The 72,089-nt window shown below is 47.6% G+C and overlaps 1 long non-coding RNA gene across 1 annotated transcript; it reads left to right on the forward strand.

The window, feature by feature from the left end:
* The first annotated feature begins 1,006 nt into the window (after positions 1–1,006).
* Positions 1,007–57,219, forward strand: LOC146801619 (uncharacterized). Its single transcript, XR_014968055.1, has 3 exons — positions 1,007–1,131; positions 56,520–56,702; positions 57,105–57,219. It is a non-coding gene; the product is annotated as an uncharacterized LOC146801619 (long non-coding RNA).
* The last annotated feature ends 14,870 nt before the right edge of the window (positions 57,220–72,089 follow it).

Consider the following 72,089-nt stretch of genomic DNA (forward strand, 5'->3'; position numbering starts at 1 on the left):
CGCCCCCCGAATATTGTATTTTTTAGCTGCACCTTTGACCCCGCCCCCACGCTTACTGACCCCACCCCCATTATGTGCAGCATCACATTTCTCATATTGTTTCTGAACGCACTTCGACCGGTGACCCCACCCCACTGTCACTGAACCCCACCCCCACTTTCATTGACCCCACCCCCTTTGCATACAGCATCACAGATCTCATGCTGTTTTTTAATGCACTTCGACCGGGATATAGTCACTTGCAGATGAAAGGCAAACAAAATAGACAAAAAGTTCTATAGCGGGTTTTCTTCCGACGCACTCCCCCCAACATGTTTTACATCTATAATTTCACCGCGAAACAATAGCTGTTGCTTGTACACTAGCTAGCGCAAACAGGTCTAAAACAAAATGTTGATGATACTATGGATTTTCACCCTTTTTTATTCGTTTACACTGCAAAACGGAGGCCTATGGTCTCAGAACTGCATCTTTTTTTCATGAAATTATTACGGTCTCCAACCCAATGAAACCTTTCAGATAATAGAATAGTTTCCTTTATCAGCGTCAGCGTCATAAAGAGGCAGCTAAATATCGGGAAATGCTAATATCTAACTACTCTGAATATGAAGAACTGTGGCTCCTACAAAATTATTTACATAAGACAGTTAGAACGATATATTTACATGATATCAAGAGTGATGAAGAAATGCCTATTTATTTGTTAAAGGAGCAAAATAAAATGGATACTTAATGCTTATAGAGAACAATCATTGGCTGTAGCGACTGTTGGTCTTCCGCGCAATGCGTCATGGGTAACTTGTATTTACCATGTCTTCTTCACCATGGCCTCATTCGAGATTTCCGTCAGACGATAGACTGCAATTCCACTGACTGCCGACAGTGGGCCGCCATCGGCATTGCGTTGTCAACTCTGCTCCAAGGAAGGCTTCGAACAGCGCCCTATTGGACAGAGTGTGACATCATGTCTCCTCTTTGTATTTTATTTTACTGCCACAGTGGGAGAATGCATTTCTAGAAAAGGCATCTCGAGTAAGGGATGCCACCTTTCTTGGAGAAAAATACCGGCCATTTGTTTAAGGAGTCTGCAAAGACCTCCCCTTGACACTGAAGAGGGCTGTAAATAAAATGGTATGTATTCGTTTGTAACATGACCTTTCTGCCTTTGTTTTCTCTAATTATTAGTCATGAATCATTAATGCAACCCTAAAACATATTTATAAGTGCTATTTATATTTGCTGTTTCAAGTATGCACAAATGCTTATTTTTTTACTGTCCGGGATATCAAAATACCGGTGGTGCCAGTATAAATTCGAAAAGCTGGCAACCCTAATAAGGAGATAGAGGGGCAGATTTACAAACCCCATGCGCCGCCGGTGCACCGGTGGCGCAGCCTGCTGAGTGATATTTACAAGCAAAGATAAAGTCACCCTGTGTGACTTAACCTGTGCTTGTAAATATTGCCCCTGTTCACGCATCACTGTGCGTGTTAGGGGCATGACATGTGTGTTTCTGTGGGTGTTCCCACACAAAACCAATGTCCACTGATGCATTTCCAGATTTACGAGAAATTGTAACTCTGGAAATGCGTCAGAATGCGTAGCGAGGTGCAACGAGGAGAAATGTTTTCGTTTCTCCTCGTTTTTTTCCTCTTTCAATGTTTACGCATTGGAAGAGAAATCACCTCAATTGATTGTTTTTGTGCAGGAAGGTGCCCCTTCATGCACAAAAACAATCTCCACACGACGCAGGCATCCTTGCACACCATGGTGCAAGGGTGCCTGTGCCGGCGCATGGCTGCAGTTTGAGCGCCAGCGCAGGGGGAAGCACAGAGATGCGACATACTGTTGTAAATATGTTGCATCCCTGTACTTCGAAACTAACGCAGTGCGGCGCAGCAAAATTACTTGCTGCATCGAGCTGCGTTAGTTTCTTGTAGATCTGCCCCTGAAAGTTTGTTGCAGAATCAGCACATTATTTATTTCCTTTACCCTCCATCCCAGATTGATGCCATAATAGCAATAGTTTAACTTATATCTGAAACTCCAAGCGGCATATGTATAAGAAACTGGCGGAGCGCTGTGTTATGCAAAATCTGGTAACGCCGCTCTCCGGCAATTTCAAAATGCAGGGATGCACCGACAATTTCAAAATGCAGGGATGCGCCGTACTTACAAGAATGCATGGCACTCCTGCATTACCCCTAGCACTGGTGCTAAAAAAGCTACCTAGCTCCAACGCAGGCACTCTAGCGTCATTTTGCTAGAGTGTCTTTGCTGTTGGGGTGATTGTTTATGTGCAGGAAGGGACACCTTCCTGCACATAAACAGTCTTAATATGCAATTTGCTCTATGTGTGCTGCACAATACAGCACACATAGAAAGAAGAATATACAAGGAGAAATACAAATTTCTCGTCGTCTCGCCAGTTTAAGACCAGGAATTCCCTGGTGGTACTTTTTGGCGCTGCCCCTTACCTTGCAAATATGGGGCGGTGTCAAAAAGCAATAGGTGTTGTGGCGGAAAGCCCACTGCAACACTCATTGCAATCCCCTTTCACGCTAAGTGCTGCATGAATAGGGGCATTATTTAGAAGGCGGCGTTAAGCCACAAAAAATGGCTTAACTCCATCTTGTAAAATGGCACAGGAGTGAACGCCACTGGAGCATCAGAAAAAGTGACTCTCGGGGCGTGGCTTGGCATCGGCTGTGATGGTGGCGTATCTTTGCTACTCCACCTGGACCTGTGATAAAGCCCGCAAAATCCGGTCAAAATCCTGCTGCTGTGGGCCGGACTTGACTGGCACTGCCTCCACGGAGGTACCTGGAGTCTGAGGAGGCGTCTTGTGCCTGAGTCGGTGAAGTATCCTGACTGCAAGGGAGCAGGACCTTCCTCGAGCCGAGCAACGAGCCCCGGCCGAAAAGGGGGCGGAGTCATGTTATCTGCCAGCTGGCGTACAGGTCACGGTGCTTGAGAGCCGCACGACTGGAGTCCCGGTGTCTGCGGCATGTGCCTACAGTTTCGGGACGAGGGCGCGGCGGGCCCCGGGTGCAGCGCTGCCCAGATCCTGTTCCCAGTGCGCCTCGGAGGCCCGGAGGTAGAGGATCTCCCTTCTGCGAAGGCATCGGCAGATCGGAGACGAAGTCGCTGGACGGATGGCACTAATCCAGTAAGGTACCGGGGGGCGAAGGAGGCGCCCCACCCTCCCTACTGCTGCTTGGGAATCAGGTGCTGCTGGTCCATCTCCCCCGGCCTCTGAATCAGACATTGGCCCTGAACTGCGGGGGCCCATGGGCTCTTGAGTGCAGCCTGGACGTGGCTGCGGACCCCTGGCCTGGGATGCTATTACCCGGAGGTGCGTAGCGTGTGCACCGTGCTATCAGCGACACACAGCTGCCAGGACGGACCATCGCGTGGACTCTGGGGGGGCCCACGCGGACATGAACTGCGGAGGCATACCGCCATCTCTGTGACTCCCCTGACCAGTCGCGGCCTTCCCAGGCACTTGTCGTGAGGCTTCCTGCTGAGGGCGCCTTAAACCCTGTATAGGCCAGACAGCTGTATAAGCTCCTAGTGGTAGCTGTTTGGAGTGGGGGGATTCAGTAGGTGCGCCCGCTGTGACACCCGGACCAAGAGAGCTGCAGCCTGCTTGCGAGGGCCCCCAATCTCAGTCTGTGGGCCCAGGGTCCCTAGCGGATAGCATCGTACGGGCATCCCGCAGCACCTGCACACCGAGGAGGGGCGCCCGACGACGCGCCGACCGTAGAGGAACCCTCACTTAGCTCCATTATGGTGGCGATCCAATCTGTGGGCACAAACTTAAAAACCAAGATCGATAAGGTCACAATAGAAATGAACCTCATGAGGGCAGATATGTGTAAAACCTCTGACAGGGTCACAGCGACCGAGGAGAGCATTGGGGAACTCCAAACTGTGACGCGTAAACTGGAGGAACGTGTGCAGACATTGATGCACCAGCACAAACCAATGGCTTTGCAGCTGGACGACCAAAAAGGGAGGGCCCGCCGATATAACATCCGCGTGGTGGGAGAGCCCGAGGGTGCGGAAGGGCCAAGTATGGACCTCTTCATTGAAAACCTGAGCATGAATCACCTCAAGCCGAAGAGGTTGTCCCCTCTGTTCTCCGATGGAAGGGCACACAGAGCCCCGATCCCGAGGCCAAATCTGGGGGCCCTCCCACGCACGATCATTGTGCGCATACTGAACTTTCGTGTCCGGGACACCATTTTGCAAACTACCAGAGTAAAGGGCGACCTCCCATATGAAAATGCAATGGTGCGGTTCTTCCCGGACTTTACCTTGAGAGTGCAACAGGAGAGACGCACATTCGATGCGGTCAAAAAGGCCCTCAGGGAGAAAGGGATCAAATATATGATGTTCTTCCCAGCGAAGCTCAAGGTCATAGAGGGCGACAAATCATGGATCTTCACTTCACCTACAGAGGTCCAACAGTGGTTGGACGGCGGTCCTCCCCTATCCCGTCAGCAGAGGGAGGTGATGAATTGGCGTGGGAGTCGTTATCACACCAGGGAGGGGCAGGATCGAACTCCAGATCCAGAAGTTCCCAGTCCGGGAGCCCCATGAGTGAGGAGAGCCACCCAACGAAATGAGGGACTGAACTCCTCTCCATGGCTTGGTATATGGATGACATTGGACTCCTGGTATTGCTAGCTTTTCTACAGTTGTGGGGGAGGGCTGCTTCTGATTCCTCGTGGCACCGATGCACTGATACATCAGTAACGTATAATGTTTGATATTGTGATAAGGGGACAGTATCCGATGCAGGGGTTGGTGCTGCGGGACTGTTGGCGCACCACAATTGACACTCTCTTGATGGGGGCTGGGGTTTGGCCTCGGGTGGCCAGAGGCGGTGTCAACCTATACCCCCCATAATTGTTGATTAGTTCACTGGGCGACAGGCGCTCTGCTAGTTGGGAATGTGGGTAGTTTCAAACATACGCAGCAGGGTAGCAGGGAGGGGGGGAATGTTTTACAGGGATGTCTCATTGTTGATTTTAGTTTCTTTTTCATTGGGATTCTGGGAGGTGGATTGTTGGGCTGGTAATCAATGGTCACGTTGCATCCGCTTTCAAATGTTAGGACCGAGTAGCACATTGCGAGAACTTAGCACACACTTCCTGCCTACAAATGAGTACGCACTGGGACAAGAGCCTTAAGCTCCTTAGTTGGAACGTCAACGGGCTAGGGGACAAGGTAAAGTGGAGTATTGTGCTCCAGTACATAAAACGGCATGCTCCGGACATAGCGCTACTCCAAGAGACACACCTAGTTGGAAACACCTGTAAGGTTTTGAATAGATGGGGGTACAAACTCGTGGCACACTCCAGTTTCACGTCAGGATCTAGAGGGGTTGGCGTTCTCCTCAAGCAATCCTTCCCGTTCAGCATACAACACACTTGGGCTGACATACTGGGGCAGTACTAGGCGGTCTCTGAGCAATGGGAGGGACGCACCCTTACGGTGATAGCAGTTTACGTGGCATCAGGTCTACAGTCCCAGGCCTTTAAGGATCTGGGTACTTTCATACTCTCGCTTCCAGAGGGCCACTTTATGGAGGGAGGGGGCTTCAATTCAAATGTTTCGGGCCACCTCGGCCGATACCCATCCTGAGACATTGGCACTGCGAGCAGCTGGCTCACAAACTTTCTAGAAGCATTAGACCTCACGGACCTCTGTAGAGCACAACACCCTGAATGCGCGCAATACACGTTCTATTCTGGATCACACCGCACTTTCTACAAAATAGATTACATGCTCATGCCTGTGCCACAGGCAACGACAATACGCGAAATACGACACATGGCAAAGGAAATTTCGGATCACTTACCGATAGGGACACACTTGACATTGAGCGACAAGAGAGTGGGTAGTGCAGCGCCCCTCAACCCTTGGTATCTCCGCAATCCAACTGTAAAAGCCGCCCTTACTAGAGCTCTCGACCACTACTTTCAAGAAAATGAGGGGTCGGTCGGTTCTTCTGCGACTCTCTGGGAATCATTTAAGACAGTAATCAGGGGGCAAGCATTGTCAGTCATTGCTGGATCGCGTAAAGAAAGGTTTAAGGACATGGCTCGCCTTGAAAATGATCTCCTCCGTCTGGAGGAAGAAGTGGGTGACGGGGATGGGCAGGACACGTTCCCCCAATTCCAACTGAAAAAAGCGGTGTATAAAGCCGTCGCCACAGACATGGCCAAAACCCTAGCAAGGGATAGGGACGGCAGACTATATGACCACGGAGACAAAGCGGGCAAATTAATAGCTTGGTTAGACCGGAAGGAGAGAGCGCATTGGCTGGTCCTGGAGCTAAAAAGTAGTTCTGGCGCTGTGTTAACGGACCCCCAGGACATCATCAATGAGTTTGCAGACAAGTACAAAGTGGTCTATCGGAGCGGTACGGACTTGCCGGAGGAGGACTCAACTGCACTCCTTGCAGACATTGCTCTACCAACCCTTACAGCCGATGAACGGCAAACACTACACAGTACCAAGCAAATTATGAGATAGCACTGGCAATTAGGAACCTCCAACCAGGGAAAGCCCTGGGTCACAATGGACTACCGATCGAGCTGTACAAGCTTAAACATGACAAATTGGCCCCCCACCTTAAAAACATGTTTGAGGAGAGTGGAGATCGTGGCCAACTTCCACGCGACCAAAGAATAGCAACGTTAGTCACCATACACAAGGAAGGGAAACCAAGAGACGAATGCGCATCCTATCCGCCCATCTCCCTATTGAACGCAGAACCCAAGATCCTTGCGAAATTACTGGCAAGCCGGCTAAATCAGGTTATATGTAAACTTGTACATCCTGACCAATCCGGCTTTATGTCTCATCGAAACACAGCCTTAAACCTACAACGGTTACACAGCGTACTGGGGCGAATGGCCACAATCCAAGAAGACGCAATATTGGTCTCGCTGAACGCCGCCATGGTGTTCGACACACTCAAATGGCCGTACCTATTTGCCATAACCATAAAACCTTTATGTCTCGCTGTGTATAGAGTGATCAGATGTGTAACAATCAAATCTCCATAACTGTGTAACTGATGCTAAGGTGTCTATGTAAAGAAGTGACCAAACTGTTCAATAAAAAAAGAATAAAAAAGAAAAAGTGACTCTCTGGTGGCTTTAGGGGCTTGTACATATCCCCCCAGGTGTCTGGGAATACATCCTGCATTCAGATAACACCCTCCTCATTCTCACCGCTCACCATTCCCTTTCATGTTCACCCTGCACTCAATCATACTGCACTCACACTGCTCACCATGCACTCAACAGCAGCGTCCGGCATGACTCGCGGGTGGCAGGGTGACGGCAGACGTGAGGTTGCGCAATGTAAAGCAAAAAAATAAAAACTGTACACCTACCTTGCCGCTGGGTCCTGCGTCTCTGCTCCTTGCTCCTGCTCTGCTCGTGGGACAGGAAGCCAGGAAAACAGACAGGCTCCCCTTGGTTTTGAGCATCCTGGTTCGACGCTCAACCAGGGAATGGGGGCCTGGGTTTGTTCTCCACACAGGCTGTAATGCAGCCTGCATGAAGAACGGGGAAAATGTGCATGGCTGGTTTGGGCGGCCCGAGAGGGCACTTAGGAGTGGGCTAACAACTCCTGGCCTGCTCCATGAGTAAAGCAGCAACCGCCCCCCGCCCACCTGCAAAAAATTATAATAACTCAAAGTTATTATGATTTGACACTTCCTTTCCTTCACACTGCTCAGAAGCAGTGAGGTGACGCTCCTCTGTATAGCAGAGGAGCCGAAACTGACACTCACGCCATTCATCCTCCTCCTGTCATTTCCATCATACGAGCACACCACTCACCCTGCACACACATGACACTCCACTCACTTGTCACTTTCCACAGCTCTTGCTACACTCACAGCCATTACACTGCACTCACGCTGTTACCCTGCACTAACATCGTTCATCCTTCTCTTACCATGCGCTCACACAAGCACACCACTCACCCTGCACTCACAGCGACCACACTGCATTATGCCCCTTGCCATGAACTTGCGCTGTTCTCCCTTCACTTACCCTGTGGTCACATGAGCACACTGCTCATCCTGCACTCACAGTGATCACACTGCATTCACACCACTCACCATGCACCCACGCTTTTCACCCTGCACTTACATGAACACACTACACACCTTGCACTCACATCATACTTCACTCACCTGTCACTCTCACTGCTTACCCTGAAATCTCACTCTAACATGCACATCACTCACCATGCATCAATTCCTGCCACTCTGCACTCTCACTGGCACCCAAACTCATATGTCACACCACTCACCCGGCAGTCACTCTCTCTCACCCTGCTCTCACACTGTCATATCCCTCACTTTGCACTCATATAGGCACTCCTGTGATTCACACAGCTCACCCTTCACTCATATTTACACATTACTCACACCACACAAAAAAGCACATCAGTGAACCTGTGGTCGCACCGATCATTCTGAACTTCCTCCTCTCATCCTGCACTCACACAGACAAACCTCTCAGCATGCATTCATACAGGTACTCTGTTCACCCTGCCTGCACACAGGGACAATAGTCTGCTGGAACTCCTAGGGACACACCACTCACTCTGCACTAACTCCTCTTACCATGCACTCACCTGTCACTCTCACAGATCACCCTTCACTGTTGCCACTCACCCTGTACCTCACACAGGCACACCACTCACCCTGCATTTAGACCGCTCACACCACTCTGTACTCACCCCTCTCATTCTGCACGCACTCCTCTCACCTGACGCTCACATGGGTCCTCCTCTCACATTGCATTCATGCAGTTTACCAGACACTCACATGGGCACATTTTATACCCTACACTCGCACCACTCATGCTGCACTCACTCACACTCTTCACCATCACTCAGCACTTACATGATCACACCTATTACTCTGCACTTATAAAAATTACATGACTCTCATGAATATACACATATTCTACAAACGCTCCCACAGAATACCTGCTCTTTCGGTAGTTCTAGAGGCAACAACAAGGCTAGTCCAAAAGGGGAGAGTGGACAGAGAATGTGGGATGGCACAAGGAGAGAGACTAGGGCAGAGGCCTTGCGGTATGGCGGTGGAGTGAGGATCGTGTGACACCTTCAGCCATTCCTGGCTTTCCATTCACCGCAATGCTTCAGTCTGGGACTTTTTTTTTGCAAGGATTTTTTTTTTAGGTTTCCTCAAAAACCTAAAACTTCAAAGTGTTACTGGATTAAATCTATGGTTGGCTAAGAAGTCAGTCATTTCATAAGATCAGTTGGATGTTGTGATATTACATGTTAGAACATGGATTCGCCATTTCCAATACTGTAACTGCTTGAGCCACACGTGAAACAAAATATAAGCCCCGTACAGATATTTTAAGGAAGTGCACTGTTAGCTCATATCATACTTGCAACAAACATTGACAAGGCAACATATTAATATTTTTGAATTGAGAATGTATTTTAATTAAGCTGTCCTTCACATCTAACCTGAGCTTCAATTGGAATTCCATAGAGCATATTATCAAGCCCATTATCGCCGTTTTAGCGGCAGTTTTCTGCCGCTAAAGCGGCGATAATTTTATCGCCTGTCTTGATAATATGCCCCATAGAACTTAACCTAGAAAAGCCTAAACCTAGACCCCAGAATCCCTAGTTTAGAGCCCAAGATCGAGAATTGGAGAACAGACAGAGTTCCGGTGCCATGGGAGTATTAATATGGTTGTGTGTGTGAGGATCATGATTAGATTGCGGTGAAAAAGTTGGTTGTGTGATGTCCTGCAGAGATGATGTGAGAGTCGTGTGAATGTTGAGATAAGTTGATAAAGTTATTAACGGGTCCCACGAGGCCTAAGATCCTGGGTATATTATAAGAAGCAGAAGACACCATGTTGTATTTGTCTGCTGAGTTTTGTGGAAATTGTTGTGAGACGTTGTTGGCGGCTCAATTGAGACAGGGAACTTTGTGTGAATGGGACAATTGTGAATAGTATGGTAAACCTTTTTGCGCAGGAAGTAAACTATACTGATTCAGGTGAATACCCGCCAGTCGAGGTTTCATTACGAATGTGTGTGTGTGTGTTTTCTTTGGGTGAGAGTATTCTAGTGATTCTTTCAGGAAAGCAGACAATTGTTGTTTATAATTGAAGTAAATGTGTGAGTGAGTGATTGAGTGAGTGATTGTGTATGGAGAGACTTTGAAGGAGGGTGAGCTGCTGTGAGGAGCAGGGAGCACAGCAGAGGAGACCTAGAGTGATGTCAATGTGTGCAGCACCGGGGTAGGTCGGTTAGAGTAACGCTACGCTGGGATTGGTTGTATTCATCATTTGGTATTGTATTGTTGTTGTTGGAGGTTAAATCGCTGCAAAACATGACATTTCTTGAGTTTGAAATTGTACTGTAGATTTTTCTAAACAAAGAGAGAAATGAGCTGCTTTAAAGCAATCAGGGTTATGAGTAGAGGAGATGTGGGTCTTCCTCAGGGCTGGACTGGCCGTAGCGGGCACCGGGCAGTCCCCCGGTGTGCCGCACGGGTTGGGGACGGTTTTGGGCTCCTGGGGCCGTTTTTGTTACAGGGCCGTTTTTGCAGCATAGCTTCAAACTCGGCCCTGTAACAAAATCGTCCGAAAACCAGCCCTGGCAAAGAGCTCGGCGGCACCCCCAAGCACCGCGGGGGGGCAGGCCGAGCACTTTGCCAGGGCCGGCTTTGGTTCCCAGTCCGGCCCTTGTCTTCCTACCAGGACGGGCGTAGAAACGCCACCAGAGGATATGCCAGCTCATTATATGGTGATGAATTTAGGGCTTCACACTATTATTTGGCTTAAAAATTGGCACAAGAAGATCCCAGAGAAAGAGGGTGCATTAGCATTTCCATGCTGTGGTACATTCAATTTGAGAATAATTAATAATTTAAGGAGAATCTTGTTTAGGCTGAAGCCATTACCTAGACCTACCCAATTTGAAGCACTTGATGCATGGATGCGTGCAACACATGCGAAACAGAGAGATCAATCTCAGGGGAAAAGGATGACAGCAATGCATGCTTACCAAGATGCACAATGGGATGAAAAGCAAAAGAGATGAAGAGTAGACATGATTGAGGGAGCAAAATGAATCCCTGCATTGATGAGCGAATGAAGTGATTCTGAAACAAAAGGGAGTAGAGGATAAAAAGACGGAAGGAGGGAAAGGCATGAGGACAGTGATAGTGATGCCAGTGGTAGACTGTTGGATGGATTGTCAGCAGAACGTCCACCTCCGAAGAACAAGTCACCCCTTGGAAGTGGGGAAAGTCAGGATGTGGCCAATAATTCTGAAACTGCTTCAGCACCTGTGGCTCCTGACCCTGGTGTTGTGAAATATATTGACAGAGATGATGCAGGCTGTGGTAAGGGAGGAAGTGAGGACATGTGCACCAGAAGCTTCAGGACATTACAATCCCAATCCTGTATCAAACAGTCTGGATGCTCTTACATTACTATTGGTCCCATTCGTTGTCCCCGTTTATGATCCAAACTCGTCTGGCATTGAATGTCAGAGAATGCCTGTAGTTACAGAGGGGTAGGGGGGACCCCACAAGCAAGAACAGAGAGTTCTAATATAAGATTTGTTCGACTGACTCCAGTAACCCTTGAGTACCCCTGGTGCAGTTACCGCTGATTCCTCTGCAGTCCAGACTGACTAGAAACATAAGGTCTTTTCTTGGATTGGCAGGTCTGGATTCGGCTGTATCATAAACATTCTTAGAGTATGTAACAGCACACCTCAAGAAACCACTAGTACACAGAAGACCCCTGAGAGTCATCGCATATTTGATGTCCTAGATTGAGAGACGTGGTTGAAAGAACACAATAATACCAAGGAGTGTCAGAGTACCGAACCAAGTTAGGGAACCATAAAGTCAACTGTGAAAGTAGATCTGCTCGATGTGGTTAAATTAAAAGCTGAATTGGATGAAATCATAAGAGGTAGTTGAGATTTTAATCAAATCGAGACTTACCAGCCCAATGAATTGATGTTCATAGCTAAAGACGTTACTGGAAAGGCAAGGCAGGCTCATGAGAAGTTATCTGAATTAGCCCAAAGGTATGACATTGACCTAGATCAAAGAAAGGCTTTGCAAAAGAGCCACAGACTTGCATATAGTGGTTGTGCTATAGAAGAGAAGAAAATACTTGGATTAAAAACACACATTTGAGAATTAATTGCAGGCGTTTGAGTCTAGAGCATGCTAGATAAATAGGAAGACAGATGGTCAAAAAAGAAGGTCCAAAAAAGACATTAGAAGAGCCACCTCCTTCTGGAGGAAAGGGCAAATGAATGGAAGCCTACTCACTATGAGAAGTGCCTAGTGGAGGTTATGTACCTTGGAGTAGAGGTGACCTTGCTGCATTTACAAAGGACTTTCCGAGGTTGTGCGTGAAGCCTGTAGAATAGTAAAAACAGGTTGATTGATTTGTGAAAATTTCGTAGGTGCTCTGGGTTGACTTGAACACGTTATTTGAAATTGTTGTCCCTAGTAATTTGTGGTCGGCATGTAAGATAGCTACAGAGTGGCCTTAAGATGAACAGGAGAGTGATCCCATGATGCATGGCCCGTCATCAGTGTTGATAAAAAAATACAATCAGGTGATTACATGGCTTAAGGCTAAGGTAGCTCCACAGGATATTAATTGGATTAAGATTGATAGAACGAAACAAAAGCCCAAAGAGACAGTTCATGCGTACCGTGAGAGGCTATTGCAGGCTTTACAACAGTACAGTGGGATGGTTACACTTGAGATGAACGATATGGAACAATTTGTGTCTAGATTTGTGACTGGTTTGAGACCTGAAATTAGCATTATGATTCAACAGCATCTGATTTGTTGGCAGAACAAGTATGTTGACGAAACTCTGCGTTACTCAAAGTACTGTACCGATGAGATTGAAACGAGACACAAAAAGATGAAGGAGAAGTTGATGTTGGTTCAAATGAAGGCTGCCGAGAGAGGTAATCAAGTTTAGCCATATGTAAGGACTGTTGCTCCAATGCAAGGATCATATTAGACAGGAGTTCAAATACAGCCAAGTGGAGGATTCTCGGGACAAAGAAGAGGTAGAGGTGTCACAGTCGACTCAAACACAGGAGTTGATGTTGGCACGTTAAAGAAATCTACTCCATGTCACTATTGTAATTGTTTGGAGCATTGGCAGCGTGGATGTTGTCTTAATACTGTAAATCAAGATCAGATGGGGGATATAATCAGATACAGGGAACTGTCGTGCAACCCCAGAATGTGCCAAGAACCTAATCTCAGAATATGGGAGGGTCTCAAGGTCCCGTAATGCAAGTACTACAGCCCTTCATGCTACAACAAGCTGTGCAGAATGTGCCCCATAACAATCACCCGATCCAACAAATCCTGTGTTTGAGCCTCCTGATGACTATGGGTCAGATTCATCCTTAGGACGGTGCCTAGGGGGGGAGGAAGACTGTACACTTGGCACAGTCGTCGAGATAAACCAGAATGGACCTTATGTCAATGCTGATGTAGATGGACATACTGTCACATTCTTTAGACTGTGAGAACAACAGAGGTTCCAAACCTACCCCTCTCGGGAAAATCAATCCAAGTTGTAGAAGTTGCAAACAAGAGAATGTCAATTTCTTTGACGGAAGAAGTGCCTGTGAAGATAGGGACATTTGCAGATAACCTTCAGTTTGTGCTGTGTGATTCAATTCCGGTGTGTTTTTTGGTCCGTGACTTGCTGTGCAAATTAAATTGCACCATATGCTGTACCCCAAAGGGAATTGAGCTGCAAACGAATGATGGAGACATTGCATTGAAATTTTTCAAATCAAAATCTGAATGTTTCATTGTTTCCATTGCTGACGGCAGAACATTTACGGTTAGATTTCAGAAAAACAGTATCAAATCTGGTCTGGGATTTAACAGGAAAGGACATTGGAGTAATTAAAGGAGTAGAGGCAGTCCGTATACAAATTAAGCCCAATGCTGAATAACCAAGAACACCTGTGATTGAGTCTATGATTGAGCAAGCCAGTTTGAAAGAGATCCTGGGAATCCATGTAACTCTCCCATTATGAGCTTACAGAAGCCTAGAGGTATGTACGGCATTGTGCAGGATCTTCACAAAATTATTAATGTAGTGGTTCCTTGGTGTCCCGTGGTACTGAAGTTAACAGTAATACTGTTTCAGATTCCATGTCAGGCTGAATGGGTCACTGTCATTGACCCTTGTCAGGCATTCTTTTCGATTCCCCTCCATAAGAAGAGACAATTTTTATTTGCCTTCCGGCTGGGAAATCGTGTTTTAATATGGTGTTCTGTCCCACAAGGGTACACGGACCAGGACCTGCAATTCGGTCCTGGTCCAGTATATCGACGACCTTTTGGTTGCATCGAGTACTCGAGATGCTTGCAAAACAGATACCATTGCCCTGTTTATTCAGTTGGCTGAGAATGGACATAAAGTGTCCCGAGCAAATTACAATGCGGCATGACAGTAGTCCTATATTTGGGACAGTGAATTGAGAAAGGTATAAGAAAGGAGTCTGCCATAATGCAAATGAATCTGCCTCGCACACAGAAAGAAGCCACAATGTTTCTGGGAATGGTGAGCTACTGTCACCAGTGGATACCTAACATTTCCTTAATGGCCAAACCTCTGCAGAGGTTGACACCCGAGGATATGTCTGCTCCGGTGCCCTGGGGCAATGATTGCTTGGTTGCCTTCCTGGAGTTAAGAGTGAGCAGGGGTCACACTTAGGCACTAGGAATGCCGGATTACAGCAGAGCGTTTTCACTCTTTTGTCATGAACGAGAACGTTATGCAATCACAGTGTTATCTCACATCCTGGAGGTGCCGGTAGACCAGTCGCATACTTTTTGTGCTACTTCAGATTCAGTAGCATCAGCGCTGCCCGGATGTCTCAAATACGTTGCTGCAACAGGTGTCAGCAAAGAGAGTTGAGAAAGCATTGTGATGGGTCATCCTTTAACTGCTTACGTGCCTTACTCTGTAGAGATACTGTTGACAAGCAATCATACACAACATTTAACAAACAACAGGCTTACAAAATATGAACAAGTGATCTTGGCACCCGACAACGTGTCTCTGAAATGTTGTTCCGTACGCAATCCTGCTACCCTTTTATCCTTTCCTGATTGTGAGGGGAATGACAATGAAGAACATGACTCTCAATGTCACTGAACTATACAGCAAACTCCGTCCTGACATTGTCGATGAGCCAGTACCTGAATCTGACCAAATCCTGATTGTGGACGGCTCATGCTTAGGAGACAATGAAGGAAATTTAGATCAACCTTTGCTGTCTGGACAGTTTCAGGATTGGCGGAAGCTGCTTGTCTCCAAGGAGTATTCTCTAAACCAATGGCTGAGTTGTTTGCTCCAACACTAGCATTCTGTGTTTCAGACCAGCTGAGAGTGACAATATTCACCGATAGCCAGTAAGGTTTCGGTGTTGTTCACAATTTCAGGCAGTTATGGTCTTAGAGAGGTTTCATGACTTCATCGGGGTCTCCTATCAGGAATGGGGAGGTTATGAGAAAACTGTTAGAAGCATTGCAATTGCCACAAGAAGTTGCAGTTGGGAAATGTTCCGCTCATTGTAAGGGGAATGATTTTGTCACCGTAGGGAATAGGTATGCAGATGAAGTTGCACTTTACTGTGCACTAACTTCCTGTACTTTCAGTGGAGATTTCTCAAATGAAGCCCCAGATGAAACCAATTTCAACTTGTTGATGATAGTTGCTGACACATGGGAGGACGTGAAATGATTGCAAGAAGATGTCTCTGAGGATCAACAAATTGGTGGGATTAGAGCAGGATGTGTGAAAAGGGATTATGACATTTGGGTTTCGAGTGATGGAAGACCAGTATTGCACAGTTCCTTGTTACACCCGATGGCAAGACAGATCCATGGATCTACAAATGTAGGTAGGGATGCAATGGTGAGACTGTTTAGGCAACCTTTGTTTAATCTAAAATTTTGAGTAATTGCTGAGGCATTTGGTCATAGATGATTAACAGGCCAGCAGATGAATGTGGGAAAGAGAGCTGCTGTTACGCTGAGTCACATAGGGAGATCAGGAGGACCTTTTAACAGGATGTAGTTGGATTTTGTCGAGATGTCTGAGTGCAATGGACTGAGATACATTCTGGTGCTGGTGTGCATATTTTCGCGTTGGGTGGAAACCTATCTGACAAGGAGATGTGATAGTCTCACAGCAGCTAAGCTGTTGCTGAGGAAGGTTATCCTGAGGTTCAGATTTCCAATTACGTTAGAGTCACACCGAGGAACTCTTTTTAATAATGAAGTTCTATAAATGGTGTGCGCAGCTTTGCAAGTGGAACAGAGATTACATTGCAGTTATCGGCCAGAGACTTTAGGAATCGTTGAACAGATAAATGACACTTTGAGATCGAGGTTGGCTAAAGTGTGTGCTTTGACATTTCTGAATGGCCTGGTGCTTTGCATCTTGTGTTGTTGATCCTATGCAGTGTTCCCGATAGAAGAACTGGCTTGTCGCCCCACGAGATTCTCATGGGACGAGCGATGTGATTGCCTGCTGCGCCTGCCAACATGCTTGTGAACATGTTGGAGGATTTGGTGCTCAACTACTATAAAGCATTGGCTGACGTGGTTCGTTCTGTGTCTCACCAGGTTGAAGCGGCCACAGCACCGCCACATCAAGATCTCTGCCACGACTTGAGCCATGGTGACTGGGTGCTCATTAAGAAACATTTGAGAAGGAACTGTCTTGGGCCCTGTTGGCGTGGTCCGTTCCAAGTGATATTATTGACAACAACAGCTGTTAAGTGCGGTGGTGTTCCTAACTAGGTTTACGCGTCCCACACCCGTAGAGATATGTGTCCCCATGAAGAAACCGCTCCTCTTCCAGAAAAAGTACCAGCAGTGGTAGAAAGGCTACAGGAGAGGGTCAGTCAAGCTGAGTGGGAACACACAGGGGCATATTTACAAGCCCCTATCGCCACAGGAACGTCACTTATTACAATGTTCCTGTGGCGATAGGGGCTTCGCCTTATTCACAAGGCAGCGTTAAGCCACTTAAAGACTTTCGACTGCCTAGGGGCCTCCATAGGGTTGAATCCAGCACTGAGATTCCCTGATTTCCTCAAATCTATGCTCCAGCGACAGCCTGTCTCCCAGACTGTTCCCAGTGACTCCACAAAAAGCCAAATGCTCCTCAGCCTGCTCCCATAGTGTCCGTGGGTTCCCCTTTGTGACTGCACCTAAAAGGCACAAGAGTCTCGAAATACCTGTAGCAGCGCTGGCGCAGCACTAACACGGGAATAGAGAAGGGTACTTCCTCCAGATGACAAAGAAACCCTGGCAAGACGACGAAGGAAAAAGGAACACATTCTGATAAAAAGAAGAGCTTGAACCTCAACAGTTCAAGTTGTAGATATGCTGATGCTTCAAGAGCACCATCCTGGCAGCAAGTTTGACTCCTCTTCGAGACAGGCCTGTGGAGCGTAATCAAGCTATGGGGCACTCAAGTGGCAGTGGAAAAAGGCACAGACAAAGTAACTTGTAGTAACTCTTTCTCTGAGAAGTTCAGACAAGACTTTTAAGGAGAAAATAACAGTGATTCGGAAATCATCAGTGATCCTGGCACAAGCAAAGTGTTACTGTGAGGCATTAGTGTGAGCGAGCTGGTGGCACCATCCAAACGGGAGGCAGTGGGGGCCGGCCTCCAGGCACGGCTGGGTGCAGGTTAGGTCGAGGTAACACTGAGGAGATCCAAGACTGACTATCAGGCGGAGAAGGCACTGATCAAACTACAGTGCCTGTCAGACAAACATCTGTGCCCAGTTCACTGCATGTGGAATACTGGGTGATCTGCCTAGTGGAGAGGGCCCCCTTTACAGGCACGGCGATGGGGTGTGCCTGAGCAAATTTCAGTTTCAGGCGGTGCTGAAGATGGCACTCACCAGCGGCAGAGTTCAGCACACATTCCTTTCACATTGGTGCAGCGACAACAGAGGTATGGATGGGGGTAACAATTGAAGGCATCAAGGGGTCAGGTAGGTGACTCTCCTCAGCCTATAAAAGATAGGTGAGGATCCCACAAGACGCGGAGCTTTACAGCAACAACCCACGACCCATCCTTCCTACCAACCCACCCCCCCACGACCGCACCACACCCACTATAGAGCAAGCTGAAACAGTTTGTCTTGGCAGGAGACAGATTGACATCTGTGTGGTTTGAGGGACACTCGTTTATTCAGGAGACCCAAGACTGGTGCATGGGGGGGGTGGAGGCGGTGTCCCAAGGCCCAACAAAACAGATATAAGATGGACGGGGGTGTCCGGAATGCGCTGGGAGCAGCTGCTGGCTACATTGGAGACCTTGCAGGAAAAGCACAGAGCTGAACCAGACCTGCTTATCGTGCACCTAGGGTGGAACAACCTCGCGCAGCTGGGGATAAAGGTTCTGCTGGGTCACATCAGGCACAACCTAACCAAGGCTGCCAGGTTAATATGGTTGAAAATTGTGCCCAGACAAATATGGAGGGGGGCCTGGTCCACCAGGGCTCGGGAAAAATCCAGAAAGAAACTCAGCAAGGCGGTAACCAAATACTGCAGGCCAAACAGTAGGGAAGCCATTAGGCACAGCGTGATCAACCTGAGGCGCCCGGATTACTTCAGCAACTATGGGGTGCAATTTTTGAAGTCAGGAACAGAGGTATTCTGCGCCAACCTATGGGAAACCATGGTGCTGGCTGGGTGCCGCTGGTGAATGAACAACCGAATGGGAGAGCTGCCTGAGGATGTAGCCCACGAGCAGTGTGGTAAAGGAGATACATGAATGGAGCTTAAGGAGGTTTGAAAGGCCACACCCGACCACGGCAGGGTAGCATACCAGGCTACTTACCTTGGGATGCCTCACAGCAGGGTAAGGCAGTCAGAGATGAGAGAGGACACAGACCACAGCACTCACACCCCAGGCCCGCCGGACCACACCGAGCAGGTGAAGGTAGCAAGTTAAGCCTAAAAGACTTGTGGATTCACCCCCTGCACAGAAAGTAAACACCAGCTCAAAGACTCCAGCTGACATCAATAAATGTCAAGATGATTTATAACGAGATGTGTGGCTTTATGAGACAGCTGTATTCCTGTATGTTTGATTTATGGTATGATTTATGTTTTGATGACAAGCCAGCATTTTTTCGGTCTGTTTGATTTATGGCACAATGTGTGCTGACACGCTAGTGTAAGGGCGTGACTTGATTTATGAGGCCAGTGATAACTGACAATTATTGTTCTATAACAGGTGTACATTCGGGATGATTTATGACCCTAATTAAAGTTGCTGTGGGGTACCTGTTGATGAAACTTGTGATTAATGTAGCAGTTGCCAAAAATCTCCAAACACATTTGTAACAGGTGTAGTGTTTCATTCAAAATGGGAGTGGCCACGTCTGAGGTTTAGGAGAGAGGCCCGCACCGGAAGGGGGCTTAAGGGGCTTGCAGGTTAAACTGCGCCAAGGCCCAGGAATGTGATTCCGGTGAGGGACAATGGACAGGAAATGACACCCCAGCCCCAAGGAGGGAGAGAGGAGGTGAAGAGGCAACTGCGACAATCGGGCTTGAAAGGCACAAATCCCACAGGCCAATGGGAAGGCCGGGCGAAATTAAAAAAATTACTTGTGACCCAAGGGGGACCAGATTCTCAAAACAACAAGCATTTACAATGCAATGGTCTCGGCATTGGTAAAGTTAGAGCTATTGGCATTGCTTATGGCATTATTTTTGTTTATGTTTTCAAAACATTTAAATAAACGGCATTGTTAAAAACAAAAACAAACAAAAATAATGTCATGAGCAATACCAATAGCTCTAACTTTAACAATGCCGAGACCGTTGCATTGTAAATGCTTGTTTTAAGGGGGCCTCGAATGGGTCTCCATCGGGCTCTGTTTTGTGCCTTGGCATAGGCGGTCCGTTTTTTTTCCGGACTGCAGTGACAGCAGGCACATCGATGTGCACGTGGTGAGGGTTGTAGGGGAAGGGAAATCATTTCAAGAGAGTCCTTTTCTCTCTGGATTTCCCTTCTGTTTTTGAATCTCAGGAGCAGCAACATTTTCGTGGTGTCACCTGGGCTGTAAGTGGAAGCGTTTTCAAAACTATACACAAGCCATAGTTGATGCTTATTTATCTTATGCAACTAACAACTATTGACAAAGCCAATAGTCCTGACTTGTTGTAGGTATGATGTGGCTTGTATGATATATCTGGACGCAATGAGAGGAACAGCAAAATAAAAGTCGGGCGGTACACTGTGCTACACACAGATTTTCAGCTTACGTATTTTTAAGCCACCCCCTTAATTACACTGACCACGCCCCCTTGAGAGACCCCCTCGCCCCCCGTTTTTTCATCTCACTTAAAGCCCTGCCAACGAGTATGTGATGGTACCTCGGAAAACGATAGAACTGTATGACTCGTATATTAGTCCTCGTTTAGGACACTGCCTTTAAGAGGGCGGTTTTAAAGAAACACGGATATCAGCATGGCCAGCCACTAGCTACAGTCGCTTGCTTCCAGGGCAGGGCCACCTTCTGTGCCTTTCCTACGCGGCATCTAAAGTGCAATTTTCGGGAGGCTTAAGAGATCTCCTCTTGAAAATTGCGACATTTATACAAATCTTTACACAATGTATTCCCGGTTTGGCAGCTCCCATGTGCAATCAATTCGCTAAACAGTCATTTAAAGTGCAAACATTACCCTAGACATTGAACAGCTACATATAAAATATATGAATACAATTCGTGTAGAACACATGGGTTTACTTTTTATCGGAAAGGAATCCGTAATGTTAAGGTTGTGTAAATGTGTGTAGTTAATCTGTTGATTATTGGATTGATTGGCACGCGTTGTTTCAAAAACGTGTATAGAAAACAATTGATTCCATGATTATCTCTGGGACTGAGCTCATCTCCTCTCGAGTGAGAGAGGGGAACTGGAAATAACCCACTGTGGAACATAACACAACATAGGATGCATGTCAGTGCAATGCAGTACGTTAGCATGTAATGTACATACCACGATAAAATATAACCTCCCTTAATACACATAACGACCAAAACATACTATGACTTAACATGCTATAGCATGTTATAAACAGGCCATAACATAGCCTACTACTGCATACCTTAAGATAAGACCAATAGCATATGTAACATTAATAATTTGAAAAAAATACCACAACATGATATGATAACACAGCATAACATACAACAGGATGCCGTTTAATGCAGTGCAGTATGCTGGCATAACTATAATAGCACACAATACATACCTAAGAATGCATTCCATAACATAATGTACCGTAGCCAAACACAATAATCTTAATATATTATAACATAAGATAGCCAACCATGATAAACATAACCAGATGTAAAATATGTAACATAGAGCCCTTAACATAACATATACGCAGTAGTATTTTTAGAAACCCTATACTCTAACACCTACTATACGTGCTCCAGTCCATCTTATCAACTATCTGCAGTGCACTTCGCTCTTTAAACATTTTGTTTTGAGGACTTTTCGTTCACCCCATGTTGTCAACACAAATATCTTTAATGATGCGGAGAGTCAAAAGTGAGAGAAAATTCACCCACAGTAGAGTGCACTAGGAACGTAAGCCTGTCTGAAATCTTCCACTCACTGCACAGCACATCTGCAAACAGCCAAGTTTCTCTGTATTTTTCCCTAAAATCCAAGCAGAATCAGAAAATGTGGGTGTATACAGGTTGACTTCCTGTTCCCTGGATTTATTTGCCTTAATCCTAACGAGATCTGAGAAAAGGTAAGATTCAATGTGTCTGTGATTGTTGTTCAACTTTGAGAGATGAGAGCCGGTGCCTGTCAAAGTCGCTATTAGAAAGAAAGGATATCTCAGACAAACTATAATGTGTCGCTTGGACTGTATATTTCCGAGGCAGGCTGAAAGTACCCAATAACCGTATTTAAGGGCCAGAAACCAGTCGTCAAACACCTCTGTCCGGCGAGTGTCCTGTGTGTTCACGTGCTCAATAAAATCGTCTATTTTGTTCTCACGCCTGAGAGAGAGAAGGCCGGGTCTCTTTTGAGAGGGAGATGTCATCAGCGGAAGTCCCGGGCAGCGCCTCACAATGAAGGCATGGAAGGGGTTGTGTGTGTTCTAGCAGAATACGAGCTTCACCTTGAAGCATCCACCGAAGCTCCAGGGGACGAGCGTACCGTAATTACGAAATAATTGCGCACCTATTGCGACCTGCCGCCGTAGGCTCGCTTCTCTTTTCTTTTGTGCCTTTAGATTTAAAACAATGTCTTTTGAAGAATGAATCTTATTGTCATTCAGGGGAAAACAGTGTAAATACTGGGCAGAAGCTTCCCAAGAGCTAATAATCCACTACAAAGGGATTGAGTAATATTTAAATTGTGAACATGATCCCCGGGATATCCGAGGATTTAAGCAACGCACGGTGCAATCTAATGCAAGTGATGTGTACACACAACTGCTGAACACAAACAGACACTGATTAACAGTACACACAAAATAGCTCATATTTTCGTCAGCGTAAAATCGTTTTGTAGTTCGGACTAACAAACACGTCTTGTTTATATAGCGCCTCACAGTCGCGCTGTAAGTAACAGGAATGAAAACGTATTTTGCAACTTTTTGTGCGAAATCAACTATTTTATAGCAGAAGTTAATAAGTAATTTATCGCGGTTAGTATTTGTTTTAAATGCCATCTTGAACCAGAGAGTCTACAAGGCAATCGTTTGAAATAACTTTATAAAAAGTCACCACTTACCAAGAATCCCAGCAGTTTTAGGCCGTGTAGCGCCATGCTGGGTGGTGTTATTTCTCACAGGAGCGCTAAGAGCAAAGCGGTGTTCGCATGTGGGCGCTGACGGGCTCCTGGGTGCAGAAGAAACGGCAGCCTGGCTGCTCCTCTCCAACCCCTCCAGCCCCAGCCTCTCCCCAGCTCCGCCGTTCACTGATTGACACAGGACACCTCGCGCTCCCGTCACTACAGGGCGCGGGGAGGGGACAGGTATGTAGATGGGAGGTCAGGAACTGCTGGGTGAGAGAGAGCCTTCCGAGGCAGAGGTGTGCTCGCGTCTTGTCCAGAGCTCTGAACGGGAGCCCACAGGGCGGACAGCCTGTCACTGTGTTTCACTGAAGGTGTTCGGGGGGTCTGGTGTAAGGGTGCAGGGGTTATCGACACTTCATCAGAGAGTTAGTTCCACGCCATAGCAATTACTTGTATAAAGATAAAAGAGTAAGAGAGGGAAATTGTAGAGGTGGTGAAAGAAAGAGGCGTGAGGCGGAATCAACACTAGGGCCCTGATTATAGGGCGACCAGAATTTTAAAGCCCCAAAACGAGTCATTTGACAGAAATAGAAGAAGGACGACAATTGTATTTAAACCAAGCGCATAGAATGAAAGCGCTCTTCAGCAAAGAATTTCAGAAGAGGCAAATAAATACAATTAACATTTTAAAGCCAGTATAATGCCTACTGATTACATTGCTTACTTATAACAAGTTAACTCTTCCTGCATATGAAGGCACGAGCGAAAAGCAAAACAAGCCGAGGGCACCAGAAGACACCACCGCCTTTCTCCGAGGCAGAGCAAAAATGCCTCGGAGAAAGGGAGCCTCATTTTCGGATTTGGGGGCGTGTTTTGCTGTTGTCTCCTCCCTGAGACTTCTCGCAAAAAACACGCCCCCCGATCCGAAAAAGACGGGGCTTCAACGGAGTGACTGGACCTCTTCTCCAGTGGCTGGCCAGCATTTAAGAGGCCAGCCAATGGAGAACAGGATAGAAGAGGGGCGGGTGCAAGCCCCTCTTCTCAAAGTCACTCCAACTCATTAAATCTCGGAGCGAGACTGCGCAAGCGCAGCCTTTCGCAGCCGAGACCTAAAAAACCGGGAGAGGCCTAAAGTTTGCAGCAACCATTGCATTAAAAGTAGGACTATTTGACAGCTGTCATGGACATGGTAAAAGACTACAATGACAGCCTCCTTCACAACACAAATGCACTGCAAGGTACAGATTTAGGGGCAGATTTATGTTGCACTTGCGCCACTTTTGCGCCACCGTTGCGTCACTTTTGTGATGCAGCAGCGGCGCAAATCCTGCGCCATGGTGCGGGGTATTTACAACGTGACGCATCTGGGAGATGCGTCACGTTGTAAAGCCCTGCGCCACATGTAGGCGGTCCAGGGCAGGTGGGGGCGTTCCGGCGCAGGAACGCCTCCTAAAAGTGGCTGAGTGAAATCTACAAGATTTCACTCAGTCACTTTTAGGCCCATGCTGCGTCAAAACCCTGCGCCTGCTTGAAGCAGGCGTAAGGATTGACGCAGCATTGTACAGATAGGGCCCCCCAGAGCACTGCTGGAGCTGCATCGCGCTTGCGACGCAACTCCAGCAATGCGCCACTTTTACGGCACAGATGCATCACGCATCTGTGCTGTTTTTGCCCCATGGTGCGCTGCATTATAAATGCGGCGCATCCATGGTGGCGTAGCTGTGGCGCATAATAATTGGCGCATCCCTGCTGATATGCAGGGATGCGCCAGTTAACATAAATCTGCCCCTATGAACCTTATAGTGTTTTTCCCATCATCCGTTTATTACGATAAGTTTGCTAACAAGGGCTTATTTGGGTGATAATAAATTCTTATTAGTGTAGACAACCTCAAACACTGTGTTATGCTTTAAACCTTGAGTTTGTGGGGGCTTATTTTCCAACGCGCCGCACCATGTTTACTTCACAAAAGTGACGCAAACCCAGCACAAGGAATTGTATTGGGTTTTGCTTTCCAACGTAAATCCTGATTTGCATTGGAAAGTAGCCATAAAGTAAAATAGCGCTAAACGTTACTATGCATCAAGGGGACATACATGGGGGTGCCCATGCAACCACCCATGGATTTTGATGGTAATGTCTGGTGGGAAAATAATTTTACTTTGTCAAAGCATAGTAATTTGAACTGTATGGGGCACCCTTCCAGTACAAATCCTTTGCTTGACATGCACACACCGCGCTATAGTGAAAAGAGTGCGCACTGGTGCAAGGCAGGTAATGTGTGTCACTGCTTGGGATAGAGCAGGAAAGCTAGATCTCAGAGGATATGGTGCTGCTGTACTGTCTCCATTTCATGCGACGCAGCAACTTTGGTTACTGCGCAGTGTGAAAACTCAGCAAATCTGACCCTTTGTTTCGCCAGGCCAAACACTCTTAACATATAATGGCCAGCAGTATGGATGACATGTGACTCCTACTCTTGTAGCCAACATCCGATGTAATATTTCCTCTGCACTTATTTACATGCTTGTATGATTAATGGTCTCTATATGATTTGCAGAGCCACTGGAGCTATGTGGCAGGGGAGCACTAAATTATATGGCAGGTTTGACCAAATGATATTGCAAGAAAAGCCAAATTAAGCGGCACGTTTGGAGCATTTGTTTAATATTTTGTTATTTTTACACGTGATAATACTGTCTGGGCAAAATTTTCACAACATTAGTACCAGTTTAACAGCCAAAAACAGTTTATGTGGACTCCCCTCCTAAAGATCTCTTTAGTGATTTGAAGTCGGGCCCTGTTTTGCCATATAGTGCCCCAGGCCCATTCTGTCCACACCTGAAGCATGAGAGTCATAATTGTCCCTGCCAGCCCATAGACAGGGTTGTGCTAACATTGTCCACACTGTAGAAGTGGGGGCCAACTGCGACTTTCCGCTTTGGCAACTAAAATAGTGACAGGGCTTAAAATAAACAATAGCCTTAGAAGGAGCTTCCACATTAAAGCTTCCGAGAGGTGACGCAAAGTGTTTTTGATAAAAAGTTCAAACTTTTCTTATGTTCTGCGGTCAAGCACCTCCCAAAATTAGATCTTGTGGTCAACTGTTCCTCATTTCAAATGTATAGAAGGACGGCTTACTCTACCAGTAAGGGTGGGCGAAGTTGGCGGAGTACCCCTACGCAGAATTCCGCTGAGTTGAACAAAAACTCAGTGAAATAACTCTGTTCCTTCTCACCCCAATTAATGAAACAGAAATCTCACATACCTTTGGTCAATCAATAAATAACTGTCTTTGTATGAGGGATCCTCCAGTGCCAGGGGCTGCAATCTCCACAGGCAAGTGGTGCGCTCCGCATCATCCCCCTGTATTTGTTGTATGTGGGGATTGTGGTCAGAGTGGGTTCTGCCTAGGTAGTTTGCGCTGTAGCATTGCGCCAATATTAGCAAGTTTACTACAAATCGGTCAATGCGAACATGTAATTTATGCGGGTGGGAACAGTGGGAATATAGGCACGCTTGCGGGTTGAGGGACATCCATGCATCTGTTAGGTCCCAATGACGTAGCCACTCCCTCAAGCTTCGGGCACTGGATGTTGCAGCCATCTGTGTCAGTGGAGGGAAGAATCTGTCAAGGCTGGTGTCGAGCCTCTCGTTAAAGTCACCTTCTAGCAGCCAGGAAATATCGCACCAACGTGCCAGCAGCTCTGTCAGTGTGCGCCAAAAAGCATTCTGATCTGTGCTTGGGGCATATATGGAACCCATCACTATCGGCTTCCCTTTTGTCAATACGAATCAGACATACCGATCTACTTCAGTCTCCTCGGGTGTGAACAGTCTCTGGTCTAGTCCAAATTAAGGTCCCCCTGGCATAGGAGGAGTAGCCTGTGGCTAGTATCTGACCTTTCCATCTCCGCTGCAACTTACGGATCTCTGGCTGCGCTATGTGTGTCTCTTGCAGCAGCGCCACAAGGGTTGCGTGTCTCTTGAGATATGCATATATTTTGTATCTACGGGCTGGCGTGTGTAGCCCCCTAACATTCCAGGTGACTATGTTGGTGGGTGGCATGTGTCATAATCATAAGCTAATGACGTGTGTAGGTGATTTGGTGAGACGGAGGCCAGGTGACGATGTGACAGCCATGTAATCGGCATGGGGTGCGATATTTGTAATCTTATGCTCGTGTCGCCTCGGACAGACTCTGGGGAAGGGAACCATGTGGGCTTTAACTGGGATAGAGCAGAGGGACGACATGTGTCTGACCAAACAACAAGCAATGCCATATGGTTGGAATAGTGGGGTAGGATAGAGCTTGTAAAAGGTGGGTCTGGCTGTTGGGCCCGTATTGCAGGTCGTCGGCCTGTATTTTTGGCTACTGAATTCTGGCTCAGAATTGCCACGTGGCGTCGGCTTGTGTAGCACGGGGTCAGTGGCACCAGGCGCGCTCAGGCTTCGTCCGTGTGGGCGGCACTGGGTGCAATGTCTGTTGCCTCACACACTCTGCCATAAATGAATCAAGACTGAGATTGACTTGGGGGACCTGCTGAACTTAGGGGCAGATTTATGAGGCCCTTGCACCTCATTTACGCCGCCGTTGCGTCACTTTTGTGATGCAGCGGCGGCGCAAATCCTGCGCCATGCTGCGGGGTATTTACAACGTGACGCATCTGGGAGATGCGTCACGTTGTAAAGCCCTGCGCCATCAGTAGGCGTACCTGTGCAGGGGAGGGGGGGCGTTCCGTCGCAGGAACGCCCCCTAAAAGTGGCTGAGTGAAATCTACAAGATTTCGCTCAGTCACTTTTGAGCCCATGCTGCGTCAAAACCCTGCGCCTGCTTGAAGCAGGCGTAAGGATTGACGCAGCATTGTGAAGATAGGTCCCCCCAAAGCATTGCTGGAGCTGCGTCGCGCTTGCGACGCAACTCAAGCACTGCGCCACTTTTAAGGCACAGATGCGTCACGCATCTGTGCCGTTTTTGCCCCATGTTGCGCTGCCTTGTAAATGCGACGCATCCATGGTGGCGGAGCTGTGGCGCATGATAACTGGCGCATCCCTGCTAATATGCAGGGATGCGCCACTTATTATAAATCTGCCCCTTAGTGTAGGCTGGAGACAGCGGTCAGCAAGGGCCCACGGCCGCGTGGAATTGACTTGTGTTGCACAGGGTCAGTGGCACCTGGAGCGCTCAGCAGGTGCATAGCCAACGATGATGCGTCGTCCGGGCGGGCCTCACTGGGGGCAATGTCTATTGACTAGTTGTTTCCTCCATTAACAGAAATGTGGCCCGGTTTGAATTGTGGGACCTGCTGACCGCAGTGTAGGACGAATGCAGTATACGGCACACACATATCTCCGTGTTGTTGTGCTGCTGGCTGCGCTAGGGGCCTGTGTCATGGAGTCTGGAGGTCACGGCGGTGGACTTGTGGCAGGGTGAGGTGCGCCGCCCTGGCAGACGCGTTGCCCATCCCGGGAGGGAACCACACCCAGAGCCCCGGCCTTTATATCCACACTCATACGCTGGACTGGCGTACGCCGGCCCAGCCCACTCCGCTTGCGCTTATAGGGCGGGACATCACAGCTTCATGAACGAGGTCTTCCCCACTGCCTGAGGTGACATGGTTGCGTCCACTGTCTACAACACCACATACGCCAGCAGTATATGTCCACATGGCCATGTCTGGGCTCTGCATTCTAGGGTCTGTTCAGCACATCACCGCCACACTTCCCATTGTGCATTCTTCTTCATTGGTGAGTTCCCTCCTTCACACTTACTTGGTTCCCACCTCTCCCCATGTTCTGCTCTTGTGTGGCTGAGGGCCCATGCCGTTTTCGGAAGGTCCGCAGTCTTGTTCTGCGCTGCCTCAGTGGTAGTCCGGGGGGGTGGAGCCTGGGGGGGGGGGTCCTGGCGGTGGGTGTTGCGGGCTTCTAGGGTCTCTGAGCTGCATGATCAGTAGCTCCATGGCATTTGTTGGTCTTCAGATGTGGCTCTGGGCTGGGCTCCCTTTCATGCTGCAGGTAGTCGTCCTGCTTAACACCCGCAAAAGGCAGGTGTTAAATCCCTGCTGCTAACACGCCTTATCGACTGTTTTTGGTTCGCATCGCCGATCTGGCTGGTCGTTGAAAATCTCGCGGAGTGGTGTTTTCGTGTGTTTTTGCACGGGAACTCCTACTCTGCATATCATTAGCATTGGTTGTCGCACTCATCCGTGGCGATGTGTTTTGCGGTGGCTATTGCAGGAAAACTGGCGATGTCGGCAGTTTGCACCAGCTTGTGAATGTGGTGGAAAATCTATTGCAGCTTTTGCGGCGCTAAAGTGCCGAATAACTCCTTGTGAATATGCCCCTAAATATGGTCATTCGAGATCATTTACAGGACAAACATAAAATGAATGCCCAATGGCGGTCGTGCTTGCAATGCATTACGCGTAAACTGGATTTACCATTGCTTGTTTACAAAGTCCCTGCTCGAGATCAAAGAAGACTAAAGACTGCAATGTCATTGACGGCCACCAGAGGGGCATCATGGGAAATGTAAGCAACTTGAGTGGCGCTAGGGGGAAGCAGAGATCGGGATCACGGGAAATGGAAGCACATTTTATTTGCCGATGAACACAAACTATTTTTTGGAATCAAATTTCGAGTACGACACTTTTATATTGGGATTAATAGTTCTGTTTTACTAAATTATCAGATATCAATTTCCAATCTTGTACAATCAGATTAGAACTTTCATAATCTATTTGAATTTAAATCTTTAGTTAAACTTCAAATATCAGATCTCGAGCTCAGAGATCTCTCAAAAATTTAGATATATAACCATCATCAGTACCACACGAAGTGCAACTGAATACGGGTTATAATACTTATTTTATCCAATCAGTGCCACACGAAGTGCAACTGATTAAGGAGAAAACACCTCGTGTACCGGTAGTACTACAGATAAAGCATATTATTTGTTTACATGAAACAGTTAGGGCGGGATCACTCTAAGTCCTTCAATATAACCTAAAGAACCAGTTCCCGTGTTACATAACAGTTTTACAATTAATGTCTAATATTTATCGATAATGGTCTTTTGCTGCGGCGACAGTTCTCTGCTTACATAAATGCATTATGGGTATGCCCGATTTGCCATCTCTCCTCTACCATGGCCTCATTTAAGATTTCCTTCAGACTAAACACTGCAATTCTACTGACAGCCGACAGAGGGCCACACTCGGGTTAACATTGTTAACGCTGCTCCCAGGCAAACTTCGAACTTTGCCTTATTAGACAGCTGTGACGTCTCCTCTGGAGCCCCGCCCACTCTAGGGGAGGCCGAACCTCCAGCCCTGCAAGCCAGCTCCTAAATGCCCCCTCCTCCATCCATGCACCGTGTGCCAGGCAAGGGGGCTGGCATCAGGGGCCAAAATGGGCGCTGCCCTCCCACCAAAAAGTGAGTAAAAAGAGGAGGATGAAAAATAACACTGGGCAGCTGAAAATAAAATTTACCTTTGCAAAATGTTTGATTCCTTGTTTTTCTGAGGGGCGGGAGGGGTTAGGGCCTGAATGAATGGCCCGTGAGGACGGACAAGCGCATCCTCGCCCTGCAAGCATGAGCTTTACATGTGACAACACTAGTGGTGGGAGTGACGATTGTTCATTTCGAAATGCATAATTCTTTTTGGGCGTTATTTTCAATGGCCCAGGGCGTGTCTGGAGCAGTGCTAGTAAAGACAAGCATTTGCAATGCAATAGGTCTTGCATTAGGGAAAGTTTGACCTATTGGCGTTGCAAATAATAATTCGTGGGACCCGTGCTCACTACGCCACTGGAGTCAAGCTATCCTGGCTGATGACGGCTGATAGCCAGAAACCGGTCCCAGGATGCTTGATTCCGGTCCAGGGAAGACATGGCTTGGCAGTTCGGGCTGGACTGTTCCCATGAGGCACAGGGACAAGACTGATTTGCATATGGCCATGTCTAAACTGGGGTGGTGTAGTGGGCAAAAGAACGATGGATTTAACCCAGATCTCTTGACTGGGGGAGAATGTATGCATTGTCAGCATTCCGTCCATCATTTGTTTGTTGTAACGCTTTTCGCCCTAAGTGGGATGGGTATTCCCAGACGTGGGACCCGTGCTCACTACGCCACTGGAGTCAAGCTATCCTGGCTGATGACGGCTGATAGCCAGAAACCGGTCCCAGGATGCTTGATTCCGGTCCAGGGAAGACATGGCTTGGCAGTTCGGGCTGGACTGTTCCCATGAGGCACAGGGTCAAGACTGATTTGCATATGGCCATGTCTAAACTGGGGTGGTGTAGTGGGCAAAAGAACGATGGATTTAACCCAGATCTCTTGACTGGGGGAGAATGTATGCATTGTCAGCATTCCGTCCATCATTTGTTTGTTGTAACGCTTTTCGCCCTAAGTGGGATGGGTATTCCCAGACGTGGGACCCGTGCTCACTACGCCACTGGAGTCAAGCTATCCTGGCTGATGACGGCTGATAGCCAGAAACCGGTCCCAGGATGCTTGATTCCGGTCCAGGGAAGACATGGCTTGGCAGTTCGGGCTGGACTGTTCCCATGAGGCACAGGGTCAAGACTGATTTGCATATGGCCATGTCTAAACTGGGGTGGTGTAGTGGGCAAAAGAACGATGGATTTAACCCAGATCTCTTGACTGGGGGAGAATGTATGCATTGTCAGCATTCCGTCCATCATTTGTTTGTTGTAACGCTTTTCGCCCTAAGTGGGATGGGTATTCCCAGACGTGGGACCCGTGCTCACTACGCCACTGGAGTCAAGCTATCCTGGCTGATGACGGCTGATAGCCAGAAACCGGTCCCAGGATGCTTTGATTCCGGTCCAGGGAAGACATGGCTTGGCAGTTCGGGCTGGACTGTTCCCATGAGGCACAGGGTCAAGACTGATTTGCATATGGCCATGTCTAAACTGGGGTGGTGTAGTGGGCAAAAGAACGATGGATTTAACCCAGATCTCTTGACTGGGGGAGAATGTATGCATTGTCAGCATTCCGTCCATCATTTGTTTGTTGTAACGCTTTTCGCCCTAAGTGGGATGGGTATTCCCAGACGTGGGACCCGTGCTCACTACGCCACTGGAGTCAAGCTATCCTGGCTGATGACGGCTGATAGCCAGAAACCGGTCCCAGGATGCTTGATTCCGGTCCAGGGAAGACATGGCTTGGCAGTTCGGGCTGGACTGTTCCCATGAGGCACAGGGTCAAGACTGATTTGCATATGGCCATGTCTAAACTGGGGTGGTGTAGTGGGCAAAAGAACGATGGATTTAACCCAGATCTCTTGACTGGGGGAGAATGTATGCATTGTCAGCATTCCGTCCATCATTTGTTTGTTGTAACGCTTTTCGCCCTAAGTGGGATGGGTATTCCCAGACGTGGGACCCGTGCTCACTACGCCACTGGAGTCAAGCTATCCTGGCTGATGACGGCTGATAGCCAGAAACCGGTCCCAGGATGCTTGATTCCGGTCCAGGGAAGACATGGCTTGGCAGTTCGGGCTGGACTGTTCCCATGAGGCACAGGGTCAAGACTGATTTGCATATGGCCATGTCTAAACTGGGGTGGTGTAGTGGGCAAAAGAACGATGGATTTAACCCAGATCTCTTGACTGGGGGAGAATGTATGCATTGTCAGCATTCCGTCCATCATTTGTTTGTTGTAACGCAAATAATAATTCAACGCCAATAGCTCAAACTTTCAGTAATGCGAGACCTAATGCCAGGGTTGGATTAGGATTAGAAATCAGCCGGGCACACAAAAAAAAAAGTGGCCCACATTTGCACATTGCCTTTCCGCAAAACACTGCTTCAGCGAAGTGTTATAAACACCTGAAAACTAGTGCGGCCACTTCTGCTCAGGCTCCCTGCCCCCGCTCAGTATGCACCAGTGCCTTAAATGGAAGAAAATAAGTGCAGGTACTCACCAAATTAAGGTATGGACTGGGATGTGGGGTTTGGGGTCAGGGATACAGGGGTGTGGTTGCAGGGGGGGTGCTATGGGACCCCGCATGGGGCACGCATTTCATTTAACTTCGATTTAATTGGTGTGCAGATGTGTATAATGATACTAAAGCATTTCCGGTATATCTTGAGTATTCCGTTCCCCTTATACGTCCAAAAAGGTACATTTGATATTAAATAGGTCTTCTCATGGTGCAACACCTAAATCACATATGACTTGCACAAAATATTTTCCTTAATATTTTTGGGAAACATTTAGCTATGGTTAACCCTCTTGCCTCATTGCCACCTAGCAGACATCATCCAGCCCCCCCAGATGGCATAGCTTTGCCTCAAAGATCCTTACTTGCTCTAAAGTGTGATTCTCTCTTTCTGGAGGTGGGCAAGTTACTGAAAGCTTGAGCCAGGATGTCTGGCTCTGGCTCAGATCCCGGTTCTCTTGCACCCGCAAGCTCAAAGTGAAACTGAACTTTAATGTTGCATCTGCCTGCCAACCAAACTCTAATCTCATATGCTAACAATAAAGACAAAATAGGGAACTTTATTGTAATACAGGAGAGAAAGAAAGATATAGCCTCCTAGAGGCTGAATTGCACATAGTGAAAGCAGAAATTCTGGGAACAATCCCGGCATCCCCACTGACCAAACTGTGTGATCCCAGACAAATATATTATCTCACCAAGCCTTCTATTTCTTCGTTCGCACATATGATAGATAGTATATTCAAATGCACAAGTTCCAGGAGTGTGCTGTACGATCAAATCTTGTGTTAGATTTAATACCCTATAATGTTGCTTCATTCATGTAAAGAAAATAGGCCATACATAATGTACACATCAAAATCATAGTTCACTAATGGCAGTGTCGTAACCGTGGGAGCAAAAACTCCTCTCTATGCTGTGATTTAAGCTTATGCACCAAGGTGAAATGCTTCCATGGGGTAAACAAAAACACACTTTTATTTCAGTTGGAATGTTTAAGGCTCCACTTATGCACAGGCCTTTAGGCCCAAGTCAGACTTCGAGGTTCGGCTCTGACTGAGCTCTCCTGATTAATTTGTTGGTTCTCCCACCTCCTCCCTTCCCAGAGCCCCTGCATTTTACCCAAGAGAAAACGGCTTCTAAAAAACAAAATACAATCGGGATGAAACTGCGGAGGAAGCAGATCTGCACTGGAGAGAAAGTGGCCTAGCACTTTCAACATGCAGACCATTTCACGTGTGCTTTATGGGCAGTGTGGTAATTCAAGGCTTGCAGCTATATATCTGGTGCTGGACCCTGTAGACAACATGCACTCATGCAAGACACACCCGCAGTGACATAGAAGCACTGGTGTGCGCAGACAGGACATTCAGTACGTGTTTTAGAAAATGCTCACGTTCGCTGACATCCACATCATTAACATTGACTCTGCTTCTGTGTGACTATCTCCACCTTCGTCCTCAGTCTGGCTCCAAACAAGTGCTGCCCTACTCTGCTATGCCAGCAGGAAGCCTTCTAGACTTCACGCCGAGCCGCGGCGGTTAGAAAGCCCTGCTCACACACCTACTGTGCTATTAAGCCTGAGTAGACCCTGTGTCAATAAAGGCATTGTGACTCCAGCCCCTCCCAAACTCCCTGCCAGCCCTGAATAAAAGCATACGGGCCGCTGCTCAATTAGCACCTTGAAAAGGTAAATTAGCACTCGATTATCAGAGTTCTTCAACAAAACGGGCCGATTTGCCAGCTCTGTCGCACTCCTTTTTGACAGTGCCAGATTGCAGAGCTTGGCTCGCTGCCCCAGGAGTACTGGTACTCTCTTTGGACAAGGAGAAGTTCCGGTACTCAAACGCAGAAAATTTAGAAGTGCCGGTACTAAGTACCGGTGAGTACCGGGCCATTTAAAGCACTGGTATGCCCACATTAATTGGCTGGATCAGCGAGTGAAAGGGAGTGACACCTCTGTCCGCTGATAAAAGGGAGATAATGAATGTCCATCTGCTTTCAGAAAGGCGTCTTAGGCACCCACTGAGCCGCTGGCGACATCTGAACACACCAGACACAGCAGAAATTGGGCCCCAGGCTGCCAAAAAAGCAGCCCACAGCTGGAGCTTCGATACCGACCCCTCGGACATTGCCCGAGTGCCCGCCTTACCAATCCGACCCTGCCTAATGCATTGCAAATGCTTGTTCCTACTTTCTTTTACAGGCAGACAATGATTATCTGTCAAAGCAATGATGTTATCCAGGTATCATTCATAAAAAATAGTACACCATTCCAAATGGTTTGGCCAACAACGATTAAAGGGACAACAATGATAATTAATGTGTGCAGTGTGAAAAAGAAAACACACAGTACTGGTGAACAAAATAACAGTCTGAATATGTGATCAACATTAAACGGTGACAAACTATATGCTGAGTAGTACCTTCAGGATCCCATGACGTAGAAAAGGGCCTAAATGTTTCCCCTGCAGATAACAACATGAATAGATGCTGCATTTGTACATAGAGCTCATGAGTCAAGAGATGGCCAGAGCTGGCCTTGCTGGTTAGGCGATAAAGTTATTGCCGCTTTACGCCCGAAAACAGACGCTAAAGCGGTGATAAGTTTATCGCCTGGCCTTGATAATATGCCCCAAAATCTATCTATTACTTGCTGTGTCAGCAATAGTCGCATGAGTCACAAAAGGGTGCCATAGCCAGGCCAGCACACGCTCCTCCATCTCATGAACAGATTAATGTTTAAGTTTCAATTCAGAGACCCATCTTTGTCGAAATATATTGGTCACTGTGAGAAAGTGGGTTTCTGTTGCAGTCAACCACCCCTTTTTCTTTTTTTGTTGCCAGGCTACTGATGCTCTTTGACTTGGTGTGCCCTGGGCTCCTGCCAATCAGGTGGCCAGGGCCTGTGTTCCTTCCCTAAAAACTGCCTAACAGTCTAAACCCAATTGGCATCTCTGGCCACATGTCAGCCCCTGGTAAATGGTACCCTAGGTACCCAGGGCCCTGTGACCAGAGAAGACCCCTAAGGGCTGCAGCTCTTATTGCGCCACCCTTAGAGGCCCTGTGCCCTGACACACACACACACTGCCCTTGCAGGCTGAGTGTCTTGGTGCAGAACAAAACAGAGAGTCGACAAGGTACACAACCCTGTGTGCCATGCCCACAAACACACTGCCCTGGCTTACCTCAGTCACCCCTCTAGCGGGGTGCACTATGCCAGTGGTGCGGGTATAGGTGCATGAGCCCTGTACCCCTACAGTACCCAGGTCCATTCCTGGGCACTGTAAGTGCAGTGCTGCCATTAAACAGTATATGGTGCTGGGAGGTCGTCATCACGAACTTCACAGCACCATGATGGCTACACTGAAGACTGAGAAGTTTGATATATAACTTCTCAGCACATTAAACCCACACTGATGCCAGTGTGGGATTTAATGTAAAATGCACGACAGAGGGCATCTTAGAGATGCCCCCTGAAACTAACTAACAACCAGCGTCCTGCCTGAGAGGCTGCCTAGGCTTCCACCCAGCAGACATGTTGCTTGACCCCTGGGTAGAGAGCCATCCACTCTCGTGGGTCTACAACAATGCACATCCTGGGCAAGGTGCTAGGTCACCTCCCCCAGGATGGGCAGGGGAAGCTTCAAAGGCTTTGTGAGCTTCCTCAGGCCCCTTGCTGTACTCAGCAACTGGCCCTCACCGGTTCTGACCACCACTCTGGCGGGAAGACTGGTGGGAAAACCCAAGGGAGGAAAGGGGGTGTGCCAGCCTCTGCCAACCCCACCCTCAGACGGGGGAGGCGAGGTGAAGCACGATCCCAGGCTCTCGCCATCTTGAAGATAGGGAGCCCTACCCAATCAGGACTAGGGTCCTACCCCGCTCCCACAGGAGAGTGGCAGGCTAGGGGTGTACCCACCCCAGGGAAGGGACCCATTGGTCCCTGACCTCTACCTACCTGTAACGCCCCTAAATCTAGTATTTCGGGGCACCCTTAACCTTCCTTCCTCAGATCCCGAATCCGAATGAAGCAAGAAGAACAAGAAGAAAGAAGACGTGCCGTGCAGCTGCTAACAAGAGGAAGACACCAACTGACTTGGCCCCAGCCCTTCAGGCCTGTCGACCCTCGAACCTGCTCCTGCTAAAACCCGGCGTCTCCAGTGGTCAGCAACCTCAAAAACCCCGGAGGACTGACTGCCTTGTGACTCTAAAAAGACTGGGACTCCCACGAGCAGTGGTTCTGCTCAAAGCAAGTAACAAGCCCCTGGTGCCAACCAGGAACCGCGACTCCTGCACACTCTGCACCCGCCAAGCCAGGCCAGTGCCGGAGTGGAGAAAGACCCAGAGGACGTCACCCCGGCGACCGTGACCAAGAATCCAGCACCCAAGGACCCACCTCGATGCTCCCGACGACGCCTGCAGCCTCAGAACCAGGGACCCCTCCAACCGCGACCAGCTGAGGGTAAGATTTCCCGACGCGAAAAGACACCCCTGCACCCAGCGCCCTGCGGCCCCCTGTGCCCAGCTCCTGGGTGCCTACCTAACCTACAGCTTCCCAACTTACCTCATGAAGTGGTGGTCGCACCTGAAGAATCTTTGTCCCCGAGCTTGCAGCCTTTGTTTGTCTTAGAGCTTCTCCATTGTAATCCATTGAGCACCCGACGGCTCAAAAGCACCCTGCACCCAGCCGCCCAAGTGCCCCTGGGAGTGAAACCTCTGTCCTATTTTTCTTCCGCACTTGCCCTGAGCAAATGACCAGGAGCTCAGCTCCCACAGCCGTGTGGCCTGCCTGCTAGCAGCTACCAACCAAAGGCCCCCTGCCCGCCTTAGGCTAACATTGGGCCTAACTCTCTCTGCACCCAGCTGCCCCTGTGCTGCTGAGGGTGTAACACCTGTACCTACCTGACCCTGGGAGACCCTTGAGTCTATGCCTAGAACCTTAACTCTGCCAGTCGAGTACTTACCCAAATGCCGATAACTCACTTTTCCTCCATAGGGTAACATTGACTGGTTTCACTTGGAAATTCTTCTAAGTGTCGAGTTTTGAAACTTTAAAATATTCACTAAAAATCAACCGAACAACGAAAACAAAATTACTCACCTGTTATCAGGAGAGATCCCAGTGCTGGAACTTGGTGCCCAATGCAAAAAGACGATTGATGGACAGAATGCAGAACAATGTCAAACATTCACCCCAGTAAAGCAATCTGGGGCTAAATCCATAGTGTTGTTGCTCACCATGCCATTCCAGTTTGGACCCAGCCATATGCAAATGAGTCTTGACCCTGTGCCCAATGGGAACAGTCTAACCCGAACTGCCAGGCCAGGTCCTCCCTGGACTGGAAACAAGCATCCGAGAACCTGGTTCGAGGTTTCACCCCTCTTCAGCCTCACGTATGAGCATACCCGTCCCACTCGGGGTGACAAATGCAAAAAGAATTATTGATGGACAGAATGTAGAACAATGTCATACATTCACCCCAGTACAGCGATCTGGGCCTAAATCCATCGTTTTTTTGCTCACCATGCCATTCCAGTTTGGACCCAGCCATATGCAAATCAGTCTTGACCCTGTGCCCAATGGGAACAGTCCAGCCCGAACTGCCAGGCCAGGTCCTCCTGGACTGGAAACAAGCATCCTAGGACTGGTTTCAGGGTTTCACCCCTCTTCAGCCATGATAGCTTGATTCCAGTGGCATGGAGAGCACGGGACTCACGTCTGAGCATACCCGTCCCACTCAGGGTGACAAATGCAAAAAGAACTATTGATGGACAGAATGTAGAACAATGTCATACATTCACCCCAGTACAGCGATCTGGCCCTAAATCCATCATTTTTTTGGTCACCATGCCATTCCAGTCTTGACCCTGTGCCCAATGGGAACAGTTTTGCCCGAACTGCCAGGCCAGGTCCTCCCTGGACTGGAAACAAGCATCCTAGGACCAGTTTCGGGGTTTCACCCCTCTTCAGCCATGATAGCTTGATTCCAGTGGCATGGAGAGCACGGGACTCCCGTCTGAGCATACCCGTCTCACCAGGGGTGACACATGCAAAAAGAACTATTGATGGACAGAATGCAGAACAATGTCATACATTCACCCCAGTACAGCGATCTGGGCCTAAATCCATCGTTTATTTGCTCACCATGCCATTCCAGTTTGGACCCAGCCATATGGCAGTTCGGGCTGGACTGTTCCTATGAGGCACAGGGTCAGACTGTTTTGCATATGGCCATGTCTGAACTGGGGTGGTGGAGTGAGCTAAAGAATGATGATGGATTAAACCCAGATCAGTTGACTGGGGGTGAGCGTTTGATTTGCTCTAGCGCTCCGTCCATCACCTCCTTTGGGATCTTGGTGCCCAGCAGTGACCCTGAAAAGTAATTACAACCGTACTTACCGATAAATTGATTTTCCTCCATAGGATAACATTGCCTGGTTTTTGCCAGAAATTCTTCTAAGTGTTGATTTTTGAAACGTACAAATATTCCTTAAAAATCGCCTGCGTAACAAAAACGATTTCTTTCAACTGTTTACAGGAGATGCACCAGTGCTGAATCCAAGATCAAGCACTGAGTAAGAAAAAGTAACGATAACCCTACTTACCTGCTAGGTGAATTTCCTCTCTTAGGATAACATTGGTGATGCTATTTGAAAAAGTTTCTAAGTGTCAACTTTTGAAATACAATAATATTCCTTAAAAATCATACCTTTAACCAACACACATTTACTCACCTGTTTCCAGGAAATGTCCCAGGACTGAATCTAGGATCCAGTCCTGTGGTTCGAAAAATAATCCAAAAAGTAAATTATTGCATTTACTAAGAAATTCCCTTGAGCTCAATGTTATAATTGTGTTTGAATTGTGTTGCCTATTGCAACAACTGTAACTACTGTATTCAAAAGTCTATTGCCTATTGAAAGTATTTAACTAAAACATCTCATTCTGAGAAAGTATACTTTGATACCTACTTGTGGTTCTAAAATAAAACAACTATATATTTTTATATACAAACCATTGGCCTAGAGTTTAGTTCTGGAGTGTGTGAGACCATTTGCTGACTGTGTACAACGAATGCTTTACACTGTCCTCTGATACTGCCTTACTGCTCGACCAAGCTACCACTTTAGAGAGTAAGGTTATATCTAACTTTAGCCTCAGCCAAACCTCTGGGGACTGTGGACTCTGTGCACACTGTACCTATTTGGGGACAGTATATACAGAGCCACTTTCTTACAGTCACCTTGCAAAAAAAGCCTGGCAGTGAGAGAGGATGTTTTTGTCCTGTCTATCCTGCTTTGAATTATTCAGAGACTGGATCTTACTACCACTCTCCTCACATAGCCATTTCCAAGTGTGTTTTCTGACCGTGATACATTTTCTCACCTAAAGGCAGCAGCCAGAGACCCTGAAACAAACTAATAAGAATCAGAAGTAAAAATCTTGGGGCAGATTTACAAGAAAGTGACTCAGTGCAGAATGCAAGCCATTTGGATGCGCCACACTGAGTCACTTCCAAAGCACACGGATGCAACATATTTACAACAATATGTCGCATCTCTGTGCTTCCCCCTGAGCTGGCGCACAAACTGCTGCCATGTGCTGGCGCAGGCACCCTTGCACCAGGGTGCAAGGATGCCTGCATCGTGGGGAGATTGTTTTTGTGCAGGAAGGGTTCCCTTCTTGTTTTTGTTCAGGAAGGGTTCCCTGCACAAAAACAATCTGAAATGCCGTTTTTCAACTTCTATGTGTGCTGCATCAGTACACATAGAAGTTAAAAAACGACATTGGTCAATGATGTTTTATGTACAGGAAGGGAACCCTTCCTGAACAAAAACAATCTTAACCCTGGGCGTAGTTTGCGAAGTAGCGCTACGTGTAGCTACGCGAAGTGCACTTCGCACTAAGCATGCTACGCGTAGCTTCGCAAACTGCGTAGTGCACTGTGCAAGATGCTGTTCGCACTGATTGCCCAGTGACGGATGCTTGTCCGCACTGTGCAATCAGTGCAAACTGCATCTTGCACAGTGCAAGCGGTAGTTTTCTGTCGCTCGAGTAGATTTCTACTCGAGCGGCAGCTTTCTCAACGCGGACTGGTAGTTTCTCATCGCGAGCGGTCGCGAGCATACACGACCACTAGCAATGAGAAACCTGACCTCCTCGCGTTGAGAAGCTCGCCGGGAGGTTAATTTTCCACGCTCGCGATAAGCAAGTTGATGTTGCTGATCGCGAACGAGGAAAAAGTCTCGCCGGGATGTCATTTTGCTTGCTCGCGGTCGCCAACTTGACGTTGAGGACCGCGAGCAAGCAAAAAATGACCGCTGCACTACACTACGCTACGCGTGTTTGCACTGTGCTACGTGCAATTCGCGTAGTGCGAAGTAGCGCAAACTTCGCAAACTACGTGAGCGTAGCGCAGTGCTTTGCCCAGGCTTACATTAGAGGTGAGTTCCTCTTTCTATGTGTGCTGCAGAATGCAATACGCATAAAAACAGAAAAAGAAACAAGGAGAAATGAATACATTTCTTATTGTTGCCAGGGGCGGCTGGTGACATTTGAAAGTGGTGGACATAAAATGATTGGCATACTGCACCGTTGTGAGCGAGCATAGCTCGCGAGCCCGAACCACCATAAGGGAGATTCGGGGGGGTTCTCCCCCCGAGAAAATTTGGAAAAAAGCGAGGAAAAATGGTGCATTTTCAAGCAACTTTGAGAAAGCAGGAAGGTTAATAAAGCAATTGTGAAAGTGCAGTTATTACATTAACAAAAAGATGTCATATAACATAGGTACTAGGGGGCATTTCAACAACGAGGCAATAGAAAATTATCACCACTTTTGGGGCCATTTTCGGCCGAAAACCGGCGATAATTTTATCGCCTAATTAGCAAGGTCAAGCTAACGCGTGAAACCTTGCTTTAGCGTACGAAATCTTAACGCCCAGCTTTGCATCTCTAATGAGACGCAAAGTGGGCACTCCAGACCTGACGTGACAGGAGAAATGTCGCTAAGCGGCATTTCTCCTATCCTCAAGCCCCACGCTATGAAGCATAGCGGCAGGAAAAGTAGCGATAACCCCTGTTATCGCTACTTTCCTTACGCCTGCTTCAGGACTGACTTAGCCATGATATCCTATGGAAGGAGGATATCATGGCTAAGTTTGTGTGTCCCTATCAACAAGCTAACGCCACATTTCGTGAGATTATCGCTGGGTTTCCAGCGATAATCTCACGTTAGGCAGTTAGCGCTAGGATTTTTATCACTTTTGAGATAAGCGTTACTAATAGCACGCTATCTCAGCGATAAAAATCCACGCTAGCCGGCGATAATTATCCTAGCGCTAAGTGCGCTTAGCGATAATTATCGCCGGTTGTTGTTGATATGCCCCTAGCTGCTTATTCAGTATAACCACAGAGCTTCATAACAGACTTCGAGATACAATACGTTTCTGAGTACCTCACTCACAGATGTTTTTTATTTAACAAACAACTAAACTGGTCGCAAAATAGCAGCATTCAACATATTGTTTACGTTTTGTAAATGAAATCAGCACGTCTCTCTTTAAGAGCAGCAAACTTTTCAATAACTTGAATGTTAAAGTCTGGGATTTTTTGAACTAGCTTGCTCTCTACAGAGAGCATTGCCAAAGCATTGGGGGGCATATTATCAAGACAGGCGATACAATTATCGCCGCTTTAGCGGCAGAAAACTGCAGCTAAAACGGCAATAATGGGTTTGATAATATGCTCTATGGAATTCCGATTGAAGCCCATATTAGATGTCCTTCACATCTAACATGGGCTTCAATTGGAATTCCATAGAGCATATTATCAAGCCCATTATCGCCGTTTTAGCAGCAGTTTTCTGTCGCTAAAGCGGTGATAATTTTTTCGCTCAGTCTTTCCTCAAGCATGGTATTCCTCAGGAATGTCTTAATCCTATTTAAGGCTGAAAAACATTGTTCTGACTCAGCTGTTGTCATAGGAGTGGTAATGACAATTTTTAGTAAAGCTACTGTCTCTGTAAGTGACTTTTCCATACTAAGTTTATGTATTAAAGCCAGCAAAGACATGGCACTTTTGGCCTTCCGATACACAGGCATTGCGTACAGTACAGCCAACTCAGTTATCAGCTCCTCTTTTTTGAGCATAGGAAAAGCTTCCACAGCCTCACTCAGAGCACGCTCAGGAAATGATTCATAATTTTTTGCAAATGTTCACTTTGCAATAATGTGGCACTCACCAAATGTTTTGTGAAAGAAAAACGTTCTTGTGCCTGCACAATTACAATGTCACATATCTCCTTTGCAATTCGGACCAGAGTGGTGATGTTTTTTCTGCGGTTTGAAAAAGTAGAATGCTCTGGCAGTTTGCTGTCTAAATTGTCAACCTTATCTCTCACTTTGCTTATGCTTTGTACAAACATATTGGTATATACTTGCACTTTGACAGAATCTATCTCTCGTGCTTGTAACTGATTGTATAACAGGTCGACAGCTACCATTATATCATGAAATAAATACAGTAAGAACTGAAACTCTCTGTCTTGTAGTGTTCTAGCAAAGCCACAGGCTTCAGTCTGACTTTTGTAATCAAGCTCATCATTGTCTTCTATGGCGGCAAAACATTTCTCAAGGTCCTCCCTATGTTCATAGATTAGGTTGACTGTACGGATGTTAAAGTTCCAACGAGTTGAGGATCCCCTTGGAACGCTTTTGTCCACAATCTCATGAAGTGCTTCCGTTCTTTTGGGGGAACGTGAGAAGAATGCTGCCATGCCTCCTACATCCTGAAAGAAAATTAGTGTGTCGGTGATCTTTGATACTGCCTGTTGCATAATAAGATTAAGTTGGTGGGCGTAACAGTACACATAATAAGCATTAGGGTACACATCTCAAATTCTTTTCTGAACTCCACTAAGGCTTCCACTCATTACGGATGCACCATCATAGCTTTGTGTGATACGTTTTTTTTTTTGAGGCAGCTCTGGAAAAATTAAGTTCAGTTGACGCAGTATAGCTGCAGTAATGGTTTCTGCACTAGAGTCACTTAAATGTGTGAAACCATAGAACCTCTCCACAGCTTCTCTGTCATTGTCAATGTACCGAAACACTAATATGGACTGTGTTTTAGTGGCCACATCAGTGATGTCATCAGCCTGAATAGCCACAAAGTCTGTGTTTTGCAACTCTTGCACAATATGGCTTCCCATAATTTCGAGCCTACACTCAAGGAGTTCATTTTGTATCGTTTTAGAGGTGCCCTCTAAATGCGGGCTAAATGTGCTTCCATTTCCTTGTCTGTGCTTGCTATTAAATCCACAAGGCCTCTGAATAGCCCAGGTTTTCAGGAACTTTCTGATTCATCATGGCCTCGCAATGCCAGTTTGAAAGCACCACAGAAACGAATGCAATCAATTATTTTGGATAGAATCTGTCTGTTCCTATCAACTGCTTCATTGTGTTTCTGTATTGTTTTGCGGTATGCATCGTTTATCTGCTGCTCAATCGGTGCGTCTTCCCCCAACATTCCCAGTCTCGTCAGGTTTTCCATATCCTTTCTTGTGTGTGCATGCTTCTTTATTTTTTCAGACAAATGCTTCAAGTCTGTTACTCCTTGATTTGTCCAAGAAAACTCCCCACCAACCAGCAAGCAGGGGAAGCAGAACAGAGAATTTCTTAAAGGGCACCCTGTAAGCTAATCAGCTTTTGTGTACTAGACGTTTGAGAATGAAGTTTGCTATAGTATTATCTCAGGCTGATGAGGTCCTAATTGCTTTAAATGTGGTTTCTCTTCAAGTGGCCGTGCCTGGAATGACCTTGTAATCAGCTCTTGTACTGTATTCATGATGCCGTTGCTGGCCTTACCAATATATATTAAAGAAACCTGTCAATAATCAAAGTACAAAGTATAAGGTGCGGTGCAATAATATCAAATTTCAGTATAAATACATATATCTTGTGCAGTATCGCACTAAATCTCCAATAGCTCCCCTTTGCACAACATGACTGCTAAAAATACAGCCTTACTGCCTGCTGCCTCTGTGTGCCATAGTGGTGGCTGGAGGCACTAAAACAGACACTGCTTGAGGGCCTTGAACAAGGCAAGGGATAGATAGTGCTGTTAACTACCGTTATTGCGCAAAGCACAGGGCTAAGGCTATTAGTAAATTCCATCCACTGAGGGTACAATGTTCAGAATGTGCACCCACCCCAACAACCATGTAGAGTGACCACATACATAGCCCTACTCCAATGTAAAAAAATATAGCATCAGTGTCCTTACCTTTAACACTGGTGTTTGCTGGGTCGTAGACGGGGTGAAAGAGCAGCAAAGGAGGTTGGGTTGGGGCCTCTTGTTCTTTGCCGGAAAATTGCCCAAACATTTGCTAATGGTTGTCAGGCTTTAGCAGGTGCTGAAAATAAAAATATAACAATTTATTTGTGAAACATTAGGGTAATGAAACAAAGACTGGGGGAAAAAACATAACGCTCCATCTTTTGCAGTTTGCATGCAGCTCTTAGCTGACAGTTAATAGCTCAGTGTTGTATGTTAGGATTTTAACTTACAAACTGCAAGTAACAAAAGTATCTCTCTGACAAAACAAGCAGTGACTGACTGACCTATTTGCATCATGTGCATTTTGTGATTTGCATCAGGTACATGTTCTTTGCAGCAGGCACATTAACCTTCTGCACTACCTTTCCATCAGACGTGCTATAATGTGATGCTGACGAATTGCACACATTACACAGAAGCACATACGCACGTAGATACCAAAACAAGCAGACACTGGCAGTAACAAAAACATTTTGCTTGGTTTAAGGCTTCAGCTTTTGCTCATATGTGAGAAAACTCACTCATCGACACGCAGGCCTACAAGATCATCTAATGAGGTTACATACTTAATTAGGGGTTAGATTTAGAAATCAGAAGAGCAAAGGGGGCAAAGAATAAGGTAAAAAAGATCTGCTCTTCAGTCCAGCATCAAAGGCTGGCCCTAGTAGACCAGGCCGAAGTATTCAGTTCATAGGTCTTTCTCTTACTTAAAATGTTGCTGAACCACATAATTATTATATATATTTTGAAGTTGATAAACTTCAAATAATCCAACATATCTTTCCCTTACATCTCCAAAGAGAACCTATCGTCCCTTTTATTTTGACACCTTTTGACCGTGCAACGCATAATCGGCCCTATAGATGCTTCAGCATTCCAACAAAACACATATGTTCGCAACAGTTTTGGTGTGTGGCTATGCTGGCACTTTAAGAGTCACTGAGAACATGACCTAGCTCAGCAGGTGAAATGACTCGGCGAAGTGCACACTCACAGTGAAGCGATTTTGAGACACACAGATTTTGCAATTACCTGGTTATGAATGTGCAACTAGTGTTATTCAGAGCGGGATGAAAATAGTGAAAACAAACTCTAATATAGCAAGAGCACAACTGTTGGATGATTGTTGGAACTGCAAATACAAGACCTCAAAAGGAACATCAAGGGCTTTATCTCCGCTTTTCTGGCTTTAAAAGCCAACGCCCTATCAGCAAGAGGGTGCTAATATGCGTAGTCGCATGTTAGTACCCTTTTACACCACGCCTACCTTTGTATCTCTAATGAGATGCAAAGTGGGCGTTCCTGACATACACTACATGTCAGGAGAGCAATAACGCGTCTTTGCGCTATCAGCAAGGATGTCCTTGCATTTTAGCAGATGTTAGTTTTTGGAGAAAACTGCTGTTTTCTCCAAAAACTAACGTGTTGATGATAACGTGCTACCAGGGCGATAAAAAGCAGAGATAGCCAGAGATAAGAAAATTATCGCTAAGCACGGCCAGCGATAATTATCGCCGGCCGTTGCTGATATGGCCCTATATTTGTGCACATAAAGAGGGCAGTTGGCTATCAACTGTGTAGGGCTTGTCAGCTTTAGCTATTAAAAATATACTGACCAGTTGATCAACTGCGCTTGTAAATTCTTTCATATGACTTGATGCAGTTAAATGGATATCTTATGTTTAAGATGCATCTTCCCCACAAAAGCCTCTTTGATTCCTCTTCACAATACAAGTCTGCCGATCAAGAAAGATGGTAGTGCACTAATGGAGTACTTCCTTAGATACTTCCATCTCACACCAGCAATGCTCTATTCTCTTTAGTTCCCAAGCCAACTGCGTCTGATCAATCACATATTCTGGTTAGTTTGAGTAATTTTCGTTAATTCATTTTCGTTTTTGCATCTTCCAACAGTTGTTTGACTACGAGCTCCATTGGCCATTATACGCTTTAGCACGCGCGGCTCGTTTTCAATGCCATAACCCATAAGCCCCAAATAGAGGCATTCCTTATTAACAATTGATCAGTTACAAAATCTGCATTCCTTGGGCATGAAACGGCTTTTGTCCGACGGGCTCTAATCACAGAACTTCAAACTGAAATCGCAGTAGGGCGGCGAGGGGTGTTGCTAAGGAGATCTGAGGGCTTCAGTGAGTTAGCAATCAATCTCACGTCCTAAAGTGGGGGCTGGCAAATCAATTATGTTAAATCATGAACCGCTCCCTCCCTCGCTCCCTCCCGTATTCCACTGTCCATAAACTCACGAAAGGCCGCTGGCAGTGGGCATCCAGTACTGCCTCAAAGGCCACAACCTTTAACAATAACCGCGAGCCAGAGAGACGACACCCTGGGCCCAAGGGTGGGGGGGTGTGGCGGGCGCCAGCACCCCTACACCAGCTGCAATAGGTGCAAACTCTAACTATCAAAGCAAGATCCAAAACTGTACGAAAGTTTACCCAAGTCTGAAAATCGGACTAGCAGTCTTTAACACTTCATTATGCATACCGTTCCAAAATTGTCTCAGACCAATAAAAAGCCTGTAAAGCAGGCGCGCAACACCCATAGGACTCACAGGGCTTCAGCCCCCCCCCCCCCGTCGTGTGTGGCAGCCCGGGATGAGACAGCTTCCCGGGCAAAAAAGCAGCCGCACCCGAGCACTTCACAGGTCTTTAAAAGACCATTTGCATGTTAATGAGGCCTCGCTGTTGTTTCACCCCTTCTAAGAGCCCCTGCAGCTCCACTCTCCCTATTGCTTAAAGTTCAGCCCCCCCCGAAATTTTTGCTCAGCCCCCCCCGAAATTTGGCTCTAGTTGCGCCTCTGCTGTAAAGCACATGACAAAATATTTTAACTGAATATATCCTTAAATGTACTCGTTTGCTAAATAACACCAGCCATCAGAAAGGGAAAGAGGTGCAATAGGGAAAGAAAGAAGCAGATTTCTGTAGCCTCCTCAATGCCAACTTCAATCATGCAGCAGTCACACACCAACATCAGCCTGGAAATCAGTAGAAGCATTATCATAGGTGGAAGAGGTGTGGCGCCGCGGACAGGGCGACTGACTCTGGAATCTGGGGATCACGGTTCGATCCCTGGCACTGGCGGCAGGTTAGCCCAGCACCATGTGACTCTGGGCAATAGCTTGCTTAATCTTCCCGACGGCCCCCAGCACCTAGAGACCCTTAGGGGTGATTGTTCGCACTTTACAAATGTGGATTATATTATATTATATATAGTTCAGATCCCAGCAGCAGTCCCAACACAAGCATGGCAAGGCAGTGATAACTAACTCACGTCTACACTTTAGCAGACCAATGGTTTAGCATTAAGTGTGATACTCCCGGCACTTTGCAGTGAATTGAATTTGGATAAGGCAAGCACAAGAATAACCTTACGAAGAGAGTCTAATGAACCCTTGGCTTTACTGTTTACATTAGGTATACATTGTAAAGTAATCTAGTTAAAATAGCTCCCTTGATCATCTTTATACCCCTTTCACTGTTTTAGTACTCATTAAAAATAAACATCGCTAAATTCTGCAACAATTATTTACCTGCAAGAAACAACCCCCAAAATGACTTCAAAGTGTACTGAGTTATATATGTAAACAGAAGCAGTATCACAGAGGATAGTGAAAAAGCGATTCCTGTTGATCTCAGAAAGAACTGTCTATCACCTGGCACAAGCAGAGCAGATCCAGCAGGGTCCAGAAAGGCATTCGGGCATGTGCCAATCTATGGGTTCTTTATAGCAGCCAAAAGCCATGTTGAGAGAAGGAATTCAAGCCTTTTCAGAGCAGAAAAACACACGGGCCCGGTCCATGGTCCGCAGCTAAGCCTGCTACCCTAGAGGAAGTTCCACCTCCCAGCATATCTACTTCCTTTGAGCCAGGAGGTACGTCAAATGGAGTAGGTTCAGCTTTCATAGATAAGTCTTTACTCTTACCATTCCCCGAATCCAGCTGAACCAGAGTGAGCAGAGACGGCCCTTCACCTTGTTCCAAGAAAGTTAATCCTTCCACACACACCTTGCCTGCATTTGCCTCCATTTTATTCTCCCAAGAAGAGACCAAGGGGCATATCAACAACAACCGGCGCACTTAGCGCTAGGATAATTATCGTCGGCTAGCGTGGATTTTTATCGCTGAGATAGCGTGAAAATGTGGCGTTAGCTTGTTGATGGGGCCACACAAACTTAGCCATGATATCCACCCTCCATAGGATATCATGGCTAAGTCAGTACTGAGGCAGGCGTAAGGAAAGTAGCGATAACAGGGGTTATCGATACTTTTCCTGCCGCTATGCTTCATAGCGTGGGGCTTGATGATAGGAGAAATTTCGCTTAGCGACATTTCTCCTGTCATGTTAGGTCAGGAACGCCCACTTTGCATCTCATTAGAGATGCAAAGCTGGGCGTTAAGAATCCAGGCGCTAATGCAAGGTTTCACGCGTTAGCATAACCTTGCTAATTAGGCGATAAAATTATCGCCGCTTTTCGACCGAAAACGGCCGCAAAGGCGGCGATAATTTTCTATCGCCTCGTTGCTGATATGCCCCCAAGAAGGGAATCTAAAATGGATTCCACGGCAGTAATAGGCTTTTAAAGCCAAAAAAGCAGAGATAAAGCCCTTGTTGATATGCCCCTTACTTTGGGGCATATTTAGAAGCTGTCGATAAAAAATTATCGCTGCTTTTGCGGCCGTTTTCGGCCGAAAAGCGGCGATAATTTTATCGCCTAATTAGCAAGGCCACGCTAACGCGTGAAACCTTGCATTAGCGTGGGGATTCCTAACGCTCAGCTTTGCATCTCTAATGAGATGCAAAGTGGGCGTTCCTGACCTAACATGACAGGAGAAATGTCGCTAAGCGACATTTCTACTATCATCAAGCCCCACGCTATGAAGCATAGCGGCAGGAAAAGTAGCGATAACCCCTGTTATCGCTACTTTCCTTACGCCTGCTTCAGGACTGACTTAGCCATGATATCCTATGGAAGGTGGATATCATGGCTAAGTTTGTGAGTCCCTATCAACAAGTTAACGCCACATTGCGTGAGATTATCGCTGGGTTTCCAGCGATAATCTCAAGTTAGGCAGTTAGCGTGAGGATTTTTATCGTTTTTGAGATAAGCGTTGCTAATAGCACGCTATCTCAGCGATAAAAATCCACGCTAGCCGGCGATAATTATCCTAGCGCTAAGTGCGCTTAGCGATAATTATCGCTGGTTGTTGCTGATATGCCCCCAAGTTCGATGCCAGCACCTGTTTATGTCTCGCCTACCAGGCCGCGCGTGCACTTATATGCTTTGCGAAAATATATATTGTCAGCTTACACTAGTGCGCTTAGCGCCCACCCATTAAGCACTCTATTAGAGTGCCTGTGTTTTACAGCTGTCACCATGCATACTTCTCTTCCCACCCGTTCTGCGTTCTTTGGCGCTCTCTCTCTTGTGTGAGTTCCTTCCCTGACCTCCTCTGTGTTGCACTCAGTCTTGCGGGCTGCTCCGACCGGCCCCCTTGCTTTCTTGCACGAGTGCTTCGACTCCAGACCCTCCCACGCTTCAGGCTGCTCTTCGTCCCCGTTTCATGAACTTCTCTCCCTGCCCTCCATGTTGCTTCTCCTCATCCGAGTTTCTTCAGCCCCTCCAAGCCCTGCATGTTGCTTCCACCCCCTCCTATACCCTCCATATTGCTTCCCCTACCTCTCCCCGCCTTCTGGGTTGCTTCTGCCCCTTCAACCCCCCCCATGCCCTGTGTTGCTTTCTTCTGTCCCACTGCCCTCTGTGTTGCAATCAACCCCCACCCACTTTAAAGAAAAAGAACTCTGTTGCGGCTACGTTTTTATTTACAAATCCACCATGGATTAGAACATTAAAAGAATTAAACCAAGCATTTGCAATGCAACACGGCCCCAGAATCAGATTCTTTCAGGGGTTTCTTCTTCTTACTTTAAACCAGATCTCTGACTGATCACCGCACACCAGTCAGATGGATGATGAGATGGATCAAGGATAAGCACACCACCACGACGAGCAGGAGCAGCAGCCAGCCAATAGTAAACACACACTAGTACACCACCACGAGGTGTGTGCGGCGCGGTGACGACGGACTGCCAGTGCGCACCTCACTAACGACAATGGCCAATCACTGTTCGCATAAGCCACAGTGATTGGCCATACCTTGCGCAGCACCCAATGCCTGGTTTGCAGGCTGCGTGGTGTCTCTCAGCCAATCCAGAGACGCTGCATTAGCAGTGCCTGGATTGACTAGAGCACGGATAGGGCTCGTCCATAGGAGAGACCGAGGGCTGTTGCATGAAGCAACCCTCGGCCTCTTGGGTCCCCCTCCCTCGCTCTCCTTGCCAGTAGTGGCTGGCTGGCTGACAGTGCGCATGTTCGGGCTGGTCATAAAAATAACCAACCCAAACTCAAGCGTGTCAGTTCAGTGTGTCACTCAAACGGAGTGTTCGCCCCCCGGCCCCACCCCCTTCATCGACCGATTGCCTCGGGTGTGTCCCACTAAGTGAAACTGACAGTGTTGCGTCACTAGCGTACGTGATCAGCACGATAAGATTAGCAATAGAAGAATTATTATCTGAATTGCTTCGGTTGCTTGCGTCTCAAACTTAGTGGGGCAACGCCCCAGCGCCCCAATGGACGCACCGCGCCTGGTCGTTGCGCCTCCCTACGCCTCCCCTGGGGAGGCATAGCATTCACACGCATTTCCAGATTTACGATTCCTCGTGCCAGGCACCGCATGGATGTTTACAAAATGCCTTTTTCTACTGCGGGTTGTGTTGCAGCCCGGGAGGCCCCAGTTTTACTAGACCCCTTTGGGGTCAGGTTTCCTGGTGCCTGTTTTTAGGTCGAGCCTAGAGCAGCGCATGCGCTGCTTGCTCGACTTTTAGTAAGGGTTTTTTTAAGTGCTACTAGAGGCTTTTGCTGGCCTCAAGCTTGCGTGTATGTGCGCGTCCACGCGTGCATCCGCCATTTGTCTTTTTTTCGTCACGGGTAATTAAGTGCATCGTGATCGGCCAATGCATTTCGCATGCGCTTGTTTTAACTTTGAGCGCGAGGCGCACATGCGGCCAATGCTTTTTTAAATGTCCTGCTCATGTTTCCTGCCCGTAGCTCAAAGCGCCGCCCCGCTTTCAATTCAAATGTTGTCCGTGGTGCCTTTAGCCCCTCCCTCCCCTCCTCATGCTGTCCATGTTGAAAAGTCCCCGCCACCCTCCTACTGTCATCGTGAAGTGCGTCCGTGCCTCAGGCACGCTGAACAGAGGCGACATCGCAGCCCGCACTCTGCCTCCGCGGCGAAAGCCAAGGTTTTGTTGCAGCAGCTGCCAGAGTGCGAGGCTCACAGATTTAATGTTCTGGCTTAAATTCTGCAGTCTCGTTCCAGCTCCATAAGTACTAACACAGTGGAAACACAGTACAGCCATACTGGACAGAAAGGTCTCTCTGATAAGCATTCTTAGATTAAAGATCTTCAGCAGGGGGAGTTACGGCAATATTTCATTATCTATGTAAATGTTTTAAAAAGTGTTACTTAGTCGCCTGGAGTCCACATTGGTCTACCAACCTTGCACCTTAATGCTTACACTTGCCTACTTTTGAGACCATTGTGTGTTTACTCCACATCAGTGCGAAAAGTAATGTTCGCCGAAGCATGGACATCACACAAAGTTGAGTGGGAGACTTCAGTTTAAAGGTATCTCTGGCCGCTCAGAAACACGCACCCATCAATGTGCGTTGAGGCATGTCCTTTACCATTTTCTCACTGCACTACGCGCCCACCACAGCCAAATCTTTTCTTCAGTCCACATCACAAGGCATCCAATTGAAAGGGGGCCCACTTAGTGGAGAGGTGTGGCTCACTGGTTAGAGGCGGCAGATCCGCAAGCAGAGAGTCGGCCAGGGACCAGGGTTCAATTCCTGACGCGGCAGGGTCGTGGACCAGGGTCAAAACGGACTCGATAATTCTCGCCTCGGTACCTACTCTAACCAGGAACACACTTGGCAACTCTGGGCATTAGCTTGCCTCATCTCCACAACGGCCCCCCACATTCGCTGGGGATGCCTGGTTTCACCTTGGAGATACCCAGGAGGGACCATCTCACAGGGATAGCCAGGACGGGTTCCCCAGCGGTCTACAGTGCCACGACGCCTCAGGGCAGCAGTGCGCTTTACAAGACACATACATTTACATTTACATTTATTCACAAAAAACGCATTGGACTTCGCCTCGGAACCGGGCTTGGCAGCTACAGTAAAAAAACAATTTTAAAACACGCCGCAGACGTGCCATATAGCTGGAAACCAAGAGATTAGTTGAGAAAGGCTGGCTGAAGCCCCTGGTGTGCTGTAACTTACATTTGTGCCCACAATTTTGCACCTTAACTGAAAGGGTGCCATTCCACACTCAATATCTTCTTTGCTTTTACTGTGTTTTAGTCCGCATTAATTGTAATCCCAATTCTTGGAAAACTCGTTATCTTGTCCCCTTTGTAAACGTGCATGAACACACATTTTGAGGATGTCATTGTTGCATTTTAATTTGTAAAGAGGGAGAAAATAAATGTAATACAATAAAAGGTGCTATTCTTTGTTTGACAGCTTAATATCTGCTAGGTGTGGGAGGCCTGGTTCTTCTCTGACAATATTGTTAGCAGTGCGATAAAACAGCCACCGCCACCCCAACAACCGGCGCACACATTCAGCTAAAAGGAGCTCCGTCTACCAAGAATAGGTGCCCTCTGTTAACCCACTTCAGCTTCTTTTCTCATATTAATTGAGCTGATCAGATTGAGCATATTAATTTGACTTTGGTGTATTTGCATGTTTAGTTGACACTGTGGTCTCTCTCTCATTAGCAACTAACAAGGCTCTTAAATAAATAGGACTATTGCCATGGCGAAGACTTATATCTGGGGACACACAAACAATCTTTTTATTTCAAAAGTCAAACTGTGGGAGAAATCATGCCTGGTCTGGTTCTCAGTTCTACCTCTACACTACCTCTCTTCTACCCCTCTTCCACCCCTCTACCCCTCTATCCCTCTTTTACCCCTCTACTACCCCTCTACTCCTCTACCCCTCTACCCCTTTTCTACCCCTCCTCTACTCTTCTACCACTCTTCTACCCCTCTACCCTCTTCTAACCCTCTAACCCCTCTTCTACCACTCTACCCCTCTTCTACCCCTCTACTACCCTTCTACCCCTCTACCCCTCTTCTACCCCCTTCTACCCCTCTTCTACCCCTCTACCCCTCTTCTACCCTTCTACCCCTCTACCCCTCTTCTACCCCTCTTCTACTCCTCTTCTACCCCTCTACCCCTCTACTTCCCCTCTTCTACCCCTCTTCTACCCCTCTACCCCTCTTCTACCCCTCTAACACTCTTCTACCCCTCTTCTACCCTTCTACCCCGCTAATACCCCTCTACCCCTCTTATACCCCCTTCTACCCCTCTTCTACCCCTCTACCCCTCTTCTACCCTTCTACCCCTCTACCCCTCTTCTACCCCTCTTCTACTCCTCTTCTACCCCTCTACCCCTCTACTTCCCCTCTTCTACCCCTCTTCTACCCCTCTACCCCTCTTCTTCCCCTCTAACACTTTTCTACCCCTCTTCTACCCTTCTACCCCTCTAATACCCCTCTACCCCTCTTATACTCCTCTATCCCTCTTCTACCCCTCTTCTATCCCTATTCTGCCCCTCTTCTACCCCTCTACACCTCTTTTACCCCTCTACCCCTCTTCTACCCCTCTACCCCTCTTCTACCCCTCCTTAACCACTTTAACTAGCAAAGACACTGTGTCACGGCAGCATCACTCAGCATCACCACAGCATCACTCTGTACCACCACAGCATCACTCAGCGCCACCACAGCATCACGCAGCGCCACCACAGCATCACTCAGGGCCAACACAGCATCACTCAACACCACCACAGCATCACTCAGAACCACCACAGCATCACTCAGGGCCACTACAGCATCAACAGCTTCACTCAGCACCACCACAGCATCACGCAGCACCACCACAACATCACTCAGCACCACCACAGCATCGCTCAGGGCCACTAGAGCATCAACAGCTTCACTCAGCACCACCACAGCATCATTCAGCACCACCACAACATCACTCAGCACCACCACAGCATCGCTCAGGGCCAGCACAACATCGCTCAGGGCCAGCACAGCATCACTCAGCGCCACCACAGCATCACTCAGCGCCACCACAGCATGACTCAGAGCCACCACAGCATCACTCAGCATCAGCACAGCATCACTCAGCACCACCACAGCATCACTCAGGGCCACTACAGCATCAACAGCTTCACTCAGCACCACCACAGCATCACTCAGCACCACCACAACATCACTCAGCACCACCACAGCATCGCTCAGGGCCAGCACAGCATCGCTAAGGGCCAGCACAGCATCACTCAGCGCCACCACAGCATCACTCAGCGCCACCACAGCTTCACTCAGCCCCACCACAGCATCACTCAGCAACACCACAGCACCACTCAGGGCCACCACAGCAACACTCAGGGCCACCACAGCATCACTCAGTACCACCACAGCATCACTCAGGGCCCCCACAGCATCACTCAGCACCACCACAGCATCACTCAACACCACATCAGTATCACTCAGCATCACCTTTGCAATAGTACACCACCACATCATCATCACTCAGCAAGACCTAAGTATCATTCAGCATCACCTCAGCATCGTCTCAGCACCAGTCACCACCACCACTCCCACCTCAACATCACTCAACACCACCTCAGCCTGCTCTCAGAATCTGCCATCTGTTGATTCTCCCCTAGCGTCTGGCCGCTGCTAGCGTTATAATACAGGTACTAGTTCACAACCTTCAACCTCCAATTGTTTATGCCCCCTCAAAAAAAACTTAAACAACCATTGGAATAGGCGAAAAGAAGTTGCCAGAATTGCAAGAACAAAAGAAAAATGAGGAAATGTTTTATTGTACATACATTTTTTAATATGGTTGTTCTGCTGGACATAATGCCTTCTTGGTCATATATAAGGTAACAAAAACGCTTCTGGCACTTTTTTATTACAACTTTTCAACAAGCTGCACAGCAGCCACACTTCTCTACAGCACAGCTTAAACACATTGGCAAAGTCAATAGCTCTGGCTAAACACTTATAAGGCCCCAAAGACGAGACCTATTGGCTATGCCAATGCTTGTTAATCCTGCTATCGGAACTTCCATCTGTTTACATAGACTGATGACAGACGTTGACAAGATCCTTTCTTTCTTCCACAGGTCACAGCATCCCTGGTCCAGGTACTTCACAGTATTTTCCGTGGGAATCGGTTTCCCTCCTACTCCGGATCAAACCATTCATGGTTTGAATGCCATTTCTTAGATGGTTCATGGCCACATTTTTGCCCTTTATCCACTTAGGGCCCCCTGATGGTTTCCTCCAACCTCAGTAATGTTTTGCCGGTAAGTTCCCTTTGGCCATTTACCTCAGCCTTTCTCTTGCATGGCTCCAGAATCACAAGGTTTCTCCTCCGGTTTTAGTCACAATCACAAATAGCATTTTCAGTATAGGTGTACATGCTATCATGATACCACAGCATGCGTTCCACATGCACAGTCTGCCCTCTTGATGGACAGACAGTGGGAAGTTAGCACGGGTCTGCATGCTTTATAGGACCCAATGTTACAAACGGCTTGAGGATACCGTTCTAGATTTTAAACCTGTTTAATTCCGTTTTTTTCACACAAATAGGCTCTGTTGGTCTAACATTTCTGAAATGCTCACCTGGGTGTCAGTACCTGGTGCACCTCTCATTTTATATGCACCAGACTGAATATATATATGTGTTTATATTATCCCTACAGGTACTTCGTATTTCATTCCTCCTGAAGATGCCTTTAGTTTCAAGGCCGAAACGTGTCGACATTTCTAATAGGAGGAGTCTTCTAATCTCGATTTTTTCTGAAAGACATTATCTGATACACACCAAGGATACAGAGGGCAAAACTGCCCGTCACATGTGCACGCTCTACAGGCTATCTCCTATAAGGACTGTGAAGAAACAAAGAACACAGCCATATCTGTTTAAAACTGGATGACTGAAGAAAAATTTCAAGTTGGCACATTTATTGTTTTCATCTCATATATTGTGTATGTCCGTGCAACTTGGTGCAATTATTGTCCTCCTTATAGGTTTCTTTCATTCTCTTTATTTATGTATGTATAATTAATGAGTTTAACACCTCTATACACCCCAGGTACCATCTCCAGGAGTGAATGTTTGTAGACCTATATGATAAGGTTAAAATAAATCATGCATTAGAAAATTGAATATGTCACCAGTGATTAATTTAAGTACTTACTCTATAAACTATTGTTATAATAATTTGTTCCCGCATTATACCATTGTTTGATCACACACCATTTCTGGGCTGAAGCAGAAGCCACAGCAGAAAAAGGCATTTCACGGCCCCCTGCACGGCAGTCGTATTGTAATAGGGCTGGCAGGACCAGCGACTCATTGTCGGACGGTCACCTGCCCGTGGCGATAGCGGTCGGATGAGCGTCCGACCGCCATCGTAATGGGCCCATAGTCCAATCCGGTGTATATCACTGTATGACGTTCTTTCCTGTTCCTCTTTCTTCACTGCTCGTCAGTTAAGTCACTGCCTTTCATAAATGTCTTATTTTCCTTGCTATATATTGTGCAGCATTAGCGATTTGCTGTGTTTAACGTTTATTGCCTTTGGTACGCTGATAACGTTTGTGAATATTGGTTATACGCGCGATTGGTAAATCAGCCTGAGCGCGCTTCCCGCTGCCTCGCGGGTCTTGAAGGGGTGCCGTTGCGCACCATTTTCTTTCCTGTCAGGTGCGGTACTGCTGAGCGCTGAGTGAAGTGGCTTTATTCAAGCGCTCTCACTGACATCACACGGGTATTTGGGGAGAAAACCAGTGAGGCTCTGTGAAGCTCTCTAGGCTCTTCTCCCCAGCCAACCCTCGCACTGGACACCGCTCCTTGCAGTTGAAACTCCATGTTTGGCCGGAGGGCTACAAAGCCCTCTGGTGGCGATTTAAAGGTACTGCAGGGGGCGTGGCCAAGATGGCAATGGTGCAGCAGTGACTCCTTGGAGCTCTGCTTGTCATGGCCCCATAAAGCACATAATTAGGCATCTCGGGACCCCCAAAGCAGTCTACACGAACCCCATACCTCTTTCCAGGAAATGACAAAGGCCTGGAAGCCTAATGCTGTCAAGTAAGGTGTCGGCAGCGGTTGGAGGCAGAATACAGGCCCCAAGCACCGAGGTGCAGGAGAGTTGAGCCCAGCCTTTCAGGGACTGGGCCCACGACAGAGCTACACATGGGAGGATGGGGTGGGGGCAACTCGTGGTGACCCCCCCCCGTGAGGCGCACACCGACCTGTCACCTAAGCCCCACACAGCACCTGGGGGGAGAGGGACAAGTTCCCTCCAAGCAACTAATCTAAATGCACCAGGAAGAAAAGGCGACCACTAGAGAGCACAGAGGGCCGGATAAATAACGCTGGCATGGAGCAAGCCGCCATTTTAGATTCTCTTGAAGGCTGCGGAGAGGAAGGCCTGACATTCACAGAGGTGTCACACAACCAGGGCCTACCTCGTCTGGAGCTCTGATTGGAGGCCGGGTTGGCAGAGACAGGCCAGTAGTAGGGCCCTTGGTGGTTGTTGGACTGCGCGCACCCGAGAGCCGAGACTACCTAGAGAATTTAGATCAGCCTCGGCTCCGCCTAGCACACACTAGTCGACGCTAGCAAAATGACATCCAATCACGCCAAAAAGGAGACCAACATCAATGACCTCCTGCAGAAACCAGGGGGCAAATGAACGGATGGACAGGCTACAGAGGTGCCACCATCACAGTCCCAGGAACGGGACCTGGGCCACGCTGACCAAGGAACAGAAAAACCGCACACGAGGAGCTTCATGGAGCAACTATTCAATAAGCTGCTGGATGACTTTGCGGCGCTGAGACAGGACGTCTCAGCGGATATGAAACTGGTCAGGAAAGACATTAGCGAGCTGGGGGACCGTGTGGACACCTTAGAAAAGGCAGGTGATGGTAGGGAGAAAGAGCTTCATTCGCATGCTCGGGAGTTGATGGATCTGCGAGGCCGCAATGAAGAACTGTGCATACGACTCGAGGACTTAGAAAATAGGTCACGACACTCGAATAAATGTATTAAAGGAGTCCCTCTCCATGCAGATGCAGGACGGCTGGAGGAGTTTGTGACCTGGGTTTTCCGACACGCGGCCCCCGCGCTAGAAGGTCAAGAGATCGTTTTGGATCGTACGCATAGGGCGGGCTGCCCAGCAAAGAATCCCAGACAACCCCAAGATATCCTCACGTGCCTGCACTCCTATCGCCTGAAGGAAGTCATTCTGGCGGCTACCCGGGACAAGGCGACCATCCCGTGTGAGGGCTTGAAGGTGGGCATCTATCAAGACCTCTCCAAGCTAACGCTCCAGCACCGCTGGTCCTTGCGCCCCGTCACCATCTTCCTATGGGACCATGAGATACGCTCCTGGTTGGGGCACCCCTTTAAGCTACTCTTTGTGTGGGACAAAGAAACGCATGCGGTGAGAAACCTTCAAGAAGCACAGGAGGCCCTGGGAGTGGATTTTGTGGAAGGGGACTTGGAAGGCCCGAACCCGGACGAGGAAGGATCTGTGCATGCCACGAAGAGTAGACGAGGACGCCGCATTGGGAAAGACTCTCGCACACGGCCCTCAGAAAAAGTAAGTCAAAAGGAGCGAGAGGCAGAGAAGTAGACCCTTTTGTGTATTAGAGAGCAAACTTATTACACCAGTGTCTACCCCAAAGAAGACTATTGCTAAATTTAGTTTAAACTTACATCTGAAAATGGCCACAAGGGTATTTTCAACATTATGCCAAAAACCGGATAGAAGGGGGCACTCAAAAAACATGTGTAGATCATCTGCCTCAGTATACCCACATCTAGGACACTTCGGGGATGAAGACAGGGCAAATCTCGCTATCTTCTTGGGGGTATAATAAAGCCTATTGATAACAAAAAAGTGGTTTTTCTTGAGGGAGGCTGGCCTGACATACCCATATAAGGTTTGAAGGGATGAGGAATAGGAGTTAATAGCTGTTTCACCTAGTAAAGAAGTATTCCAGATAGAATATGATGGAGGGGTATCAGCATCATCGGCATCCAATAGACTCTTATACCACAGTCCGACTTCTTTTTTTATTAACTTTGTGTTTTGTAGGCAGAGTTCGATTTCCCAATTACCTCTTATCATTTCTTTCTCAGCTATATACCAAGAGCATAATTGTATGTATTTGAATTTAGAAAAGGAGCTGCCTATTTTAGATCTAAGGATCTCCCAGGGGAGAATACCGTCTGATGATAGAAGGTCGGACCAGATCATTATTCCTGCCTTTTTAATTGATAATGCAAGACTGTCTTGCAGGCATAGTGGTAGACCCGGGGAGTCCCAGAGAGGGGCAAAGTCCGAATAATATCCAATCCCCATCTCTCTCTAACTTTATACCATAGATTTAATGCTGTTTTTAAGCACTTTAGACGAACCTTCTTGAAAAACCTTGGGGCCCCAAACTTATATAGGAATCCAACCCCACCCCCCTCAAAGCTGACCATTACACTCAAAATCTTCCCCCAGTTGGTTTCACCTGAACTAATAAGCAGAGAACGTATATTCTTAAACTGAAAGGCGGTGGAACACCAGAAGACATCAGGAGAAGCCAGGCCTCCCTTGAGGAGATTTCGCCTCAACTTCTTCCAGGAGAGCCTGGCTCTTTTATTAGCCCAGACAAAGCTTCCGATTTTACCTTGTATCTTGTCTAGAAGCTTTCTGGGGAAGTCAAGAGGAATAGTACTAAACAGATAGGTTAATTTTGGCAGAATAACCATCTTAACGAGGTTTACCCGACCATATATAGTCAAAGGCAAATTCTGCCATCTAGAACAAAGATGGTCAATTTCCTTGGCTACTTTACTCAGATTAGTCGTAGGGATGTCAACTAGATTTTGGACTATTGTTATCCCCAGATACCTGAATTCCTTGCTACGCCTTCCAGTCCAGTTGTCTACTCCCCAGGACATTACCTCCATCTGAGAGGGGTTGACAAGATATCCAGAGTACAGGCCAAACTCTTCTAGTATTGCTTCCACCTTGGGGAAAACTTCAACAGGGTTATTGGTGTAAACCAGCAGGTCGTCGGCATAGAGGGCTAACTTACAGCTGTAATCCAATGCTTGGAAGGGACTGATCTGATTATTCATTCTCAGAGCCTGGGCAAGAGGCTCAATATAGATATCAAAAAGTAGAGGTGAAATAGGACACCCCTGCCTGGTTCCTCTGGTAATTTTAAACCTAGAAGTCAGCCGGCCATTCAGGAGTACAACTGCGGAGGCACCCTCATAACATCTAATAAGTGTTTGGATAAACATTGGGCCGAATCCCATTGTTCTTAAAGTTTCCCAAAGAAAGGTCCAGTTGACACGGTTGAAGGCCTTGGCTGCATCATAGGCTGCCACAGCTAAAGGCTCCGACCGCGCCACTGCTAAGTCAATGGAACCAATAAGTTGTAGTGTTTGTTCCTGTATGAACCTTCCTCGGATAAAGCCCTTTTGGTCCGGATGGATCAGCTGTGGGATCAGCTTGACCAACCTCCCTGCCAAAATGCTCATAAAGATCTTATAATCAGCATTAGGCAGGGAGATCGGCCTATACGACTCCGCTTTAAGGGGATCCTTCCCTGTCTTTAAGATGAGGACAATCGTAGCCTCCTTCCATGATCTGGGAATCTTACCATTGGAGATGTAAATATAGTTAAATAATTCGCACATTCTAGGAACTATCTCGTCCTGGAGAGCCTTGTAGATATCCCCAGGGAGAGCATCTGTCCCAGCGGCCTTATTATTTCTGGTCTTTTTTATATATAGTTTAATTTCCTCCTCGGATATTGGGGCATCCATAGTATTTAGGCCCTGCTCCGTTAGAACTGGTAATGCCTTATTATGGAGCCAGTCTTGGATGTTCCCGGGGGTAGAGACCAGAAATAATAAGGCTGCTGGGACAGATGCTCTCCCTGGGGAAATCTACAAGGATTGCACGGAGGGAGATCTGCAAAGGTTGGAAAGACCCAATGCCCCCGTTGCATGAGAATTGGTTGGCAACCGCATTCAGTATGGCCCGTTTGGGCCAGAGTGGCCTGAATGACCATGATCAAAACATCTGGTCATATCTTCTATCCTGGGGTATTGAATTGAGGCTGGTTTAAAACTCCCCTCCGGTCCAATGATTACACCATTTCACCAAGCCATGTATCAAGAAGCTGGCCTGGTCTGGTCTAAGCTAAAGCAGTTAACAGAAGCCCCAGGGTGTTTTAGGTCGAAACGGGCTCTTTGTTGTTATTGCAGACGCTTAAGGAGAGATGAGGACAAAAAAAAAAAAAAGGAGCGAGAGGCACTTATTCAGCAGTTGCAAGCCAGAGACAGAGGTGGAGACCAAACAACGGAATGAGGAGGCCTTGGGAATTGCTACCAGAACTCGGAAGCAGATCGGTTGCCGGCGGAACTGGAACAAGTACTGAAAGTGGCCATCACATGCGTAGCCCGTTTTTCACCCACTGGAAGACCAGATGGTGCTGCGCGGCCGCTGGCCAGATGGACCCACGTGCCAAGGCGCCTTTGGTGCCCAACGGAGGGCAGTTGTTTTGTTGATGCCATGTTACAAATTCTCCTCTTCTAGATCTTTCTTGCTTCTTTTTTCCCTTTCGCGTCTCTTTGGCGCACCTTTACCCCAGTCAGAGCTCAAAATGAATGGGTGCTTCACAAGCGAGATCTGCTGCAAGGGCTCGGGAAGAATGGATTTGAGGTTGAGTAGGGACATCGGGCTATATAACACACGGGGCTGCCCTAAAAATCTGGCAGAGTGTAGACTTGGGCGGGGAGCCAGGAGGAGGGCCAACCCGCTTTGGCCAGGCTATCACAATTGGGGATTGGGCCTTCCTGTACCCAGTGCATCGAGATGGGAGGGACAAATGCCCCCTTGCTACACAACTGGGTTCTTGCCGGGCTGGGGGACTTGGGCTACGCACAACATCCAGCTGGCACCAATCGTAGGGGGCCATGGACTTCTGAGAGGGAGGGGAAATCTAGTTTAATGCACATACATCCACAATGCCTCCATGGTGCCCCTTAACACTTCAATAATAAGCTTCAATGTGCGGGGCCTTAATTCTCCGGCGAAGCGAAGGGCACTCTTATCCTACCTCAAAGAAATTAAATGCGATATTTGCCTTGTGCAGGAAACACATCTGAAACGCACAGATTGGACGTGCCTCCGGTCCCGTTGGTTTGACCGCCAATTTTATTCGTCCATGTCCGGGAACAAGGCAGGAGTAGCACTGCTTTTTGCAACACACTTCTCCGGGAGGATACTAGGGGTGCAAATGGAAATACGGGTTAGGTTGTTGTCATTGCAGGTGGTAGTGGGAGGTCATTATTATACATTGGCATGAATATATGGGCACAACGGGGACAAGAGGTGTTTCTTAAGGACTCCATAAGCTTGATACTAGACAGCTCGGGTGAAAACCTTATAATAGGGGGAGACTTTAACATAGTACAAGACCCTGTCCTTGACAGACCCACACACCGGATGAGTCATTCGGGAGCGTTATCTACATCCATGCAGCAGTGGTTGGGGGAAGTGGGACTCATGGACTCCTGGAGGCAACGTAACCCAGCGGCCCGGGATTACACCTTCTTTTAGGCGGCCCATTAGTCCTATGCCCGACTAGAATTCTTCTTAACTGCACCACGGATCACTGTAGGGATCCTGGACACATCCATAGGTGTCGCGCCCCTCTCAGACCACGCACCCATTAGCCTCTCCTGGCGCCTTGAAGGGGATTACGAGAGACACAGAGTATGGCGGCTTAACCATAGACTGCTTATGTATGACGCCAATATCAAAGAGATCCAGGCTGCCATAAAAACCTTTATGGTCCACAACGATGATGGCCAAACGCACATACACCTACCATGGGACACACTGAAGGCGGTCATCCGGGGACCTTTTCTTGCAATAGCGGCCAGATTGAACAGGGACAGGAAAGAAAAGAGGGACTGACTAGAGGGGCAGGTCAGAGAACTAGAAATGGTACATCGGGAGACCGGGGTAGTTCGGGTGCGTCACCAGCTTACCAATGCTCGCAAGCAGCTCAAAGCGCTGGATCTTGATAGAGCGGAATACTCCCTGCTCCGCACCAAACAACGCTTTTATGCAGGGGGGACTAAGGCTGGGAGGCTGCTGGTGTGCCAGGTACGCTCACAAACACTGCAGCGCCACATAGCAGAGATAGAAACCATGCACGGAGACACAATACAAGGAGATGACCTGATAGCCCTCGAATTTGAAAAATTCTACATGGCTTTGTATATGGCAGACCCTCCGGACGAAGCTGCAGCAGCTGCGTATGTCGCTCACGTACAGGTCACCTCTCTTCCAGCTATGGAAGTAGATAAATTAGAGGCAGACATCAACGTCAGACAAGGTACTGAAGGCGATTGAAGGGCTGGCGTCGGGTAAGGCCCCAGGGGAAGATGGATTTTCCTCTGATTTTTATAAGTCCCTGGCCCGAGCTTATTCCCGATACTCACACGACTTTTTAACTCCTTCAGTACTGAAGGAATGATCCCTACTTCTATGGGTATGGCCACGGTGGTGGTCTTACCAAATCCGGGAAAGGACCCGAAGAAGTGCACATCATACCGCCCTATCTCGCTGCTGAATGTTGATCTCAAAATCTTCACCAGCATACTGGTGGCCTGCTTAGCACCGCACATGCAGGAGCTGGTTAACCCTGACCAGTCTGGCTTTATACCCGAAAGGAACTGTAGTGATGGTTCCCAACGACTATGCCACCTTATCGGCAAGACCCAACGTTCGCAGAAGCTAGCTTTGCTCTTGTCGGTAGATGCAGAGAAGGACTTTGATTGGGTCCAATGGCCTTATCTGCACCTGGTTTTGGCGAGATTTGGCCCGGGACCGCGATTTTTTTAATGGATCAATAGCACATATAAGGCCCTTGCGGCACAAATTGATGTCAATGGGATTAGGTCTCTACCCTTTAAAATCGGGAGAGGCACACGACAGGGGTGTCCTTGATCCCCCTTTCTATTTGCTCTGTATATGGACCCTTTCACAGAACATATTCGTCAACACACCGCAATCACTGGGATTTATATGGGAGATAGAGAACACAAGATTTCCCTATAAGCGGACGATGTTGTGCTCTTCCTTACTCATCCAGCTACCTCTATACCACCACTCATGCGGGAATTCGAGGTGTTTGTCCAGGTCTCAGGCTTTAAGATGAATATACACAAGACCCAAGCCCTTAGCCTCACTATTCCTAGTGCTGACCTAGAGCGATTAAAGGCGGACTTCCCCTTTGGATAGGTGGACTGAGAGGTGTCCCCTATCTGGGCCTCCAAATATTCTCTACGCTTGACAGCACGGTACGTGAGAACTATGATACATTACTGAGCAACACCCGGGTTGCTCTTCAACGATGGAGACATCTTACACTGTCCTGGCTGGGCAGATTAGCCGCAGTCAAGATGACTATACTATCCCGTATATTGTAAGTAATGCAAACTCTCCCACTACAGCCACCCCCCCAGGTAGTGGCCAAACTACAGCACCTCTTGGTGGATTTCGTCTGGGGTGGAAAGAGAGCCCGCATGGCACGCCAACAAACGTATTTGAAACAAGCAGATGGCGGCCTGGGATTTTCCAACTTGGTGAGCTACTATCAAGAGGCCCAATTATGTTAACCCCTTCAGTGCCCATGACGAGCTGGACTCGTCATGGGCCGCGGTGGCGCTGTGCCCATGACGAGTCCAGCTCGTCATAGACCCCGCCCGCTAATTCAACGGCCGGCACAGGGCGGGGAAAGGGGCGGGCACTGAAGGGGTTAAACGGCCGAATGGTATAGGCTAATGTCTGAAAAGCATTGGTGTTTCATAGATCGGGCAATAGCGGGTATACGTATGTGGAACGTCCCATGGCTCCCTAAACGTTACCGCCCGGTAGGGGTATACATCTCCCCGGTGTTGAGAGCCACGTTGACAACATGGGACAGGGTCCAAATGGCACAAGATCTATCAACTCCTATGTCCTCATTGACTCCTTTCATAGGTCTCCCGGAGTTTCCGTTGGCTAGTCAGGGACAAAGCTACCTTACGTGGCAAGAAGCTAATTACAAGAGGGTGGGGGACCTATTTGAAGAGAATGGGATAATGGACTTCCCCCAACTAGCAGAGGGATATGTGCTCCCCAAATCCACGTACTGGCAGTACCTTGCCCTAAGACATTGGGTGACACAACTGAAAGTTAGGATATACGCAGGGCGGCCCCTAACGAAATTTGAGAAATGGTTCCTAACCAGAGCCTCAGAAAAAGGCTAATATCAGACATATACGCCTTTTTAATCACACCCACACAGCAAAGTAAAACACTAGCGCAGATGGGAGACAGAGCGCGCACAAGAATTGTCCACTAAAGATTGGAAAGACATTGTGCACAGGGCCAGAGCATCCTCTTGTAGTATGGAAGGCAAGGAGATGTTCCTCAAAATAGCGCATTACTGGTTTTACACCCCAGAAAGGGTGGCGTGCTGGAAATGGTGGGCAGACGCTTACTGCTGGTGCCACTGCGGGCAGATAGGTACCTTGACCCATCTGTTGTGGGATTGTCCCAAGATACAACCCTTTTGGGATTCTATATTGCCTGACATAAATACCATCTATGATAGCAACCTACCATGACATCCAAGTTACATAATACTAGGCCTCATGAACGCCTTAACATACCCCTTCAAATCATGTTGGGGAAGAGCCATTACATTAGCGTTGGGGGAGGCCAAGCAGGTGATACTGACTAGGTAGGGTAAGGAGGGCGTCCCAACCAGGTTGGACTGGTTACATAAATTATGGGAAGTGGTAGGAATGGAGAATATAACAGCCAGCATATCTCGCAGACTCCACCGTTTTGACAAAGCCTGGAAATCCACACCGGAGTTTTTATCTACTGAATTTAATAAACTCACATACCCTATGTACCTACGTGTGCTTGGACTAACTAGAGATTTCCCCCGAGATCCGACGACATCCCTGCAGCAGAAACGCAGGACAGATGACGACGCCCACTAGTCATGCACGATAATAGCAAGAGCTGATCTCCCCACATCCTTTTACTATCCCTCCCCTTCTAAACCTTTAGCTTCTACCCTTTCTCTCCTTCTATAATATCTGATGTTTTCCCACTTGGCAATTGGTTGTAGATGGTGACTTTGTGGGGCATATTATCAAGACAGGCAATAAAATTATCGCCGCTTTAGCGGCAGAAAACTGCAGCTAAAACGGCGAAAATGGGCTTGATAATATGCTCTATGGAATTCCAATTGAAGCTCAGGTTAGATGTCCTTCACATCTAACATGGGCTTCAATTGGAATTCCATAGAGCATATTATCAAGCCCATTATCGCCGCTTTAGCGGCAGTTTTCTGCCGCTAAAGCGGCGATAAATTCTATCGCCTGTCTTGATGATATGCCCCTGTGTTTTTTAAATACAATAAAGAGATATAAACCATACAGGTACTGCAGCTGTATACCTGGCAAATTGAGCAATTGCAAGGGGACTGCCCAGAGGAGATTTTAAGGGCAAAATAAACTACTGTGGTGCTCTCACCCTCACAAAAAATATAAATTCTGCCAGGGATCGCAGTTATTCCTCCTTTCAGGAGTCTAAAGAAGAATGGCCTCCTCAACGCCTCCCTGCAGCTGTGGACCAAGCACTGTCCCAGGCTATATCCAGGGCGCTAGCCCCCTTTAGCGATCAGGTGGACAACCTAGCCATATGTATTCCCAGGGTATTTAGTGACCCGTCATCTCTGAAAGCAGGACCTAGTGGTAGTGCGATGGAGGGTAAAAACATCTCTAAGCATGATACGGGGCACCTGGAAGGGTTCGATAGGCTTTGAGAAACCTTCCTTAAACATGTACCCTACAAGGGTACTGATCATATTCATATCTTCCCCAGCATGTTTTCTCCTTCTTATTCGCCATTACTGCTCGCGCAAGCACTATATACTTTTGGCCTAATTAGCCACCTTGATAGGTCACATGTATATCTTCAATCCACGGTACCACGTACTCTATCACTTCCAAATGCCGCTTTCCAACTTTGCAACTCACTATCACTATCACTTACCGTCCTTCACTTCACACCTTCCTGAGTCTTAAACCGCGTTGTTTTTAACTTCTTGACATCTAAGCATATATACCCTAATTTCCTCTTTGATGTATTTTCCTTCCACACTTTTCCTTCAGGCTAATAGGCTCTACCTAACAGGCATGTACCTTATGTCCTGATGATGAACCGCCTATTCCCTCCATGGTTCGAAACGCTGTCGACACGTTGATACACCTTATACGAAAAAACTGTTATTTACTTCTTTGTAAAGGTGTTCCTTGCGATTTGTTCCTCACAATTTTGTGGATACTCATGTGAGACAAACCAATTACCATTGCCTGAGCCTCTTGCTGTTCACCGTTTTCTCTTGTACCTCATGGCTAAGTAGGACACAGGCTTGTGTCCCACTTTATGTATTGTCTGTACTAATTGTTTTAAATTGCTAAAAAGTAATTTTAGACCTCTGTCCGGCTGGGCAAGTCAAGCTAATATAGTAACGACTGAGTCTATATTCATTTTGTTCTCTAAAATTCCTTCTTGTAGGCACCACTGTTGTATTAACAATGCATAGCGCAATGGCGATCATTATTCCTGCGATAGCATTGTTTTCCATGGAACATCGCTGGAAAACCAGCGATGTTCCATGGCAAACGGCGATAACCTTGCTGATATGACCCTGTGGTCGTATCAGCATAATCCACCTCCAATATAAAGTATAGGTAAATCAGCATTTTTGTAGACGTTAGTTTTTGGCGAAAACAGCAACACCAGCAGAACAGAACAGAGGACACAACTGCTGCCGCTTGTGTGTGGAAAATGGCCATTTGCATGTGGCAAAGCGGAAAACTGTGAGATGATGATGTACTAGTACAACCCCACATCCATGATGGTGTAGAAATGCATGTATGGCCATGACCCACATAGGCAGTGAGACACACATTGTGAAACAAATCAACACTCAACACAGTTGAATACAAGTGAAGTTGCGTAGACTTTATTAGCATATGCGTGTCAGTACGGGCAAGATAAGTGCCACAACATGCAGCCCAATGCAGCAGTATGTCAGAACGTGGAACGTTGCCAAGCGCCGCTGTCCACTCCGGGGGAGCGCCGCACCATTCACAGGTGTTTGTTCACCTGCTTTTGTTGTCTGCTCATGTACTCTGAGTCCAGGTGAATGCAGCCATGTTCACTGTCATCATAAGAGATGTGACCAGAACCCCAAGATGCAACAAGGTGTCAGGACATGTGCAATGGGTTCCAAACTGTTGTGGCTGCAGGTACGTAGGTACACGTCCATGAAAGCGAATGCAGCTCCGTAGGCAAGCATTTCCAACATGAGGTCGTTGTCGACTACATCAAACATGACGGCGAGGTAATCCACTACCAGGTCCGGAGAGATGAGCTGCGTCCATCCCCTCTCACCAATTAGCACCACAGCCCAATAGGGGAGCGGTTCAATGTGGTCATTGCACATGAGGAGTTCTGCAATATCCCAGGTCCAGCTGCCAGCATGTATGTCAAGTATACAGGCATGCCATAGACAGGTGTCACGGTGACACTCCTGGTCGTGGGCCAACAGGGGGAGCACACACATGTCAAAATCCTGTTCGGCTACCATCCTGTTGCATAGGCAGACATCCATGGACCACTCGAATATGCATGAGCGACAATGCAACACAGGCTGAGCGCAGGTGACGTTGGCAAGGCGGAAGCTCAGCCGGTAACTGATCCGCAGCACTACCAAGGGCAGTGCCCCCAGTAAATGCAGCATACTTGCACGGTACAGTTCCACGTGACAGAGGTTGTGCATGTGTCCGGGATGTTCTGCCATCGCATTAGTGGCTCTGGTTGAAGCGGCACTGTTGTGACCTGCGCCAATTCTGTGGATGTAATGCCACAGCTCAGATCAATGAGCAGTGTTTTTTGTGCAACGGTTGTAGGCCTGGGATGGTGTGGAAGTAAGTGTGAAGGCCATTCCATGCACAATAACTTCGAGCAAGGACTTCTGTGTGTGGAATGTGTAGACGTTGGTCTCACGTCGGGCTGTGCGTAGTGTGGGAGTCGTCATCAAATGCTATCGTATCTGTCGGGAGGGCACATGCAATTTCCAAGTCGGAGCTGCAGATGTTCTTCCACTGGATAGTCCAGACAAAGGAGCTTTCATCCCCACACTCAGTTTGTCATCTGCTTGCATTCATGAAATGTGTAGAGGCTTGTTGGGGGTTGGATGTCTGCTACTTTGGGAATGATGTACGACATGCCCAGCATGTGGCAAATGAGCGGCTTCATTGTGTGTTACGTTGCCTCACAGCTGCTCCTCCCTACCACTGTGCCTTTTTACTTGTGTGCGCTGCGCGGTTGCATCACTTGCACTCCTACGGAATACCATTATCATGCATGTCAGCGGCTGTCCATAGGCCTGACAACGACACTGTGATGTTGGCCGTTGAGGGTGGGCGGCCACGTTAGTGTAGGCCTATGGTAAGGACACGGCGAACACAGGTTTACAGTTCGTAGCTGGCTGTACTCGCGCTGCGATTGAGGCCAGGCATTTGGCTCATGCTGCGGCAATACAGATTCACACAACACTTGGCATGCATGGGCAAGACCCTGAGCTTTCTTCCGCTCCTTCATTGACCCGTACGTGCGAGCACGCCCTACGGGTGCATGATACATTGCAATATTGACAATTGTGGGCCGAGTGACGTCCACACTGTAACAGAGATACACGCATTACATACTTCCTTGTTCCGGCAAGAACAGAACCACGCCTAGTGCCCCGGGCAAAATCCGCGAACCGCTACGCTGGACTACGCCGGCCCAGCCCACTCCGCTTGCGCATACAGGGGTTGACGACGAAGCTACATGTCCAAGGTCTTACCCACTGCCTGATGGTTGCGTCCGCTGTAGACAGCACAATGTAATGTGGTAGGGCCCGGGCCCATCATGCATATATAATGACCAGACGGACACACTTAGATGTATGGTGGAACTGGTTATGGGCATGTGCACCTGGCCCTTTTTAGGTCGCGCCTGAGCTATCGCGTAAGCGATACTCTGCATGACTTATTGAGAGGGCCCAAAAAGTGCTACCAGGCCAGCCTGCAGCTACAGTGCATGTGCGCGGGCGCGCACGCCGTGCTTGACGCAATTACTATCACTTTTGCGGCCGCACGGCTGCTTTGATGTTTGATCGCGATTGCGATCACTTTCACGGCCGCTTGTCTTAATTAATTTTAATTTTTCAATGTTGCCTTTACTTTATTGTGACCATAAATAATATATCGTGTTCGCTTTAGTCATGCTCTGAATGGAAGACTACTTTATTTAGAACATACATCTCCTTTATTTTTTCTTTTTTTTTACCGGCTTCGCTCTAGTCTTTCTATTCAAGACGTGGCTCCGTCCCTATAGCCACGCCAATACCGGAAAACGCACACTATTTTAAGGGCAGCGCGGGAGTTCATTTCCTTCGGCACCCTAGACGTTGGTTCTCGGTCGTTCAGGTAAGCATTACAATGCGCTCTTCATTCCCTTTCGCATTCTACTTCC

Source organism: Triturus cristatus, chromosome 8, assembly GCF_964204655.1.
Source record: "Triturus cristatus chromosome 8, aTriCri1.1, whole genome shotgun sequence".
NCBI classification, from domain to species: Eukaryota; Metazoa; Chordata; class Amphibia; order Caudata; family Salamandridae; genus Triturus; species Triturus cristatus.